The 69745-nt window shown below is 41.4% G+C and overlaps 3 protein-coding genes across 4 annotated transcripts in view; all 3 read right to left on the bottom strand.

The window, feature by feature from the left end:
• Nucleotides 1-15706: 15706 nt before the first annotated feature.
• Nucleotides 15707-32172, bottom strand: rassf8b (Ras association domain family member 8b). Of its 2 annotated transcripts, XM_063905079.1 has the most exons (10): nt 31900-32172; nt 28040-28105; nt 24050-24220; nt 21659-22009; nt 21362-21567; nt 20983-21186; nt 20808-20882; nt 20248-20370; nt 19450-19576; nt 15707-18931 (listed from the first exon to the last, which is right to left on the bottom strand). In XM_063905079.1, exons 3-10 carry the CDS (start codon nt 24159-24161, stop codon nt 18819-18821), a joined length of 1311 nt encoding a protein of 436 aa, XP_063761149.1. In that variant the 5' UTR covers nt 24162-24220; nt 28040-28105; nt 31900-32172; the 3' UTR covers nt 15707-18818. The 2 variants fall into 2 exon arrangements, with proteins under 2 accessions (XP_063761149.1, XP_063761148.1); XM_063905078.1 differs by lacking the exon at nt 28040-28105.
• Nucleotides 32173-39521: 7349 nt separating this feature from the next.
• pkp2 (plakophilin 2) lies at nt 39522-52909 on the bottom strand. Its single transcript, XM_063905912.1, has 13 exons — nt 52655-52909; nt 49923-49993; nt 47949-48490; nt 47528-47666; nt 47097-47304; nt 46327-46507; nt 44395-44509; nt 43783-43941; nt 42742-42918; nt 41781-41934; nt 40938-41130; nt 40324-40411; nt 39522-40044 (listed from the first exon to the last, which is right to left on the bottom strand). The coding sequence occupies exons 1-13, from the start codon at nt 52821-52823 to the stop codon at nt 39979-39981; spliced, it is 2262 nt and encodes a 753-aa protein (XP_063761982.1). The 5' UTR covers nt 52824-52909; the 3' UTR covers nt 39522-39978.
• A 4770-nt stretch (nt 52910-57679) lies between these two features.
• nudt4b (nudix (nucleoside diphosphate linked moiety X)-type motif 4b) overlaps nt 57680-69745 on the bottom strand; it is an 18118-nt gene continuing 6052 nt past the window's right edge. The window contains exons 2-5 of the mRNA XM_063905569.1: nt 67231-67341; nt 64011-64055; nt 63664-63751; nt 57680-60520 (exon numbers count right to left, since the gene is read on the bottom strand). Coding sequence (XP_063761639.1) covers nt 60300-60520; nt 63664-63751; nt 64011-64055; nt 67231-67341 — 465 coding nt within the window. The 3' untranslated portion in view covers nt 57680-60299. The remainder of the gene's footprint in view (nt 60521-63663; nt 63752-64010; nt 64056-67230; nt 67342-69745) is intronic.

Raw genomic sequence — 69745 nt, 5'->3', positions numbered from 1 at the left:
GGGAGATGATGCTTATCAATGTTTAACGAGATGGAGCTCATTTCAACAACATGTTTCTGCTAGGTATTACAGGAAACCTATTATTATTTACTCAGGAGACACTGGATTACCTTCATAATAAACTACACCAGAAATTAGGAAGAGAGGAAGAGAAATATAGTGTCAGCTTCTTTTGGAGTCTCTCATTTGTGTTACCCACTGCAGAACTGAAATTACAAAAACTGTCTGCTTATAAAAGTAGGACAGGCTTTTGTTCTCCTATTTGAACAGTTTTCTAGTTAAAAGAACAATACTGCATGGAAAGTAGATGTGCTGTTACTTGAGTATTAGCTCTCCAGACAACAGTAAAACTAGTCTTATATCAGTTTCATCATCAAATAATCACCAAGCTATCAGCAATTAATCAATGAATCTGTTGGTGTGTTCTCCTCGACTGAAAGCATCCACCAGGCCTTTAAAATATACAGGTTTCAGTGTTTTAAACCTGCTGGCTTCAGTGGTTTGCATCACGTTGCATTCACTGAACAGTAAGTAAGTGCGAGCTACAAGTTCAAGCATCTTAAATGTGACATATAGATGAAGACAAGGTATTAAAGAAATCTGAGAGAGCTCCTGCAGCCTGCTCATCAGTGACCACATGTTCCGACCATATTTCAAAACCCCAAAGTCCTTCCAGCGTACAGTTTCCCTCCCCACCCCACCTTCCCCCTTTTTAATTTATCGGGCTGCTGTTGAGCGAAGACACCCTGCCTCCATCCCTCTCCAGAGCCGTATCAATATTCATGGGTCTGCCGGGTGCGTTTGTGCGATGGCTGTCTCATTAGCCTTTGATCCCCGGCGCGAGGCCTGTCGGAGCGCTGATGCTCCAACAACAGAGGAGCGTTTGAAGTGCAGGGAGAACAGCTGCTTGCATTGATCTCCATATACTTTCTCTGCCATGCACACATACACAGATGCTGCCCACAGGCACATGAATACATGCATCTACTGTAGTTGAGTTTACAGTCTGACCTCAGTACTGCAACAATGGTATCGAGCTGAAGCCTGCTTTGAACAACTCCCTTCATCAGGCTCTTCTTCGATCCTTGGTTTTACTTGCTTATAATCTCTCCAAAAAGAACTTTAAAAGATCATTTCAGCTCACGATCACAAGACCCAACACTTAAAGAAAGAAAAATCCAAGAGTAAATGATAAAACTATGGGTGTGTATTTGAGCCAAACGTAATTATTTTCACACCTAACAAACTATGTGATCAACGACACTATTGAACATGCAGGTGAGTCATTTTTAAAGGTACATTCAGTCCATCAGTTTTTACTTAATCAATGCATTTTCTGCTGATTGATTCATGATAGGGTCATTTTCTCTGCTAAAATGTCAAATTCAGTGCTACTAAAAGTCAAAATGGGTGTTTTTCTGACATTTTGTGCAATTATTTTACATTTTAGTGGCTAATATTTTATCTGTAAATCAATCAAATAATCTGCAGATTAATCGCTGGTACAAAATGTATAGAATTGTTGGTTTCATGTGAAGGTATATATATTAAAATGTGTTTATCCTCAATCAGCGGCAGGTAAATGGTCATTATTCTGAAAAATGATGGGCTGAATATCACCACTATATGTAATCAAAATCAAGATCATTCTGTGCTTCTTCTTCATCAACAGGTTTGTTCAAAACACACAAACATTTTCAGAGACAGGAGGAGGGAGCTGGGATTAAACAAAGAACGATTCATGCATAGTTTCTCTAACAAGAGAGGAAATACTGAATTATAATGCAAGCTGGAACAAAACTCTGAGAGAATTACAGAGTCTCCTGCTGAAACCAGACATATTTGTGGTCAAGGCAACAGATTCCAGTGTATTCTATTCATTTAAATGCATACAATCCACCTTTTCTTGCTTTAACTTTGCAGGAAAACCAGTGAAAGCCGACAAAAGGGACATGACATCATCTGTTGTGCAGCCAAACTACACCCAGGCTCTGCTTAGTTCCTGAATTTAACCTGGAATCATCTCTATAAATCAGAAAATAACCAGCATTCTTTCTCCCACAAGAGAGGAACTGCTGAATTATAATGTAATCTTGAACAAAACTCTTTAAAAAAAGCTCTTATTTGCAACCACACGCCTTTAGAAGTAGTGAAAATGACAGAATCTCTCGCTGAAACCAGACATTTGTTTGGTCAATGCAACAGATACCAGTGTGTTCTGTCATTTAAATGCCTGCTATACATTATAATCCATCTTCTCTAGCTGTTACTTTGCAGGAAAACCAGTAAAGGCCGACCAAAAGGACATCTTTTTCAGTGTATTCTGTCATTTAAATGCATTTAAAAAGCAGACAAAAAGGACATGACATCATCTGTTATGCAGATAAAGCCAAACTACTCCACACTGAAAAGCAGTTGTGGAATTTAACCTGGAATGATCTCTCCAAAAGCAACGATTGCCAGTGTTTTCTGACCCTCTACTCTAATGTTCACACATCGTGCAGCCAGGAGTATGACATCATGACATCTGCACAAAGACCGTCCCTGCGCTAGTCCACTCAATACCTCTCCTCTGTGTTTCAGGGAGTGTGCGTGCGTGCGTGCGTGCGTGTTGCACGTCTGCAGTTTATTTGAGAATAAAGACTTGTCTTGGCTGCCTGTTCCCCCCCACCTGCCCTTTGGGAACAGGTTAGCCGATCAATACGAGCTGATAACATTAGACCGGCTTTAATGGCACTAATGAAGAGAGCGGCTGACAGATACTCAGGGAGAATCCGGTCGGAGGAACAGCCGCAGAGAAGGTTCAGTTTATAGAAGGAGTTTGGATAAGGAGTCCATTCATTGTCTTATAACACACAAGGAATAGAGGAAAATACCTTTTTAGGAGGCAATTCTTAAAGAAATGTGTAAATAATCAAGAGAAAATTGATCAAAAAAAATCTGGTGCATTTGATTAAAAAGCTCATCAAACAAACTATGTGATCAACGGCAGTGTTTGGAGTAAAATCAACATGCAGGGGAGTCATTTTTAAAGGTCTTAGTGGTGTGTTCTGTCCTGCACACACACAACTTTGAGCAACGCATGAGAAAGATGGAATAAAATAGAGGTTTTGGAGCTCTTTCTGTGTCCTTTCTATCATCAGTGTGAGGATGAGACTGAAAAAGCTGAACATTGGCTTTAATTAAATGTATCATGTCAACATGTCAACATATAATATTAGGTTGAACTTAATGATTGCTTTCAAATAACCTGTGTGAAACCTGCTGACATAATACACTTAATTTAAGCCAACGTTTCAGCTTTTTGAGTGAACATCTGAGCAGAATCCATGCTGGATCCTCGCTCACACACACACACGAACAGACACACAGACACACAGAGCAACCTGCTGCTGAACAGCCTGACACACACACACTTACGCTCCTCAGCTTCTGCGCTGCTCTGAAACAACTGAACCGCGGACTTTAATTATCTTAGTTGAACTTAATATTATTCCTTTCATCTAACCTGAAACTGTTGTGTGAAATCTGTTCACAAATTACTCTTAATTAAATTTCACTTTTTGACGAAGAGGGGAGAGATGAAAAGCGGAGGAAAGGAGACCAACGTACCTGACATCGGACGTCTTGGTTTTAACGAAAAGAAATGGAGTTGCCGGGATGAACAGAGGAGGAGGAGGAGGAGAGTGGTCTTCTTCGTCTGTCTTCTCTGGGACGAAGAGGAAGGAGAGGAGAGGAGAGCTGCTCCTTCGGCTGCCTCCTCTTCGCCTCTGGCTCGCTCTGCTACTGCCTCACTATCATACCTCCCTCCCTCCACTCCCCCTCCTCCTCCTCCTCCTCCTCCTTTTTACTCCTCCCATTCACTATAACCTGCTCCCTCCCATCTCCCTCTCTTCTCCCACACCACACTACACTCCAAAACTCAAGGGAGACAATAGAAATCAGGGCTTTTCTCCACAGGGTTTCTCCACAGAATGACAGTGTGCTGGTTCACTCAGACATAATCAAAGCCTCCTTGTATTCTCACGGCAAAAATCTGCGACAGCTTTGTTGTTAAAACATCTGGAAGAAAGTTCAAAATTGCCTTCTTCATCGACCCTGAGTCAATTCATTGTTCGATAAGATGAAAGAAAGCAGCAAATTCTCACATTTTAACCAAAACCAGCAAATAATGAACATTTTCTCTAAAACAAAGACTCACACCTCGTGTATACCGTTTTCTTTCATACATTTACTGTCATTTATACCTCTTCAAACCCACAGCCCACACACTCAGGGACATTGCCCTCATCTACAATGTCTTTATTTACTATTTATTGCATCCATATATGTCTAAACCCTGCACCTTATAATTGTTCTGTGAGTTATTGAAATTTAAATGTGCTTTATTGATATTTTGCACTTTCCTTGTTTCATTGTGCAATGACAATAAAGTTGAATTTAATCTCAGATGTGTGTTTATATATCTGTGTGTGTATATATATATAGTATATAAGTGCCTTTTTAAGTCATGGATCAAAAAGCAGTTCAGTGTCACTCAGTTATTGCATATCTATGAAGTAAATTGAGGCAGAATCCACTGTGATGTGTGTATTTGCCTGTTTAGGATGGGGAAGATTTATTTATAATATTATAGGGAATTGGGATTGTGCAAAAGGAGGCGAGACAAAATATTAGAGGCAGTTGTCAGTGATGGTATCTCAGCACATCTGGTGCAGCTCTACCTCCGTCACAATGAGGAGAAACATGAGGATTTACAAATGCAGAAACCATAGTTTTTTAAATCAGACTAAGACTCGTGGATTTTTCCGCACAAACCCGTTATTTTTTCCCTCTCTCTCTGCGTCTCGTTCGCCCCACAGAGATCCCTCCACTGCCTCTGCCCTTGTTTCCATAGTGACACTTTCCCCGACTCTGCCTCAACATAACCAAGTGAACTGGATCTGGGTGGGGGGTGGGGGTGGTGGACGGCAAAAGATGAGAATGATAGGACTTAAAAAAAAAAGAGGACAAACAGCGAGAGATGAAGCAGCAAATAATGACTAAAGAGAATATCAACAGAGGTGTGTGTCGGAGGCAAACAGAGCGGGGTTCACCTCAGGTGCGCGGCAAAGCCTTGGCATATGGTGGAAATAATTATCATCAAACAACTGGATGGCCACTTGTGCTTCGTGACAATGCTCCCACCAGGATAGAAGGGAATTATGGGATAGAGCTGATCGATGTGAATGTTAATGAGGTCGGTCTAATGCATGACGCCAGGCGGAGATGCTGGAATAAAAACCAACGTATGTTTGGAAAATGTGACGGTAAGGAATCTTCTGTCATCTTATTTTATGAATGCCAGTCAGTCCACATCTTTGATCCAGATAAAAAATGACAAGATAGTCCTGCTCCCCAGAGGATGAACCCTTAATGCTGATCGGGCGCCCCCTGCAGGTCAATCACGTCTCTGCATGCACTGTGATCATTTTTTGGTTACTCCTTTTTAAATATATAATGAACGACACATTTAGATATTTGTAGATGTTCAACTACTTTGGTTTTAGACCATTTTGACACTTTTATCCTCACTTTTTATTCAGACATAATTAGCAAATGTGAAATGGGTAGCAATGCAACAACTACATGATGTAGGACTAGATATGGATAAGTGTCTTGAATAAGAATGAAAAGAATCAGAGTCCATGTGATGTGGGGAACAATTCATTCTATAAAAAAACAGCATTGGCTTGATTGTGTCCTCCAATACCAATATTAAAACCTTGATACAGATACACTCCGTAATGCTGATCATTTCCTGATAGAAACACCTGGATCTCACTCATGAGGCACTAAAACCGTCATTATGGTGAAAGAATCTATAAATCAAATACAGGTTGATTGTGTTTTTGCTACCATTTCTTTTTTTTGTTTAAATAGCAGCGTGAGTCCCCATGAAGCATAAGATTGATTGTGTATAAATGATCCTTTTGCTGCCATTGAATCGACTGCTATCCTTCCCGTGTGATCATCTAACAGCAGCAGAATGTATGAATGTCACATACTCGTATACACATAACTTCCCCTTGCATTATTTAATTCCTACTCTGTTTCTTCTTGCACCATAAAAGCACAATAAAGCTTTTGAACTTTGAATGGTTTGTGAATGTTCTGATTCTCCATCGATCCGAGAGCTGCTGTGTGGCTGCCTCCCTCCCTCGGTCAGAAAGGTCGGCCACTCGGGGATCCGGTGCAGATTAGGAGTTGTGATTAAAGAGACATTCTTCAGAGGTCATCGGAGGTCGAACATGGGACTTTATGTCTTATAGGGTTTGATTTATCCGACCATGAGGCTTCTCTGCTGCTTTCGAGTAGAAATGAGTTCCCACAGCAGACGGCCGGGGAAATACATCGCTGGATTATGAGACACAAACCAGAAACACTATTTTACTGTGGTGCATTTCTTAGTTCCTTAGGGCATACATATCAAATAATGTACTGTATTTCTCAAGACCTATGAGCATTTGCCAAGTGATGTAGCTTTATGGCATAAAGTGCACTTTCTATCATCTTAATACGTGAAATAAAGCACATTTCTTTAATCCTAAATCTCATTTTATGTCCAAACTGCATCTGTGATTAGCAGTACCTTATGGTGGCTAATGTTAGCTAGTCAACTTCCAATAGAAATAGCTGTCAAACTGTTTACTACCTTGACTAATGACTGTCTGTTTCTATAGAAAACCCAGCTCATACTATGTCTTTTATACATATTAATACAAAATATACAATAATGTAGCATTAAATGTGTCATTAACTACATTTTATGCAGAGACGTTGTATTTTAATGGGAAAATTCAGTAATAAAAGTACTATATATGTGCATATTTATGAAGATCTAGTCAAAGATTTGTATTCATTTCCATCTTCCTATTCAGTAAGCCTTCTTAAAGAACCAAATTGAACATACAAATCTAAGTATTCACAGAGTAAGGGTTAGTATTCACATAGGTAAAGCTCTTGTTCTGAAAGCCACAATGCATCATGGGGATTTTTTGGGGTCTAATAGACTTGAAATATCAGAGGTGGTTACGTGTGGCTCAGATATGATGCAGTAAAATCTAAAATGTGCTCCACCCATCATTTGAACGGACCATTAAATAGAGTAAATAATGATTGTGTGCATCTTAAGGTACAAATGCTGTAATAAGTGCGACAGATTTGACTTTTAGAGGTGCATTTCAAGCAGAACTAACCATTGATTTAGTATTATGACTAGGGTTGTCCAGCGTTGTCATATTTAAACAGAAATGTACACCCTGTCTCACCAAATTGGATGTTGAGCTTCCACTTTAACCACCACGTTAGCAACATTCCTAGCATCCAATTTAGCGGTAGCCCTGCCTATAACAGAACTACCAGAACTTGTCTGAAAGATTTATGTCTTCTCCAACTCTAAATTCCAATCTCAGCCTGTTAGTTATCCCCGGCTTTAGTTTAGTTGGCAGAATGATTGACAGCCGGCTGATTGGGGAGCTGTGGATTTTTGTGCCCTCAAGTCAGATTCTGGAGGGATTCAACCAATTATCGCTCAAGGGCATCAAGACAAGGTGCCGAGGGTTGACGCCGGTGCAGGTTGTACTCTAACCCCCTCGTGGCGCCCGCGCACGCCAGAGGGTTTACAGTAGGAAGCCGAGACAAGCAACTGCAGAGATTACGGAAACACAATCAGACCTGGCAGGTTGTGTCGGTCGTAATTGGAAGAAAAAGAGTCCTTCTGTTGCTGCTGGGTGCATCCCGGAGACAAAGGAGGAGGCGGGAGGTGCGTGACAACTGTGTGCATCTGCAGACCTCACCTAGAAAAGACATTGTGACTTCCCCCTATGCACGATGATAGCAGACAACTCAACATGTGTCATCTACATTTTTGTTATTATGCTATACAAATACTTAACTTAGGGTCTATTTCCTGTATGATCCCCTAGGATGGTTCCTGGAAAGATGTTGGGAATGGGAATTTCCAGGAAAATAATTCTTCTATTTAAAGCACACGTGTGTTTCTGAACTATATATTTGGAACAGATTTCACTTAGTGTGTTTAACTGGCCAGCTAGACGTCCATACTTGATCAAAACCAGACAAATTATAGGGATTTTGATTTTTCATAATTAATGATGAGGAAAGTGCAGGTAATGTAAGGCTAGCTCACAGTAAAGGAAGATATATGCGTTTCTGCATCGAGCCTTCGCACAGATCTCAAAAGGAGGGACATTTTTTGTGGTATTTCTGCACAAAACCCAGGAAGAGCTACTACCCAAGCATTTTTTAAAGCAAAAATAGGTTGGGTGACGGTCACGCATTCAGCAGTACCAGCAGGGTTCATTCTGCACTTTCAGATGTAGACTTGTGCAAAAGTTTACTGTGTTATAGCTGATAGACTCACATCTGTCCTAGAGGTAGAGCCAAACATACTGTGTGTTATTCATGACAACTTGAAACTAGTTTACAGAAACAAAGGACGCACGTTTAACCAACGGTCAGTATACATTTAATTATGCTTTGACTAAAATAACGGACTGTTTAAATGAATACACATCCACCAAGCCATTAACCACAGTCTAAAGAAACAAACTAAAAGAAAGCTGCGTCTCTTTTGTCCATTGCTATATGCGCAAGTTATTTTGTGTTTGCTCGTGTGTGTGTGTGTGTGTGTGTGTGTGTGTGTGTGCGTGTGAGAAAGATACACACAGATTGAGAGCAGACAGCGACTTGTAAATGATGTCTTTCATCTCTTGACTTCAGATGTGGCTGTCACCCGCTTTCATTATACGGCAGGATGAAGGGGGACAGACTGTAAGACGGGAGTGTGAGAACAAAGGACACACACACACGCACACGCACACACGCACGCACACGCACGCACGCACGCACACACACGGTTGGACTCGTATAATCACTGCAACCGGAGGAGGGAATCATTCCTCTTACTTGAACCTGGGAGATTTCGGGACAGATAATCTTGGGTGTGGAAAATGAATGAGCAACACTCCACAAACAGCTCCGTGGTGCCCTTGAGGAGCCACTTAAACCCCCAGATCGCTCCAGTGAAGCTGCTCAGTGGCCGGCAGCCTCAGACTGTGGCTGCACCGAGGAAATGTCTGCATGCATTTGAAGCACAAGGCTGAGAAGCGATGGCGGTTCTAGAGCAATTTTACTAGTGCTGGGGCCAGTTATTGAACAAGAGGCCTTTAATGCTGGACAAGGGAGACAAAGACAGGGTTCACGATTTACTCTTCTTGCAACTGCTCTACAAAATGTCAACACAGATACTTATTCCTGTAGTTATTCATTGAGTGAGCAACTCCAACATTTAATTACTCTTCTGTTAAATGCTGAAATTCAAACTGCGTTTATCGTATGCATGCTTGTAGATATGCAGATATGCACTGACAGGATTGCTTCCTAATTTCCTTAAAAAACAAACATAAAATACCATTATTGGATTTGTTTTAATAACTGAATTTGTGTCAATTAACCTAAATGCAGTTGGGGATATTAAACACAAACTTTTTTATTGTATTCCTTAATATTTGTATTTGTTTTGGTAACAGAATTTGTTTAAATGACCTATTTATATGTATTTAAGTTTAGTTAACTACTTTAACATTAATGTTATTGCAGTTTGGGGTAATTAATACATTATTTATCAATGTGTATTAATATTTGTTTGAGTAACTTAGTTTACATCTTTTTAATTACTTTACTGAATTGTTTAATAAAGCCTATACTAAGCTCTGGGTTCAGATTAGCCTATGTTTGTCCATAAAGTCCTACATTTAAATGGTATTTTATTTGATCGTTTTTATTGTATTTTTAATGTCTTTCTTTGTATTTTGTGTCCTTTTATTGTTATATATTTGATTGGTATTTCACGTTCTGGCTTGTCTTTTATCATTTTAACTAATTTTACACTGTCATCTGTGTTTGTTAAGCAGTGAAGCCCACTGAGAAACGAGTTTTGTGCCGTTTGGCTTTATAAATACACTTATATTTGATTTACAGTATTCCTTACGATGGGGGCTCATTGGAGGGTCCAAGCACGGTGTAACAGGGGCACCAGCAAAAAAAGAAGCATCCAGCAAAAGTCCAGTCTGGATGTATTTTAGAGGAATTCTCTTCTCTGGATGCATTTTAAAGGAAGTCTGAAAGGAGGCAGCACCAGGGGAATATCTATTCATTTAAGCCAAGGCTACACGGTGTAAAATAAAAGTCCCTTGGGGAAATTAAATCGGGATCAAACAGGACATTCACATATTACAGTAATACAGCCAGCCATGCTCGCCTTGGATATCCCAGATCCCAGAGTAATTCCTTCACTCTCCTATCAGGATCACTTCTCGTGTTCAGGGTGACAGCTCAGGCAGCAGTGAGTGGAAATTGAAATTGCTTTTCTGTGTGTCTCCAAACTCCCATTTCCAGGTAGATTTCCTTTTAAGGGAATAATCAATGGCTGGATTTGATTAGGATGTCTCACGGGTCAGATGCAGAAAATGTCCAGTGTAATATAGCTCAGATTGTTAATTTACAGGCTGTAATGAGTCATTTATTTTGTGTTACCAATGAATGGATATATCAAAGGTGATAATCAGTCTTACATTAAGCAATTAGTGTTGGGGACCCGTTACTGCAATCTCCTCGCTGATGATTCAATTCAAGATTCAGAGGCTTTAATTGTCATATGCAGTAGCTACAAGGTAGATATTCAATGGAAATCTGAAGTACCAGGCTCCTCCAACAACGCCACATAGATATAAGTCATAAAGCAAATTGAAAAAGAAATACAAAAGTGCAAGATAATTGAGTTTTGCTAACACGGTGAATCCTGTGAGGACAAGCTATGCCTTTCTGGAGCTCAATCTATGGAGGCCAACAGGTGCAAAAACATCACAACATCCCAAAAGATTTCCATTAGGAGGAACGCTGCAGTTCTAGAAACCACGCAAATAGAAAAACACTAATGTGCCAAATCACATGAAGAAACAGCTTCACCAACTTGAAGAAACATGTGCAATCTTTACTGAGAGCGCTGCATACACGAAACGCTGCAAGAAGCTCAAAACACAACTGAAACAAGGGGACACTAAAAACTGATGCACACAAGTAAATCTTACAGATAAATCTTGCTTACAAATATCCTCTATGCACAAGCCAAAACATAAAGCCACATTTAACCTCAGACATGCACATTTGTTCAGACAGAGAAAAAGTTACAAAACTCACAAGCAAAGGCCTTCCATTGAGAACGGGAAGAGAGGGTCCTTCTGCAGATCCACATGGAGAATTGTTTGTCTGAGTGCCTGACAGTTCCTCCCTGTTAACCCCCGAACTGTGAGTCACATGATCTGAAAAGTCAATGAGAATGCATTACAACAAACGACCAAAAGGTGGCGCCACCCAAAAACCGTGACTTTTCAGGCCACAGAAAGTGTGCCATGACAATCACCGTCAATGGAAACGTACCTTAAATGTTGCGTTATATTGGCTGTCTTTAACAATGTGATTGCAGGATGCCTTACGATAGTATTGCGGATCTGCTGTAAGCTAGCTAGCTAACGTAGCTAATGTAGTCATTTCAAATTTGGTCTCATAATACATTTGTTTAATATTCAAAATAGTCTAACTCTGCCAATATTGACCAACTTTATAATCCCCAAATGTTATAAACCTGACCTTTGACTTCCCATGTCAAACATTAGTGGGAGTCAATGGAAAAGACTCTTGTCCAAAGACTCCAGCTATGTCAACTATTTGATAGATAATACCAATGTATATATTCCCATTTCACAAACTTCATATAAAACAAAAAAAGGGACTGCTTTCATTTTATAATGCTCGACGGTGGTCATACATATTCTATCTATCTGTCTAAAACACAAGATTACCAAGAACAGATCCCGCAGAAGTAACATCATTCAAAACCACTGCCTTTGACAGCAATTTACAGACCAAATAGACATATAATTCAGCTGATTTACACCGGTGACATTACAGTGATACTGATGGATTGAGCTTAGTGAGTTTGGTGACATTTAACTGTATTAATATTTATCTTGTAAATAGCACCTCGTTCTAAATCTCCTCTGGTACGTCAGGATTTATCTCACGATCGCTGGATATTTTTTAACGCACAAAAACAGTGTGGCCTAAAATTGTGTCTGCTACAGGTGTTTGTTGTGCCTTGAAACCCCTCTAAAGCCAAAAGCAATCACCACTCCACGTTGAAGTGAGCTTACAACACAATTAGATAATGTGCAGTAACATTTCACATGGCATTAGGGCAGCACTGTTAAATAAGTTTAACAGACATTTGCTCGAGGACAGAGACAGAAGAGAAAAGCAGTAAAAAGCTATTTTAATGAGAGCTGCATGCAGAAGAGGATAAGCAGCACTCTTCACCTTACATACCGAGAGCCTGGCTGCTGAGATGGCTTCATTAAGTCCGGCAGACTATGGGATGTCACTCCTGAAAACAGGCAAGGCGGCCAAAGGAATGGGGGAAACAACAACACGGTAATAACGATGACATTTACAATAGGCGTCGGATATCATATCCAATTTCTCCCTGCACACCCTTAATTCCTTTTTAATTGCTTTTCCGTGTCGGTTCCGGGATAAGGCTGTCTCTCTTCATTTATGAAAGTGAAGAGATGGGGACAGTGGTGTGTGAGGGGGGGAAAGATGTGTGTGTGGGTGTGTGAGGGGCGGCTTTGGGTACGACACACTAATATAAAGGGGTTTGCATGCAGGAGAGCTGCAAGGCCACACCAAGATAATGTTGACGATAATTGGTGCCTGTTTAAAACAAATCAAATCATTTTTTTTCAAATAAGCTTTAATTAAACACTTTAGAAAATCTGACTTAATTGGAAATCAACCGAAGAAGTAAATGACCCCTTTTTTATCACATAAATATTTCTAAGACTGAACATATGGGGACATGTATCAACATTCATCAGGGTAATTGCAGCAAAAAGTCAAATGCACCAGCACAGTTAATCTGTTAAGGGTAGTGAAAACTTGTTACAAACATGTCAGATCAACTAGTGCTTATAGGTAAAGTAAAGTCCAATTAAGACAGTGTTTGGTTTGCAGGTTTACTACTGTACAATAATGGTGAGTGCAACATGGCGGAGAACCAATTAATTTAAAAAGGGCTGATTGTAAGCTGACAGAAAGACAAAAACATATTTGTTTCAGGTAAATGTAAACATAGTAAATAATATTATTTTCCAAAAGATTTCCAACACACTGGTCCGTTAAGTGTGAAGCTGTTAGCTTAGCTGTTAGCCTAGCTTAGCGAAAAGAGTGCTAAAGCAGAGAGGAAAATGCTAGGCTAGATCTACGTTATAAAGTTGTCCTACCAGCAACTCTTTAGCTAATAAACACATTACGATCGTTTAACCAAAGAGCAAAAACACCAAGATGTGGTTTTGTGTTTGGCTTTCTTATCACTGCAGCGCTAGGCTAGCAGTTTCCCAGGCTTTATGCTAAGCTAACAGGCTGGCTCGCTGCGCTTATAATGGAAATTAGAAACACGAGTGACGTTAATCTACTAATTGTTTTAATTAATAAAGTGCTGGTTGGCAGTTTTTATACTTTGTGCAGTTGCATTAGCTACTTTTTGAGTTTATAAGCGAACTGGTTGCTAGCTGTAGCTTCATATTCTACGCACCTATGATGATGGGATGCCAGGGATTTAGTTTATCCCCCAAAATGTTTAAATGCTCTTTCACCTTGGAACGACACGAAACAGGAAATACATGAAAAATACAGAAAGCTTTGTTGTACACTTTTGAAAGATCGAGCAGTAAACAACATCAATCAAGCATCAGGTCCATCACGCGCTGCTGCTGCCCGACTGGCGGCACAGCCCAATGCACCACATAACTTGGCAACCCCGTAGTTACTTTTATCCAGCAGAGTGTGTGGTGGTTAATCAAAGCCCATCATTTCCATAATTCATGGATGCCCATCTGTTTGCCACCTCCTCCCATGCCCAGTGCAGAATAAACAAATTCAGGAGAGGGGCCAAGGGGCTATTTAATGACAGCATCAGCCAGGGTGCAAATATCTACACACACACGCGCGCGCGCACACACACACGGGAAGTCTAATCAATCTTCCAGCACAACTATAATTCATTATAAACGCAATTGTTTAATCCATCCAAGGTGCAGCATTTGCATCGTAATTCACAAATTGAGGTTAACTAATTACGCTTCATGAGTGTACAGACATTACTCACCCCGATCACACTGTGCCTAGTTGAAGACTTTCAGGTCGCATTAAAAAATCTCTGATCTCAAACATCACACTACACTACGGTGTTGTACTGATTTCCTTCTGATAACATTGCGATGTTATTGCAAGGCTTTTTGACGGATTCGTGATTGAATAAGCAGAGCTCAGGAGAGAGAAAGACTCCTGTAATAGATATGAAGGTAAATGGATTTTTCCAGGCATGACTTTGCACCTGTCAACACAGTGTAAGGCTGCATGTATAGGGTATTTCAGGACGAATATGCAGGTACAAATTTGTGTTTTAAGAGTGACTTAGTGTTGATATTGTAATAAAACGTATATCATGTTTCCTTCAAATGCATCCATTTAAACTGATGTGGGAAAATAACTTTTTAAACGAAATATTACTGTAAAGGTTTAATAGCTGGAGGCTTGGCTGCTGGGAGCTGTTTTTTAGGAGCCACTGGTAAACTCCCTAATGAGATATACTGTATAATACATCACTACAATTGATGCCTGCAAACTATTCCAACTATTGATGGTACTTTCTAAACAACGGGAGGCAATGATGGTTAAAAAAAAAAAAAACAGGTTTGATTCATTTAAAAGCACTTAAGGCGACAAATCTTCCAGTGTCGTTTGGTGTGAGAGGGTCACAGATGTAATACAAGCCCCTCTGACCCAGCTGTTGAGCCCCATTTAAAGTTTTGAGGCCCTAATACACCAGGGAGAGACATATTACTTCTCCTTCAAAAAACACCTGGTGTGATCAAAGTTCTCCCAACTCTGTGAAGAATCAAAAGTTTCAAATGAATCTGAAGCGCTTCTGTCTTTGTTCCAACAAAAAAGCCGGCTGACCAGAGAACTGTGAGAGAGTCTGACAGTGACTTGACTTCTGGAGTTCAGGTAGGGAGGCTGCAACCAATTCAGAAACATATTAAATATTAAGTTGTTTTCATCCTTGGCAGATTTACAGAAGGTCACCCTGGCTTTTATCTGGTTCTTGTTGTTGAGACAGCTACAGAACATATCCCTTTTTATCATGTAGCAGCTGTTCTTTACTGTAAGTGCACAAAATATGTAGCTTCAATTGTATTAAAGAGGCCCTATTCTGCCTTTAGGGGGGTTTCCCTTTCCTGTAGTTTGTTATATAGGTTTTAGTGCATGTAAATGGTCTGCGGGGGCTAAAATCCCAAGTTTCTGCCTCCATTGGACTCCTTTGTATGCGTCTGGAACATGGTGACATCCCCATGGGACAATCGCGCTTCTATTGGCTAGCACTCCCAACACATTGTACGTGAAGGGGGCGGGCCATCTCTAAGTGGTTGACCAATCACAACAGAGCAGACTGGGCTCTGGTTTCAGACAGAGGGTGAAAAGACATGTCTAGCTAATATCAACAAAAAAACAACAAAGTCGTCAGCACTGTATTTCAGTTTATTCATTTTCTGGCGTGTTTTTAAATAGATTTTATTTATTTATATATTTTACATTATTCTTGGATTTGATTTCACGTCTTTCATACACATATGGCTAAATGACGACACAAGGAAGAAAATGTGTTAAATTCTGAAAGCTAAAAAAAACATCATAGGTGAATGTGGAAGTAAAACAATACAAAAATCATTTTAAAAAGCAAACCATAATTAGTGAGTTAATGCAAGTCAGTGTCGTTAGCCAAGCGTCCTCCATCTAACTCATTTCATGATTCCTGCTTTTGCAAACCCTACTTTATCACGAGCCACCCAAAACACTTTCAAATGAAGCTACAGCTCTTTCAGAACCTGTTACATTTGTCCTGTTGCATCTTTAAGCCCATTTTCTATACGTTAAATTTGGCAAACAGCTGCTCAAGTCCCCACGAGAGCAGATACACGATTAAACTTGTCAAAATGGCTTGAGACATCATGAACAGCATTCGTCCATAATTACTTCCTAACCCATCCCCATCTGGGTAATTCTATGTCCTGAAGTATCCCTGAGCCGCCGCGCTTCTGCTGATGGCTGTCTCCGTAATGGCCCCATCATGTCATTTTGTGTACGCTATTATTTTGAAAAGCATTGATGGCACAAAAGAAAGCGATGGCTGTAAACATACGGCCGTGATTCGATGCAACACTGATCCATTTTGCATCCATAGAATTGAATAAAAAGGCAAGAAAATATGCGTCCACACTCTCTATCAAAGCTCCATCAGTGTAAATGTCAACCAGGCAAAAAAGGGGACACAACAAACCATAAAGAAAATGAAGTGATGCATCCTGGGTAACAATTAATTGGGAGTCCAGAAAAAATCAATCAGACATTATTGCATGCACACAGAGCTGTGTATCGAACGGTTATTAAAAAGTCACCTCTCTTGCAACGCTTCATATTTCAGACTTCAATCCAAAGACTGATATGTAGACTTTATTTACAGGTTTTTCTTTTCAGTAAGGCATGCAGTTATTAAAAGAAAGTGGAAAAAAAGAGCTGGGGATCTTTTACTCGTGGGTTACGGTCGTTGATGATAATACTGCATACTGAGGGGGGGTAGAGGAGCAAAAACTGGATTTCTGAGAGTCGTTTTTAGCCAATTTGTGATCTGTTTACCTTTATGTTGCAGAGAAAAGTCACGGTGTTAATGCTTGATCACATGAAATGATTTCCAAGCCTATGGTTGTATAAACAAATGTGCATTAGAGATTTCAGTTAGTAAAATAAAGGTAGGAAAGATTTGTAAGTGCTGCAAAAATATGATGAATTTCTCAGTAAAGGTGGAATTTAGATTTGATTTAATCTAAGAATCGCAAAACTATATATTATTAACTATACAAAGTCCCAATGGAAAAGTCCCAATAAGCAGAAGGACCCATTTCAGAATATTATGTTTTACATTGGATTACAAATAATGATGCATAGTGTACGTATGGTGCAGCTGGTGAAGGTGAAGCTTGTTTCAAACACTTAATAAGGTGGCTTTATTTGTTATTGTACGTCATAGTGAATGAGTTTGAGTATGAGCAATGTATGTGAACAACACACCAAAAAGATAAGGTCCTAAAAACTCAACAAAAAGAGCTAATTTTGGAAGCATTTGAGTTCAGATTCAAATCAGAAAACTGTGTGAAACTCCAAATTCCCACACTGTGCGTGACACTGAATTAGCACATGCACACACACATTGAAGTACCATTTTAAGTCCTGTTCAAACATTATATTACCTTCTTGCCATTCCTTTTAACAAAGAGTTATTTTCTAACCACAGACTTTGAAATGATTTCCAGATCTGAAGCGTATTGACTGTGAATAAAGCTCATATAATCCCATAGTTTGAGTCAGTTTATCCCAGAAAGCCAGCAAGAAAATCTCCCTTTTCTCTTCTGTTGAGAAAAGGATCAAATAGAAACGGGTACATGCAGTAACACCCGGTACTTTGTGGAATTGTTATTGAACAGCTTGAAGAATTTGTCTTGAGTTTTACTATCATCTTTTACTGAGTCAAGTTCGAACGAGGCAGAACAAAAACCATAACAACTGAAAACACATCTACTGTTGGAAGTTAGTTAAGCTCCACGTTGCATTCATAGAAAAAAGTACATTCATCTAACTATTCTCCACACTAGCTTTGGTTCATATAAGACATCTTTTGTTCAGTAGAAAATCAGATGGGGAAAACAAATGGGTGTAATTATGCGGGAGATGCTGATGCTTTGTTAATCAAACCAAAATGCACAGTCATATTTGACTCAAAGCAATAAAGACTGATAACATCACAGCAGCAACTTCTCCTAGTTTACTTTCATCAGCTGCATAACATATGATTTGTCGCCACCTGGTGGTCAGACTGAAGCCACAGTTTGCAAAGCTGGATAAAGTCTGCAGGCTCAAAGGCCTCCGTCATTCCTCATCACTTCCTTTGAGTGAAACACAGAGGAGACTGATGGCTCTGCTGCAAATGTGACAAATAATTTCACCAACAGTGTCCAAAAGTTCTCCATCTATTGTCTCCTTTGTCCTTTACTGTGTAGGCCATCAAACACATGAAATACCAAGCAAATGTATTCCTGGTTAAACCCAATAATCAAACCTATATGAAGGGAAAAGCACTGAGCCACTGTTGAGTGCTACTGACATCAGTTACGAGGTATCTGAAATGTTCCACCGGCACATAGTTTGAGAGATACCTTGAGCTCTGTTTCAGTGACGTCTGGTTTTAAAACACCAGTAAGGCAATCAGATATGGTGCATGCTCGTGCATGATTCATGTGTCCAAACGTCCTGGAGTTCATGACATAAAACAAATATATATATCCTCAGGAAACACAGGATTCTGCTGGCTGGCGTTACCTTGGACAGAGTCAATGCTAGTTTGCAAATGGACAACGGCCTCAGCGTGGCACTATTCAGATGGAAGAGGAGGAAAGATGCGGAGCAGATGGAAAACTGTTGTTTGTGATACCTCACTCATCCTCTATTTCATGTTTTTCCAACGTTCTCCACGCTGGTGGCTCCAATACGTTTCAGCACTTTCTGATTAAACCGTGTCTCGTGTTTCAAACGTAGATGCCTTCAGGGTTGAGTCCGGACGTCCCGGTGCTCAGGGCTCGCAGGTCGCTGGGTAAGAGCCGAGAAGAGCCGAGTCTCTTCAGAGAACCAGAGTCCACTTCTGCAGAAACACAGACACACACACACACACACACACACAGACACTTTGACTTAACCTGGCACTATCTAATCTGAAGTTTCTGACGATGGTCATTTTTATTAAGCTCTTCTGCGAGAATTTTCCCTTAAAATATTGTGAATATGGATATTTGCAGCATGTTGGGGCTACTAGTAACTCAGCAAGTCTCAATCTAACGTGTCACTATAAATATTACCACAAGGGGACACTGTGTCCAAACATGTGAAGACAATGATGTAAACAAAGCATCCAAATGTTGTTAGTTATGATAGAACTGTGTGTGTGCGTGTGTGTGCGTGTGTGTGTGTGTGTGTGTGTGTGTGTGTGTGTGTGTGTGTGTGTGTGTGTGTGTGTGTGTGTGTGTGTGTGTGTGTGTGTGTGTGTGTGTGTGTGTGTGTGTGTGTGTGTGTGTGTGTGTGTGTGTGTGTGTGTGTGTGTGTGTGTGTGTGCGTGCGTGCGTGCGTGCGTGCGTGCGTGCGTGCGTGTGTGTGTGTGTGTACCGTTGCTGTTGTCTCCTGCAGGCTGGGCAGGCAGCACGGTGACCTTGGTCCCGGTCTGCTGGATGAACTGCTGCAGGTTGACCTGTCGGAGCTCTTTAGTCAGCTGCTCCAGCTCCTCCTCCTTCTCCTGCAGGAGGAACACATTCCCAGGATGAGACACACTTTTGTGGTACTTGTACTTTACTTACTTTTGGTAACTTAAGTATATTTTGATCCTAACACAGTACGTAACACTCTGGTACTTCTACTTTAACCTCACTCTGAGTACTTCCTCCACCTCTGCTGCTCCTAACCCAGTTAAACAGCTACAGAGACTCAGCCTTCAGATGGTTACGCAACTGCAGGCGAGGGATTGTATACTTATTCAGGCCCCTCTCTAATCAGGGGAAGAATGCTGTAACAGCCTTCCTCCCTTTTCCCTCTCATTACCTCATGCTTCCCACACCCTGCTGGACCTGCTGGCCTGTAAACACTGAGCAGCTCCTCACTGTACAGCCCAGGATCCACTGCACATCCCCTGCAGGCCGGAGATTAAAGCTCGCTTCACTGCACACCACCTAATGAGCTTGAGTTTCTACACTTCCACCTGTGTGCTGAGGACTGCTTCCTCACAATCTGTATTAGCATTTGTAGTGTTTGGGTCACATCTGACCAATTAACTACTTTCATCATCAATCATAAATATTCTGGAATCCAGAATACGACGTCCTTTCAAAACTGCTGAAGTTCGTTTGAAATGCGGATTATTTTGATGCTCTTGTAATTATAAATCATACCAAACAGCAGATCTGAGCTGACCTGCAGTCTCTGGCTGGACTGGCCGAGCGAGCGCTCCAGAGCCCGACAGCTGCTCTCCAGCCGCGATGTGTGCTGGCTCTGAACCTCCAGCTCCGCCAGCACCTTCTCCAGCTGGGCTTGCACCTGAAATACAGAGAGAGAGGGAAGAGGAAAAGGTGATGGATTTGAGACTCTATTGGGCTTTGAAACAGCTGAAGGAGAGCTCAGCAGCTCAACAAACTTCTCCCTGTCCGTGTGTTGTGTGACAGCAGATCAGATCAGATCAATGCAGTGACTTTAACATCCGGGTGAGGTGTGCTCTCTTCCTGCTCCTCATTAGAATACCTTTGTGACTGAGCTTTGCAGTAAATATATGAAAGCTATATATTATATTTATGGATAGCAGAGCATTACCCCAAATATCTGGGGTAACGTGACAAATCAGTTCAATGACTCTACACTTTTACTGTGCTTTTTAAATATTTCTATGTTATTGTATTTTAGAATTGTAAATTAATTCTGTAATTTCAGAGCTTTTTTGGTATTATGGGACTTTTCGGTAGGTGCACACTGGACTGTACCTCCTCCTCGTTGACCCTCTGGTGGAGCTCGGACTCCTGTTGCAGACGCTCCTGCTCCATGCCTCCCTCCATGCCCTGACAGGTAAAGAATACAATGTGAACTTTGCATGGAAATCATCTACAACTACTTTCCCATTCAAACAGCCTCCAGGTGAATAAGTGATGCCCGGCTCACCTGTATGTGTGCCAGGTATTCTGAGAGTTTGGCCTCACAGTCCCGCACTCGGCCCTGCAGCTCGCTCAGCTGCTGCCGGAGCTGCCGCTCGCTCTCCTGCTCGATCTGCAGCTCGTTCAGCCAGAACTCCTCCTCTTCCATCTCTGCGTCGTTCCTCCTCACCTGCTGCTCCAGGATCTGCAGCTCCTCCTCCAGGCTGCCTCCCTGGAGAGGGAAAAATGATTTAACTTGTATGACAGGCCAGAAATGACCTAATATGTTGTGTTCATGCAGCATAAAACGTAATACATTTGTGAGGGTTTACAATGCAAGTGTTATGGTTCTGCATACATCATGGTTTCCGGTAAGTGACAGCACCGGCAGCTGTACTTTCACTCACATCATCAGCTTCTCCAGCGACCTCCTCCCAGTCTCTCAGGTCGGCCTCACATCCCAGCAGTCGGCCCTCCAGAGCCTGCAGCTTGTCTCTCTGCAGCTGCACCAGCCGCCTCAGCTCTCGGGCTGGACTCCCCGGTACAGATGGAGATCCAACACCTCCAACCCTGCACAGGTTCAGACTTACACCTCGGGGCTGCGGCTGTTTGGCTGAATATAAAAATGATAAAGCTTTATGTGAATACAGTAGCACTATAATACTATCACTGACAACAGTACAGGACAAACTCAAACTCCTTACCTTCAGTGTCTCTGCTTTTCCACAGCATGTCCCGCAGACCTCTGGCCCCTCCGGTGAAGGTCAGGGATTTGCGTTTGGGTTCCCTTCGTTTGAGCGAGCGGTCGGTCCCTGAGGGCCGGAGCTTGGCCAGAGGTGGCAGACTCTGACGGTAGAAACCTCTCTCTGGGACCCGGGTTTGTCCGTCAGAGTTCGGCCTCTCGCTGACGGACGGGCCGGTCCGCTGCAGGATGAGCTGCACGTCGCTGGCATACTGACCCCATTTGTTGAGCGACACCACAGGGTTCTCGTGCGGGGCCAGGTGGCGTTCTGTGTCACGCCATTTCTCAATTAAAGTGTACCTGCCGGTGCGTCCTGGGACAACATTCAAAGATTAATGCATGATGAGGTGCTTAAAACAGACATTTCCTTAAACGTCATTGCCCCAAAAATACCATATTTTTAATAAGCTTCTTACTATGAGTAATGGGTTTCAACACAAAACCCCAAAAATCACGAGACATTTTCTGCGTTTCTTGCTTTTTAAGTGCTCTTATTTTGAAGGGGTCTACTCTTAATTGGTAATTTAAACAAAAGGAAAATATCGATGATTAAGTTTTATGGAGGAAGATGATTTTATGAAATCCTGAGCCATAATCTGTTTTGGTTTATTTAGTTTAAGGATTTATGGGGGTCGTTTATGTTATTGTTTGCATGGATCTATATTAGTTTTTAAGATTGCAGTGTTTACTGTCACTGTACATGGTTTAAGTCGGTCTTATTTTCTTAGAAAATGGGTTGCAATGGAGAACTGATTCATCTCACACTTGATCAAAAACACTCTGTTATAGATTGCTCTCTCTTCAGGTGTTCCTCAGGGCTCTGTTCTCGGGCCCCTTTTGGGCCACAAACAACATGATTTACTTTCTTTGTTATGCAGACGACACCCAGATTTATGTATTCCGCTTTGGTGAAAATGCCTGAACAATAAGCAAGTCTTAAAAAATAAGGTGTTGTTGTATCTAAGAGGAAAAACAGGACAGATTCATTGAAGTCTTTCACATTTCTCCCACGCTTGTGCAGCATTGACCGGTTCACAGCACGTTACCGGCACGTTACGTGAAAGAACTTTACAGTGGGAGAAACCAACTCAACAAACAGTGATTGTGTTGGGAAATGCTCAGTTTAATGGTCACAGTGGGTGGGTGTGTACGCCTGCATTCTTGCCTGTACACATAGATAAGAAGAAAACACAGGCCAGCGTACCCTTACCCTCGTCCTACAAAGTGAGGGTCCTTGTAAATAGAGGCACATTCATCACTGCAGCCATTCACATCAAAGTGCCCCCGCCTGGACAAAAGGCACAGAGAACACAAAGGACGGCCAACGCAATAACTCCTGCACCACCGTCACCGTGAAACACACACATGTTTAACCCTGAGAAAAATCTACCAACAGGGGACAGTGAGAAATCCCAGTAGAAACCATTTTTAAAACAGTACACATCTTTCCATTTAGTGAAATCATATTGTTATGGTCCTTATTCAAAGTAGTACAATCAATTCAATGAGTATCAGAGAAGGTGTCAACTTATATCTCTGCACTTAAACCAAAGTCTGCAGCATGACTCATCTAGTTTTGAGAAACCCCATTTGTGATGAAAATCTCTTCGTGCCCTCTAGTCACTTTTCATTTTACTGCAATTTATCATCTCCAGTACCTCTGACAACCCGCCTGGCCCATATTGGACACAACCCGCAGAGCAGAAAATTCCCATTGGGAATGATTTGGGACTAAATATCTCGCACCATTAACACTTCTGCGCTCAGGAGAAGCTTTAATCTCACAGTGTTAAATATACTCTTCTTTTGGTGGACTTTCAGTTGCTTTTAGTGTGCTTAAATCCTCAAGCGTATAACCAATAGTTTTTTACATCTACTGAATGATGTTCAGTAAGAGCCTCCCAGAAGACGGGAGAGCAGCAGAGAGCATTCATACCTTTAAAATCAAACTCAAGACCCACCTTTTTAATTAGGCTTTTAACTTATTTGTATTTTATTCCTATTTTAATTTAATTTATTGTTATTTTATTATAAATGTATTAATTATTTTTCATGTTTTATTTTTGCACAGGCTATTTATTTATTTTCTGTATTTATTTATGTATGTTTTTACTGATGTATTTATTCATTTGCGTTGGTATTAAGGGTTCTTTTTAATCACAAAGCTATATGTTACTCTGGTTATTACCTGGGAAAGGGGGTGATACTGTTGTTGTTATTTGTAAATTGTCCATGTGTTTTGTTTGTGAAGCAATTTTAGTTACTTTCCTGAGCATCTACCACCTCATGTGATCTCTAGGGATAAGCACACTTTTCATGTTTCTGGGATCGGAGTAAGAAGCTATGACCTTACCTATGGCTTGTGCCAAAGCGATGACCACTTCCTGGCATGTGGTGAACTCTGTGACGCCGCACACGATGCGCTGAACTCCGTCCACCCACACTTTCAGCTCCATGGCCTTCATCCAGACGCCCTCATTCCTCCACACCACAAGGGGGTGCTACACATGGTGAACGGTCCATCCTTAAAAACACCAAAAAAGATTTAGTAAAATAACTAAAAACAAAACTCTGTTCCTTTCGTTTACGCTTGCTACAAACTTAGGCAAAGAAAATGTCTTCTCCAACAATAACGTTTCAACCACTTGCCACCACACTTTCACAACGTGGTTGAAATGTACTAAAACCTTTATAGAAACATCACCCAGGTGCCACATGGTTGTGCTTTGTCACACCAGCTTCCTGCAAACCACCTACTCCCTACAACTCACAACACTTCTGTGGTGGCTTTCCTGTAATCCTGCTGATGAATTGCTGCAAAAACACACTTGTGGTGCAGTGATTGTGACCGTGTAACAGGCCTCGTGCAATATATTTTTCATTTGCTGGTGTCGGCGGCAAAAAAAAGCTCACAGTGGTCGCATGAACGCAGAGCGAGAGCCATTTCCAAAGTGCTGACATAAGCACCTCGGCAGCAAGGCAGTCATTAGGAACCTGGCAAGGCCACGACAGCAGCCCGATGCAGCGAGCAGTGACGGAGCTGCTGCCTAATGCTCCGACTGCTGCAACCCTACTGGGAAGAAGCAACCCTCCTTTTTTCCTGACTGGGCCATCAGCTCGGCTCTGATCCTTGACTTCCCTATCGCTTGAGGCCTCTCTTAACAAGTTAGGCGCCTTCCATCTTCATCAGAGCTGGAATCGGACTCAAATCCATCCTGCAATTTAACTACCGATCCCTCGAGGTCTTCGCCCACTGAGGCTGCATTACATCGCACACTCCTCTGCACTGAAGGCATCTGGAGAGGCCAAGGCCTGGATGATTTGTAACTGTAGACAGATACTGCAGGATGCTTCTGAACACAGATGCTTGTTATGGCCCAGTAAACAAGACTTTACCCATAATGCAGCTCAGCTGAAGGAGGGAGAAATTAAAGAAAAAAAGGGGAATGAAGGTGAAACAGTAAAGGGGCGGATGGAGAGACAAAGCGAACACTTTTGGGATGATAAAGACAGGAAATAATGTTCATTTTGCTGAGTCAGGCAGAATGTCTAATGAAAGATCAACTACTTTTCTCTTTTGAAAACACTGTTTACAGCAACAACCAAAAAAAAGGACTTAAAAAGGATTTCTGAGCCAAATCGTGGTCATCTTCGTGATTCACAACACTCAGTATCCTAACAGATGAGTCACACAATGTTTATTCAATGACGTTTGGTATTGATATCACACCAGAAGGAGAGAGCCAGCGTTGACACAAGCTTGTAAATCTGCTGCCTCCCTCTATCTCTCACACTTACATACACACACTCACACACAAAATTGCTATGTGCACATGTATGTGTGAAGTCTTACTGAAGTAAATTCGCACCTCTGTGATACAATCATCATACAGCATCGAAACAGAGAGCAAAATAAGATTAATTTTGTCTTCAGTCAAGAAGAGTCAACAACAAGAGGAAGGAGACTTTAACATGTTAATCTGTGCTATATTCCTCCAAAAATATCATAGTTTGTCGCCAAAAACAACAGTATAGAAGACCACTTTGTACACATATTAATGAGGATTCAATTTAACCTCGGCCGATATTCACTTTCACTGGAAAGAGCGTTAATGCAACTCAATGAAACCACTGTAACTGGACGCTAACGGCTAATGTCAGTTAGCTCTCGTGCTAAATACAACCCAGATACGGTTTTGACGAAATAACAAGGAAATAATCCCAAACACATTTTTATCTTCCCCGGGATGCAGTTATTCCTGAGCCCTGACACTATTACCAGGCCCTGTGCTTAGAGCCCAGATCCCATGCCATCCCTACATCCCTCATGTCTCTTTCTCCAAACTACAGCAGGTACTGACTCTGGATAAGTACCTCATACAACCCTTCTCCAAACCATCCCTTTAATCCTTGAAATGCTGTACACAGGATATAAGCTGTGACCCCGGTGTGTGAGTTCAGGGAAAGTCAATGTCAAACTAATTGAATTCTCTGCACAACAGCTTCACCTCTGCAGTGTGTTTCCTTGTGGAAACAAGCTTCGATTTCCTTTACCCTTGCTAATAACTTCCAACACTAGGAGACACCGCTATGCTTCAGTCAGGACAGAGGATGCCGCTATTGTTGGGAGTTTTCATCATGCCATTTTGGTCATGATCTAAATAACAATCACTTTGAAACCCAAGCTGCAAGTGCGAATACATAAATCATGCTACATGCACACAAATTAGCTTCCTGCAACACGTTTGGTTCTATTTCAGTTCAGCTTCCCTTGTAAATGCACCCCTTCCATATTTAGTGTCCGACCGAGCTCCACAGTGAGTAACCTCAGATCCTGTGGTTAAGGTGCCGCTGCTGTTGGAATTTCCTTTTCTATTAGTCACAGTTTAATAAACACGCAAGCTTCACATTCCAGCCGCACACTGAATCCTGCACCTAGTCGTCTATTTATAGGGAATCCTGGACACTAAAGCTGACCCTCTTACAGCCCTGTCTGACAGTCTTTAAAAAGCTTCTGTTTGGCCTTATTACAATCCGGTTTTTCTGCAGGTTTCAAAAAGTTACATTTAGGATTTTTTTTAAGACCAATTCCACATCCATTTTTCCCAGACTTCTCATGTGACTCTAAATCTTTTTCAATCCTAATTTGAGGGTTTTCGTGCAAAGGTGCAGAAGGCTTTAAATCCCTTACTTTCAACAGGCTTTCCGCAGCATCAGAGGCACAGTCCTTCAGCTAGACCTCTTTCATTCCCAGCTCAATCACAAAAGTAACATTAATAGAAACAACATATTTTGGAGATTATTGGCTTTCAGACTTTTTGGGAAACCCTGCAAATCATTGTGAGGTTGTTTATTTTTTTGAGGTGGTTTTGGACCCTCTTTTGCATCAACCACGTGGTTTCCGACATGGTTGATGTTGTCTGGTTTCTTTTACGTGGCGCTAAACTTAGAGGTGACTTCAGTCGGCCTCCCCTGAAGTTTCATTCTCAGGATGCCACAAGAAGGCAGAGCTGGGTGTCAGTGTTTCTTACACGCATTTCCTCCAATACCAGTACACAAATCCCACTAAAAAGCCCCTTTAATATCCTGAGATCAGCATATTAAGATGGGAAAATGGAAAAGAAAAGCTCTTAATGTCAAACTAACTACCAGTCTGGGTTTAAGGGAGTTCATTTCCTGCCTTGCCTTTCAGTGCACACTAACTCAGTCACCTGATTAACCTTTAACTTCTCATTGATTCAGTTTGAACCCCATGACCCTGCTTAATTTCTCCAAGCAGCCCACCAACAGAAATTATATTGTGCTTTTTTTTCCCAGCTGTATTTCAGCTATCAGACACTATTGATTCATTGGTTTTAAGTAAACCTTTTTGTGCTGATTCTGTATTTTTGAACTACTTTTTCTCACCCTTTAAACACACGTATATTATGTAAAAGTAGCATAGCTTCTATAGGATAAATACACAGCACATTTCTGAGTCAAACCTTCTTTCTACATAGTTCCCTCACACATCTGAAAATGTGATTTAAGAAGGAGACGTGAAAACAGCAGGAGTCGCGAGCAGTTCAACAACAAGCCGTGATGCAATCAGGGGCCAATTTTTAAAGAGACAAGGAGGGTGAGGCAGCGGGAGGGGGTACCCTGAAACAAGTGGTGCACAGACAAAAGAGCATGCTGCAGTGTGTGTGTGTGTGTGTGTGTGTGTGTGTGTGTGTGTGTGTGTGTGTGTGTGTGTGTGTGTGTGTGTGTGTGTGTGTGTGTGTGTGTGTGTGTGTGTGTGTGTGTGTGTGTGTGTGTGCCCACATGGCTATAGCAGCATGACTGGATGCAAACAATCCCTCACCATGGCGACAGGGCTCAGGCTTTGTCCGGCCTCACACAGATGACTGGATTGATTGGAGGGCACGGTCTGGGAAAGTAGACCAAACAATCAGCAACAATTAAGAAGCAGCCCGTGCTTTTCTGCCACTTCCTCTTTGTTTCCTTTGAAAATACGTGGAGGTGTGCACCGGGGTTACCCAAACTCCGGAGTAAAGTGGGGGTGTAACTGGTTGTGGTTTGCTGGTGGACATTAACCACCTACTTTTAACTGCTGGCATCTCTGTGAGGCTTTGAGCTTCTGAAATGTAAAGCTATGTGCTCTAACACTTAGGCAGAATTAACATATTACATGGTGGTTATAAGTCAGTATTTTACTACATACACTGCATGTCTGCTAGCAGCTCTGTGAGGCTGTGAGATAAATGCTATTGACAGCATGCTAACTGTACTGACAACCAACAGGTAGCTATTTGCTATTTAACACTTATAGACAACATGAATACATTAGGCTAAATGCTGGTTATGAATCAGTATTATATTAAAAGGTGTGTTTAAACTCTTGGAAGTGTCAGTAAAAGTACATTTATGAAGAGGAGTTGAAAGCCATGTTAGCAGCTCTGTGAGGCTGTGAGCTAAATGCTAATGTCAGCATGCTAAATGTGCTATGTAGCTACAATGTGCGCTAACGCTTATAGGCAGAATTAATACATTACATGGTGGTTAAAAGTCACAATGAGGTGTCCTTTTTTGTTTAAGTAAAGGCAAAAAGTGACATCAAATTCCTCATGTCAGTAAGTGACAAGCAACTCAAAAGTATTATGATAGTTGACCTAATTTTATAGCATAATAAGTATGTTTATTTTGCAATATAGACATGGTCGTCATTGAAAGTGTTACCTTATGTAGACCACTTTAGCTTAGCGTGTTGCCATTAGCTAATAAGCACTAAAACTAAAGCAAGATTAACCAAATTATTGGATAAATCTATATGTCCTGAGAGGAATGTGGATGGACATTCATTTATTCTCCTCCAGGGGTTAAGATATTGAAAGCCAGCCAAGCCACAGGATATGCTCATGTCAGCACTGCAGGTATTTGGAATTTTAAAAGTTAATTAAATTAGGATTTGAACCCGTGTCCTCGGACAAAATGTCATTTTTCTTGATGGACTATAGTGGGGGGGGGAGGCTCAGAGGTCTTTCAGTAATACACTCATAAGTTTGTGATTTTCACTTGGCACACAGCCCCCTATCGTACAGCACTATATCTCATCCTGTATCTTCTCCCTTCCTTTCTTAGTCATAGTCTGGCATGAAAGCTGATAATGTTTACATAAATCAAAGGTGACATAAATATAAATCCCAGTATTTTTAACGTTGCACTACTATGTCCTGGGTTCTTATTCTCACCTGTGTGTTTCTTTTTCTAAAACTACAACGTCCTTTTTGTTGTCTTTAATCTCGTCATGTCAAACAGAGCGCTCATGGAGGCGCCTTTTAGAGATTACTTCTACATCAACCGGGTCAGCTGAGCGGAGGGATGTGGATGCAGGTTAAACAAAAACATGGAATAAGCGGAGTGAGAAGATCCAGAGAGGAATCACACAGAACAGCTTTTCATTCAGGAACCTGTCAACCATCTACCCTGCAAGATAAGGCTCTCCTGTGAACAAACAGGGGAGGCAGCACATGCTTTTTGGCGGGGTTTATTAATCCACATGACTGAAACATCTTAAATGCAATGTATTTAATCACAAAGTCCATTATCACGGGTCTAAATAAGTTGTTGAATGGCTGAAAACAACTGTGATTTAGCATCTTTTTTGATATATGTCAGTGCCTGGAACGACCACCATATTGAAGTTGGGTGACAAATTGCCTAATTGAAGTCTCAAAAATAAAAACTAATCAGCCTGCTGCAGACAATAAGCCTTTAACCCTGTAAGACTCGGAGCTTAGCTAACAGAGAGGTGGAGGGAAGGGGTGTGGGGGGGGGGTGGGGTCCAGACTGGATTATTTACACTGTAGAGTTTAATTAAAGTTTGGGAGCTGATGTGGAGGCTAATTTGGACGACATGGAATAACATGTTTACTAGTTTAGATGATACGGGATCAACCGTTGGGATTATGAATATGACTGAGAGGGAGAAATGAGAGACAGGAGCCAGTGAGCTTTGATGGTCAGCTTTCGGTTAAAAAGGGACACACATGATTGGATGCTTAGAGAAGAAACTGCACTCAAAATTCAGCAGAAAAGTTTAGTTTTTTGAAGTTGATGAAATGTCATTGTTCCAGTTTTCCTAATAAATACTTTTACAGATTAGAAGATAAAAGGAAATGAACCAGTTTTGAAGATCAATTAATCAATCAGTTCATTTTTCGAGGATTTGCAGCCAAATATATATTAAGGTTTAGAAATTCTTTGGATGGCTACACCAGATATTCGAAGATGGGATTTGGGGCTTTTAAGAAGCTTTTTTTTTTGTACTTTTTGACGTTTTAAAAGATCAAGGCAACAAATGGAAATGAGCTGCTGTAGTTGCTATTAGTTAAAAGCCAATATATTTCAAAGCACATCATTTTATTGAACAAGGAACAACCTTTACACGTCTACTAGAGACGAACCAAACGGATACTAACGTGAGGTATTGGGAAGGGGCGAGATATTGAAAGCAACCTAAACTACCTTGTGTTTTCTACTGTCACGCACACAAGGGAATATACGGTTTTGTGGTTGTGCAGCAGAGTTTTACTACTACAAACACAACGCCTGTGAATGAGTTTTGTCCTTGTTTCAGTCACGTGTGCTTCAAGGACTTCCTGCTCTTTCTTTCCGTCGCTGTGTGACTCGGTTAAAGGAACTCTGATTAAAAGCCACTGCTGAGTGAGCGCTTATTGCCCAACTCTATTAAGAGATTCATCACTGCAGGGCTCAGCAGACACACACACACACACACACACTGACCACTCACTCACTTCCTGCTGGCTCATGGATCAGATATGTGGAACACCAAAAGGACTCCATTTAAGGATGTATTCCTGAGTTATAAGTTATAAAATTGGGAGGATAAGGAGGAAAACCAGATATATGGGTATTCACTATGAAATGAAATACACAACAGCCTACAATGCTATGTTATTGGCAGCAGATTTTAAACACATGAGCACATACTACAGTTTAAAACAGCAGAATTAAAATCTAGTTTGTGGATCAGATAGTCAAAGACCAAAAGCACTTAATCTAAAGATCGATTTAGGATTTTATAAATGATAATATAGGAGGATAAGACATTAATAAATCTGACCCTGTTGAGAAAGTTATGACCAATGTGTGTTAGCTCTCAAGATATATGGGTATTATTCACTATGAAATTATATATATAAGCATATTTTAAACACATGAGCACATACTACAGTTTTAAAAAAGCAGAAATAAAATCTCGCTCATGTATCAGACCAAAACCACTTAATTTAAGGAGGTATTTAAGTTATAACATCAGGGGGAAAGGAGGAAAACATGAATACATCTGTGTTAGCTCTCCAGATATGTGGGTATTCACTATGAAATTAAGAGCCTAGAACCTTTTGTCTATGTTTGCCATACATTGTCTAGTCATTGCTCTAAGTTTTCTAGCTTTTTAATTTACATTTGGTGTAAATAAATCAAATGTTCTTTTTATAATCGTTATATTTTTGACCTTCTCTGGTGTACAACTTATTTCCTTCTGTTTGCACCACCATACACCAAAGTAATTGCCTTTCTATGTGTCACAACTGGCAAAAATTAAAGCCTTGATTCTGATTTTTGGCAGCAGATTTTGAATGCAGGCTTTTCCTGACGCATTCACATTTAACCCGGTGCGTAAAAACCACAACAACATACCTGTTTGCAGATCAGTGTGTGTCAGGGCATGGGTAACTCTGCTGTTGTGCTGCTGCAGCCTCAGTGTTTCTCCCAGGGATAAAAAAATCCAATGCATGTTATGCGGGTCACATGCGGGAGATCCGGTGCGTGTTCCGCGCTGGGTTAACGGTGCAAACACAACCGAGCCTCTATGACAAGTCTGGGACAAAAACATGCGTCCGGTCCGGGTGCTATTGGAGATCCGTCATGGAGCTCCGAGCATCTGCCTGTTAGCTGCTGCTCCGCCGTCACACAGCCTGTTGTAAATTGCATCGGAACTGAAGTGGGACACCGCAAGGCATGATGGACCCGTTAAAGCTGCAACGCACCGGCCACGCAAACCACGCAGGGATCCAGTCAGCTGAGTCAGACACAGAAGTATTTTTTATGGTGATGACATTTTTGTGAAGTTCATCTTATTTAGGGGGAAATTTCCGATTCATAAAAAGTAAGATCATTTTGAACAATTTTACCAATATTTAAAACAATTAAACGATTATGAATAAAAAAGACCTAATTTTGTTTTTAACAAATGGTTCATCTGAAATATGAAACAGTATTTTATTTTTACTGTCATTTTTATTGCTTTTTATGTCAATTTATTTTGGGGTAAATTTCATATATTTATGAACAATTTTACCAAGAATTAAAACAATAAAGTAACACTTTTAGAAACATTATTAATAAATAGGCAATCAGAATAATTTGTGTCATTAATGAAAACTATATTTATATATTATTCAGTTTATTTATTTATATTACTTTATATGTCTACTCCTGGGGTCAACTTTGTTTGCATACAAGAGGTGGGATGCTCATTATGTTTTTGAATAAGAAAAAAAGCATAAAAGTCAATTCAATATACCTTTGGGGTGAAGACAACAACAAAAACAGATGTATTTTTGAAATGTTATTTCATGTATTGTGTATTGAGGTATGTAGGATCAAAAAAGATGTTATTCATAGTCAAATCTGCCTTTCATACAGCATAATTAGCCTATACACCAACAATGAAACACATGAGCACTGTAAAGAAGCAGCAGTTAAATCAGAAAATGCTCCGTTTTAGTTTAATATTACAGTTAGGCTCACACACACTATTTTATGAACATATCGGTTCACCTGCTGAATTGAAAACAGAACAAATGAACCAAAGAAATGTTTAGCCTACAGAACAGAACAGCTTATAGAGGAGAGGTCACATCTGATCCTTTTACAACAAACACTATATGAAGAGTACTGAAGCAATGTTCTTTATCAGTCCTAGATGAGGCAGATAGACATGCTGCCACTTCCCCTTTTAAACCCACTCCTAAAGACTCTTTACACACTCCGTCCTCACGTTTCACTGAGGATACACACCACCACAAGGTTGGGTTGTCATACACACTCTCTCTTTATGAAGCCATTGTTGGATTTCTGCCACCTCATACCACCTCATTATTGGACTGGACCTCATTGTACTCTCTCCAGTGATTGGACCGCAGTTTAACTTCCCAGGGAACTTGAACTCTGCAAATCTGTTTTTAAATCCTGCACACATGTAGATGGTACTACAGTGTTCTTTAAAACTCAATAAAGGAGTATTCATTAGCCCATTTAATCCTTAATAACCTCTCCTTCCCGGCCTGCAGTTCCCTTTAAACTGTATAACTGGATGAGGCGACAAGGAGACAGGAGGTTTTTGAAGAAGGCGGGTTTTTGTTTACCATAAAATACATCATCAACCAGGAATCTTAGGACTATAAAGGAGGTCAAAAGAAAATGACTTTATTTTTTTGGGGGGGTGGGGGAGGAAATACAGTACAGTATATATAGTGGCTTGGCCAAACCAATAGCAATCAAAGGACAACTATCATCCGGTGATGTCAGGACGCAGCACCAGTGGAGCTGTGCGGTGGAAAGACAACTGGGATAAAAAGAAGAACCAGTTCGGAACCAGAAAAGCACAAACACGAAGCCTAATTGGGAACTGGTTTGGTGGGAAAGGGGTACGTAAGACACCGACCAAACCCAAATCTCCCCCTTAAAATCTAACGAAATGGTTTGGCCCGATTGACTGCAGTATTTAGGAGTCCTCATCATTTATTCTATCAGCTGTAATTTAACCCGTCAATTGTGTTTTATTTATCAGATAGTTTTCATATTTTTTCTTCACTGTCAGCTTTTATTTTTCCACTCTTTTAGTTCTGTTTTATCTTCTATTTTGAGATGTTTATATTGTATATTTGTTTATTTTCTACTCTCCTTTTATTTCTAATTATGTACCTGTTTTACATGCTGCTGCAGCTATTTGTTTTTCTCCCAATTTGGGATCAATAAACTGTATCTTATTTATTCTATGTTCCCATTTCAAGTCCTGTACCTTAGGGCTCCATTGCCAATAAGGCCCAATTTCTGACAAAAACAAGTCTCAAATTGAACCTTAGTGGCGTTTCTTTTTTGTACGTCTTTGTGTTTTAAATCCGATGCTTGGTTTTTGCAACTCTCCCTGTAAATACAAAACTTTCCAATCAAATAAACAAGTCTTGTGTTTGCTAGATCAAACACGGGTATACAAATGTAAAATACAATGCCTGTAAATGTTTGCACAGATCTATGTGTCTCCTCTCATTCTGCAGCCCAGACGTAATTTCATGCGCCAAAGCGCTCCGAATGCACTTGTGTGATAATTAATTTACCTTATCAGAGGGGCGGCATGTTTCATTTGACAGATGTGTTTTACTTACTGTCGAAAAACGTGTGAGATGAAGTGTTTCCCTTTATTTAAATTCCAGTCGACACTCATGTCTTCATGCCTTACAGCATCAATCATGACGGCCGCCTGATGTGCTGATCGGGCAGAATCCCACATGACCTTCGTGTGTTTCAGTCAACTGTAAATATCAGTGCAGATATGATGCAGAAAAATAGAAAAGACATTTCTTCCTCACTATAGTTTCTGTATCCAGAGTTGAATCTGTTCCTAGATGCTCAATTAAGCCGTCTCGTGCAAATTCTGAGTCATACATTTGATTAAAAAAACCACAATATTGTTGTTGCCTTTCCTTTAAGAGCACTCATTCTCTCTAGGCTTTTAGGTCTAACAGTTTAGAGCTCAACTCAATGAATCCTCAGCGTATGGTTCAGTGTTTGTAGTGACAATCAACCCGTGTGTGATTGATATTTTCTTGCCAGCAGGGATGACGGATGCTTTATGGATTCAAAGCCCCATCTTTAAACTATATGAGCGCCATAGTGAGGCTTCTGCTCAGTGTCAGGGGTTGTGATTTTATAGCAAAGTGAAGGTTGGTTATTTATCAGGGAGAGTTAAAGCATGAGGGATTTGCAGTTTTGTCATGTGCACACAGTCTTTGAATTAGGAATTTAGCCAGATCTTTTGGAAGTGGGGTGTTACTTTTCCATAGTCAGTTTACAACCTCACGTTCAGCTTCTTCCTATGTTCAGATAAAACAGAAAAAAGTCATTCATTAATTTGTTTGTTATGTTTGTTTTTTAAAGTGCTTTACGCTTAGGTAGATTTGCCTCTTGTCTGTGTTGCTTGATTTGGAGTCACGATGGATATCTTTTCTTTTAACTGCAAACGGGTGCAAGTAAATAACCTGAATCTGAACAGTAGAAGGCAGTAGACACCCCAGGTTTCCAGAAATTGCTGGAAGAACCAAACTCACCAAGACTCAAGGAAGCAGTGGACCAGCAACGTTTGTGTTTTGCAAGGTAAACAAAATGCATCGTGTTGGCTAACGATGACAGCATTGATAACGACTTCAGTTCCAGGTTAAAAAAAGGCCTGTTTGAAGGCATGGAAAAGCAGTGAGAGTATTCTGAATATATCATACACTTAAACTGATTAAGATTGTTTTGTTGGACCTTTTTTTGGATGCTTATAATACATTTTGCAAGAAGAATCAAAGATGGACGCCTCATGGTGAACATACCGTACTTGAATCCTTTTAATGGTCCAAACATTTGAATCTACATTTAACCAAACGCAACACCAGATACCTTACCTAACAGTGTTAGCTTAGCATAGCCCTATTTCCCGTGGCTAATCTTGAATAAAAGCCTAAATTAACAAACACTGATGCATACATTAATACAAAGGCATCTCTACACGTGCATAGTTGGCTATTAAGTTTCTAATACTGTTTCCCCTCCTATAACTCATTTCTGGAAGTTGTGCTACAGCTCGTGATGCTACGGTGACTTCCTGTTGTGCTTCTGATACAGACACTTTCTGCTGGCAAATGATTTCTTGTTTTCTTCTTGAAGATTGAATAACACTCTGTTCCTTGTCTCTCTTCACCCCAAACCAAACAGATCCTCTATCGACAGCCACATCATTGTCCCGTCTTTCCGACCTCTACCATTGACCTTCTGCCTTTCCCATGTCCATCTGCTGATTGACATCCAGTCAAGAAGCCTCCTCTTCACCCATCTTTCCGTCACCAACAGAACAGAATTGCTCTTTTGATTTCCTTTCTCAAAGACTTCTCTCTGCGGCCGGCCACAACAGAACCTCCTTCACCCCGATGAGTCAAGCTCTTACTCTGTGAATTTCAAAAAGGACTCCTCGCTGTTTCTTCCCTGAGATCTGAGGATTGCGCGGCACACGGCCTCTTTCTACCTGACTGCATCTATCAGGCTTCATAGCTGGAAGCCCTCTCAGTCCTTGACTCCCACTTGCTTTCCAAGAAGTGAAATGATGTTCTCTCCTTTATTTCATGTCTCCGGCTGACAGATGTTTACTTCTCAGATACCTGACATTTGCATTACTCTGAAGACACACAAGTGTGGGGGGGGGGGGGGGGGGGTCCGCTGAAAGTCTTCCTCATCTGCTGAAAGTCTTCCTCATCTAGCAGCAATAATGTGGCTTTATTTGATCCAGTTTGTTGACTTTGAGGTCTTTCAAAGTGGTTGAAGTACCAGCTTTTTGTGGAGATGTTTGAAACAAGAAAGCCTATCTGGAAACAGCACAACTTTAAATGATGTGACTACAGTATATCTATCCTGCTGTTATCACCAAGCAGCTGTATATGAAGGACCATGATGTCGCCCTTTGGTTTGTGGTTTTGAAGCCTCGTGTTTTTGCCATTTAGGTTTTTTTGACACAAGAGGATGGAGCTAATAACAACTGAACGCTGTCTTTACCCTAAATAGGAGTATAATGAACAAACTGTACATCATGCTGTGTTGAAGAAGTACAACACTAATGGCTCAGACTTTAAACTCATGAGGAAAATGAAAAGCATTTCTTTCATAGACTTCTATAAAAACTGACTCTTTTTTGCATGAGTGAATGTCCAAGGCACTTCCTCATTGGCTTCACTTTCTCCGGAGGTTGCTGCTTGCCCAAGACCTCCTTTGAACTCCTGCTGACGGAGGTACAGACTTTTGATCTGTAGAAACACTTCAGGAAGAGTTTTGTGGCCACTACCAACAAGTTAAAGTTAAAAACTAAGATGGCATTGTCTCCTAACGAGGGTGGTTGTTTAAGTTTTTCACAAAAAAGAAGCCCTTTTATTTATTTCAAGATACAATTAGCTCCTGTTTCCCCCATAGCTGTGTCCCCTCCTGTAGCTGGGACACTGGTGGAGTCGCAGTGAGCTCTGTGCTTATGACCGTCTGATCCTGAAGCTGAAACACGAAGCACACTGTGTCTGACTTTACAGGGTGGTACTCCATTCCACACATTCTCTCAAAAGATCAGAGAGGTAAAAGCGCACAAAAGTGAAAAACACTACTTCATTTAAATGTCCTTGAGTGATTATGTCAGAGGGAAGATATGCGAGTGCTGACAGACACCCGGACAATGGTGTCAGTGTTGAAGGAAAAAGAAGGGAGAACCGTCCTGCTTTTACCCTGTTTTTCACTGCCTGTGAAAGAGTCCTTTCTTTCTCTCTGTGTGAACTCTGTCCACAAAACATGTTCAGAGGCTCTGTGACAACCCCAAGCATGGCCCACTTCACCACACTCAGCTCCAGTAGCAGATAAACCCATTCTCATGTGTCACGGCACCTGTTACTGTTGGCTATTTTAGTATTTTGTATGTATTATTTTCTATGTTGGTCTCCAGGGGTCCAGGGGAGATAATCCCTCACACACACACAGAGGAACTCACACGTAAAGTGCAGAACGTTTCAGATTCTCAGTGTATCTTTGAACTTTTGAGTTGAAATGATCATGTTGATGGGTTAATCCATGAGGCTTTTGTCTTTACTGGTCACTCGATGATTTCCAGTACAAAAGAGCGATTGTGTTCTTATAAAATAGGAAATATGAGTAATTATCAGAGCAACATAAGCTGTGGAGAGACATGAAGGCTATTGTTGAAAGGGTTTAGCTTCTTCAGAGATTACTTTTTCCAAATCATGGCTTGAAAACCAGACCAAATTGTTCTTAAATGTTTGAATTGTGACTAAAATAAAGGGAAAAATAGCCAAGTTTTGTTCCACAAATAGAAAGGATTCGGGTTTTAAACCACTTTCAAACGAGGGCTGGTTTATGGAGATGAAGGGACTACTTTACAGTTCAAACTGAATCTAGTCTCCACTCCTTACTGAGGAGGTTGTGATGATGCAACACCACTGCCCTCTGCAGGGTACATTAACAACAACAACTGTATCTGCTTTTATTAATGACTTGAACATCTATAAATAAAGCCAATTAAATCTGAAAATAGTCTTATTAGGGATGCATGCATAGTAACGATCATATGAAATGCACTTCTATATGTATACAACTTCAAAGCTCAACAAGACTTGAGAAATAAGCGACTTCTTGTTACGGCATGCTTCATTATATCCTATGTAGCCTAGTTACAGATACAGAGCTGTAATTGCATGCTGCGTTAATTTCATGTAGATGATTCAACCAGCGCCTGAAATCCAGTGAGGCCTCAACAGACGTCCCAGCGGGGATTTGTTTGATTAGACTGAAAGGATCTCTGGGGGAATTTGTCATTTTTTAAATAAAAAGTATCGAGCATCCCACCACAGGCTCTGAGGATGGACTCCTTTAAATCCTACACACTTCCAAACATCACACAAGTCAACCTTTCTTCAAACAGAAACGTTAGTAACTGTACACAAGGGGATATTTACAGCATTTACGGCATCTTTCTTTTCTGAATAGCTATTGTATTAAGGCTTTTTCTACTGAAAGGGAACATATCCTGCTCCTTTCCAGGTTCATATGTGTATTTATTCGCCTACTGGGACATGTCTCCATGCTTTAGTGTTCAGAAAGCTCTTTATTGTCTCTCATACTGCCTGTGCTGCAGCACCTCTTTTCACCCTCTGTCTGAAACCAGAGCCCAGTCTGCTCTGATTGGTTGCCTGGCTGGCTCTGTTGTGATTGGTCAACCTGCTTAGAGATGTCCCGCCACCTTAGTCTATCATGCACATGTGTTGGAGCGCTAGCCAATAGAAGCGAATGTCATAGAAGTAAACAAAGAAGGGCAACACCCTCTGGAGGAACACAGGGATTTGAGCCTTTGCAGACCATTTACATGCACTAAAACATATATAACACACTATAGGAAAGGAAATACATCAAAAGGCAAAATAGGGCCTCTTTAACACGTTTTCCCAGACAATATGTTTGATTCATAGAAGTTTATTCATTCAACTCGAGTCAGACAGCAAGAAATCAGCTTTTTTTGTTGTGCATTAAAAGCGTCTATCTAAAATGATATCTTATATACATTTATACAAACGTTAAGTGTAATTACTTTGTGGTTCTTTGTCTGATTAACTCACGCCTAAAACACACCAATCAGTATCGTCGACTATTTAGCTGCCACTACATTAAAAAACATAAAGAACTTTACATTTAATTCAATATCTTTTTACACACGTTCTGTTATCCATCATTTAAATTGAGCGCACTGTTTGTCCATTAGCTAACAATAAATTACAGAAACAATCACAAAAACTATTATATGTACAATTTTAAATCCATGTCATGGGATCTTTAAGGGAAATAAAAGCGAGCCATTGCAGGAGGAGCAGTGCATTTAGTGTATCATTTGGAGTATAAGATGTCTTGATCTTCGGCTCAGTCCCGTCCGGACACAGCCTTTGTTGTCCTTGCATTGATGAAATCTGATTTAATGTACCCACACTGTGAAAACAACATATTGATTATGGACACTTTGTCTATAAACGGTTTCTGCAGAGGCTCCTAAAGCCAAATAGATTTGTTTAACGCGCCCCCTAGTGGTCATAGGAAAAAGAGCAGGCCTGAATAACTGAAGCTTTTAACGTTTATTAAAAGCTTCTATTATGAGCCTGAGAAACAATAATAAGAACATAAAAGAGATGCATAAGACAGAGGGAATCCACATGATGCTTTAGGAAAGAGATGTGTTATACTGGGATGTGTTGCATGATAGGAACCCACCTTCTTGAAGGCCATGCGCAGATCTCTGTATTTCCACATGCTGTGCAGCAGGGCGCACGCCGCCTGACCCGCTCTCGTCGGCCCATAGCTGGAAAAATGTAACCGCTTGCATTATTTCACCCATACAAGTTGGATTATGTAATTGTTATGCAAGTTAAAAAGTAAATCTCAAGTGTTTGCAATCGGACAAGTCCAGAGTCAAGTTACAAGTCGAATCCCTAGAAAAAATTGACAGCTTCAAAGACATGTCAAAATGACCGACAAGTCCAAAGTGAGGTCCAAAACACAATACTTGAAATGTTGAATCCTAAACAGATCTGAATTTGCACTTCACCAATTAAAAAAAATGCAAATGTACTTTTTCTCAAGTAGACAAGGATGATGAAGACCCGAGTCCAACTCCATGTCCTCCAGTCAGTGAATGCAGTGATCTACATTTCACTGCAATTGAATCTACTATAATTACATGCCACAATTAAAATGGATTGATTGAATTTAGGTATACAAACTACACATCAGATGCTTCTGGATAAATAATTGGTACCACAAAACAAGCGTGTTGTGACATTCTTGGTGAAGTGCAGTAAAGGATTCAGAGCGTCCCGGTGACTGACCCGTTGTCCTTGATGCTGATGTTGATGATGTTGGGGAGCGCTCCCTGGTTGAAGATGGCTCTGACGTTCTTCATGTTGCTCTGGCTCAGGTTCAGGAGGGTGTTACACAGCGTGGTCGTCACCTCGGTGGGCAGGTCGGTGCCGGTGTCGTCGCACGGGAGCATCTCCACCACCTCCGGCAGCACCTGCTTCACTTCAGGAGGAGGAAAGGAATCAGTGCCAGCTTATACCATAAAAGGGAAATAATAGTCCTGTTGTGAACCTGGAAATGTTGAGATGATAGAATGCATAGTACGGCTGCCCAGCACATAGAAACTGCTGGATGCTAACCTGCATGTGTTGTATTTATTAGCCTACAATAGCATATGCAGAGAATAACAACAAAATGGCTTGGCTGATCTGGACAATTTTGGAGTGGTTTTGGAGGTTACTGATCCATTTCTGATATGATCACGATCCAAAATGCCAGTTTTAACAAGAAGGTGGCCACATTTGTACTCCCTCTAGAGCTTTGGAGGACTTCTGGATCCTAAGAAATGTCAGAAATTGATTCAGGATCCTCAATATACCTCAAAATCCAATCCAAAATTGTCCCAAAATGTCCAAGGCAGTTTGTTTGCTAATGTCTGTATAAGCTAATTTATGCTAATTTAGCAATTTACCCAACATACGCAGTTAGCATCCTGCAGTTTCTATGTACTGGGGACCCGTGCTATATATTTCTATCATAAAACTTAGGGGTATTGAACACTTCTGGGTTCACACTGCTGGAAAGTAGACTAAATTGAGAGGAATGAACTCTAAATCTAGTTTAAGTATCTGTGTTTTGCTGCAAACAGTTACCGATCTCGGGGTGCAGCTCCTGGTAGCGCGAGAGGTTCTTTACGAGAGACAGAGCCGTCCTCTTCACCTCGGTCTCTCCCTCCTCGATCATCTTCTTCACGTGCTGGAGGCCCTTCTCCCGCTGGACGATGGTGAAGGCGATGGATTCACTCCTCTGCAGGTCAGAGAACATGTGCAAATATATCGAATATATGCTTTACTTTTATAATGAGTCTTAATGCAAAATAACGACTGACTCCGTTTTTCATCCTCAATTCCAAGTTTGAAAGTTTACCATACTCAGTGTGCCTTTAAAATAACTTACCGTAGGGTTTGTTCATTTGATAGTACTTAAATAGCACATATTTCAGATTCTTCCATCACACAAACTGCTCCAAAATCTGGTATAGAAATGATTTGACTAATTAGTCGACAAATACAAGAAAATGAAGTTTTGTAAGTGTGTTGTTTACCAAAAATATCGACGATTTTCTCTGTTTTAAATACGTAAGATTTTGAAACTTCATATAGAGATCCTTATAAAATGTCTCCTTCTTGTTTTGTAACATAACTTAGTTTTAACTTTCAGTAAGAATTTGGGTTTTCCTCGACACAACACATGACTTAAGGATCAGTTACATTAGTGGACAGCCATATGAAACTCACTTACTCCACCTAAATCGTGCAAAAGCACCAGACGTAATCTCATTTTTAACAGAAATGTGATTAAAAATAAGTTATTCATCCTGAAAAAAGCATAATTAATGAGAGATATTGGGCGATTTCGACCGAACCCCCACTTAGTCTCTTACGGGAGGGGTTGGCCTTGGCTTAAACAGGATATTTCTAACTAAATGTTTACACAGGTACGACCCCACTAGCATTTGTCACTAGCAGAGTACAGAGGGAATAAGGCTGCATCTCTCTTCCTTTAAACACATTGAACTCTAAACTCAGGAGGTGTGTATCCATCCCGTCTTACCGCTCCGCTGCTGGCCGTGATGTTCTGCAGCGCCCCGAGCGCCGCCTCCCGAGTGCAGGTCCTCACGCTGCGGGCCATCAGGGACAGGTACATGCGGATGGTGATGGCGCTCCACAGCCACTCCATGCCCCGGGGGTTGGCCTTCTCCGTCAGCCGGGGGCTCTCTTGCTCCAGATCCTGAGGAACAAACACACAGGGGATGAGCTGCAGCAGATTCTGGGTCAGAGGAGGGCACTATATAACACAGCTCATTAATATTCTCTTGCTTTGTTTTGTGCATGTTTAGGTTTAGATAAACAAGGGAGGACTGGCTGAGCATGCATGCCCTTTTGCTGCATCATCATCATCATTTTTTGGGATGATTTTCACATATTATACAGAATAATGCAATGCAGTTTATTGTTTAATGGGCATGCAAAGACCTGAGAGGATCCTTCTCCTTCTGTTAGACATAAGGAAGTATATAAATGTATCTACCCATTAAAATTACAGTGAGGATAAATGATGACAACTTGCAGGACACTATCAAGGGGCATTGTGGGAAGTGTAGGATCCAGTGTGACTTTAAGTGGCCCTGGTGTGCTTTCCTGTAGTGTGTTATATGGGTGTAAATGGTCTGCAGAGGATAAAATCTCAAATTTAACTCCACAAATGCAAATATGAACCTAAAAATGAGCAGAATATGATCTCTTCAAGGTCAGGATATAGATGCCTCTGATGCAAAAGTTCTGAATGTTCTTTTTCAGCCCTCAAATCCAAAGGAAATCCTAGCGTTAATCCCTCTCATATTGCACAGTGATTTAAAAAGACATCAACACTAACAGCTGGTCTTTCTCCTGCTGACACAGAAGCACATGATAAAGCTCTCTGTTGTTCCTCTCCAAGCACATCATACCGGAGAGCAATAAATATGATTGCGTTCTGAAAAGCGCTTTATTGTCTGATTAAACCTGCAGCAGTGCACCCAGTCCTGCTCTGAAACATCATACCCCAGGAACATCTCTTGTATTGTCAACTGGGATTAGACTCCTGAAGGATTACCTGTGTGATCTTAGCGCTGCGATAAGGGAAGCAGCCGACAGCGTCTTCGTTCGGAGACCAGTTCTGCCGGGACGCTGCGATGTCCGCTAACCTCTGAGGGAGCTCGGCCTCCATGTGATAGGACAGGTTGTGCAGGATGCAGACGCAGTTCTCCATGGACTTCAGAGCAGATATGGAGATGAATAATAAATTAGATCAACCTGATTAAATACACTGATACAACATCCTGGAACTTTGTTTTAATCCAGTGAGAGGCTATATGATTTAGGTGAATGGCCTGCCACACAGAGCAGAGAAAGTCTATTTAAAAAGTGGACATTTTTAAACGACATGTTTTTGGATGAGCTTTTTAAACGGTCTTTATTATTTATTTAGTCTCATGTCTTCCTTTATTTCATTATACTATCATACCTTTTACCTCTTACTTTTACTATTATATTATCTTTTATTCACCTGAGGTCAATTTATGAAAGCACTTGCTGTGTGAAAAGTGCTATATAAATAAAGCTTTATGAGTAAAATGTGGTTGTGTATGCTTCAACACGTGGATATATAAATAACAGATTGTGAAAGTGAATGATTCCTCTTGAATGCTTTTCATTTTCCTTTCACCTTGTCGTCGGTCTTGTCCGCCACGGCTCCCCGGATGTAGTAGACCAGAGAGTCGATCAGATTCTCACACTCCCTCATCGCCTTCCTGCCGTCTGGACCGGCGGAGCTCAGATTCCTGGCAACAGAAACAACACAAACGAGGTCATGTGACACACTCACACTGAACCATCAAAGAATACCCACCTGACCGAGAGCCAATAAAAGTCTGTTTCTGTCGGACTGGAATTGTGAGAAGTCCCTTTTTTGGGGGGATTTCTTCCAAAGCGATGAGCAAACATTTCATGATACGTAACTTCCACAGAATACAACGATTGTTATTCCATGTCCCTGATGCAGGTTATTTGTGCAGTAATATAATATGAACCGGAGAGAAACTCATCATTTGAATCATCCGCCGGGACCTCTGAAGGATAGCCAACATGAAGAGGAGAACTAGATAACATGAGGCCGGCGAGGACTGCATGAATTATTCAGTTTCCTCCTTTGAATCGGCTTCAGCTGCCCTGATATATCTGCTACCACACAGACACAGACACACACACACACAGACACAGACACAGACACACACACACACAGACACAGACACAGACATAGACACAGACACAGACACAGACACAGACACATAGACACATAGACACACACACACACACACACACAAACTGTCTGCCTCAAAAACTAAGCCCACAACATGGATGTGGTTTCATACAATGCCATGATATTGTATAAAGATAGGACTGGGATTCATATGTTTTGGTCGCTATGCTTCAGGAGAAAGCAGCTTTTATCTGATAGGGAAGTTAGTGGAAACTGAACTTTTTATTTGTGGCTAATGAGGGAGAAAGTGTAAATATCACACGCGTGTTGGAGCTTTATATTGATCTGGTATTGAATGGTTAATATTTCTTTTCTTGCTGTTTTGTTTCTAGTATTTTTTTAGGTGTAATTATTTAAGCTAACTAAAGTAATTCTTTATGCTTTTATTTTGAAGGCGGTTTTGGGAACACTGTCATTTTGGCACCATAGGCTATGCTAAAGGAGAAGCCACAGGAAGGCTAACCATTGTTCTGTATATGTATTATTGGATAAATAAACGAACAAACCCTATATTCTCATCTGGACATTGGACATTATTTACCTGCCTAAGATTAGCTTTTTGAATTTTTAGTGACGTTTCCTCCTTCACATTAAGAGTTTGCTTGAATTTGATTTCAAATTTCCAAAGCTGTATTGTTAGACACCTCCCAAAAGAAAGAGCATGCCAAATGTCAAAACTTCAGACCGATCAGATCAAATGTTGTGTCATATTTCCTAATAATCCTCATTAGCCTTTGGATTTTCATTATGGTTGCGCATGTAAGCATGTTGCTGTTCTCTTGGATATTTCGATCAACAAGAAGCTGTCCTGTTTCCTTCTTTAAAGTGTTTATTGTTTTCCAACAACATCCTCCATAAATCAAACAGAGGGATCGTTCTTTCTGCAGCAAGACACTCAGTCTGTCCCATTCCTTATCACAGCTAGACTCAGATAAGGGACGATAACAGTCGAGTTGAGAGACTGTTGACTCACAGCTCAGCTCAGGGACTGATACTGTATCAGTAGTACTTTGTTAACTCTTACCCTACTTTGATATCATAAAGTAATTCATAATGCTGCATATTAACCAAGCATGGGTTATTATAATGCACTTCTGTTCCACTGCTGACAGATTAAACATATTTATTTAGCATGATAATGCATGTATCTGCAGGACACAGCGTCATATATTTAATATCTAGCAAAGTTTGTGAATCATTTGTTCCAAACTCTGCATTTATTGTGGTCCGACCTGTGTATCTGACACCAGTAGAGGTGTCCGTTTACCCAAATCTATTCATCTACTCTAGCAGAAGATGCCGGAGTGTCTTGTTTCCGAGCGGACAAAAGGATCTCACCGCAGGCAGCCGGTGGCGTTGTGGAAAGCGTCGGCGTCGGCCATCAGCTCGTCTTTGGGGTTTTCTCCTTCAGAGATGCCGGAGCTCGGAACCAGAACGGACTGAGTGAGGACCGCAAGGGACGCCCCTCTGGAGAGACGCTCCTTCAGGAGGTCGTGAGAGGAGATGTTCCACAAGAGACCTGGGGAAGATGGGGATAAACTTTATTATAGGCAAAGGCATTTACTTTGTTACTACAATCACAGTTACCCTAAAATACCGGCAGGTTTAAAAAGCATATTTACCAAAACTGCTCCATTTATTTTACTAAAAAAAGGCCTTGAGTGAATCTTGTGTGACAAACACTTCAGTTAATAAACTTCATTTAAAAAGGTTAGTTTAACCTGACCTAAACTCCTACAGTAAAATCTTTAAAATGCATGTTTTTCGTTTATTTCCTACAAAATTGCCCCATTTATTAGAGCAGGAAACTGAAAAAACGAAAGAAGTCATTACGAGAATTTCAGATTTCCGGCGGTCGCTGAACAACTGATGTGTGACTAACACTTCTGTCTGGAAAAGACCACCAAACTCAAGCTTCAAATAGTGATATTTAAAATCACTTAATTCTAGACGTCTCATTTAAAAAAGAATATAAAAAAATATTGAAAAAATATAAAACAAATAATAAAAAATAATAAAAAAGTTTAGAGGACTTTTTTGTGAAAGGGGCAAACAAAAAGGCATTTACAGTAAGGAAAATAGCATCGGAGGGGATATCAGACACTGACCGGTGAGGTGCCGCCTGGTCTCCACATCCCGGCTGCTCTTCAGCGCCTGCAGGACGGTGTTCAGCCCGTCGTTTTCCTTCATCTCCATCTTGTTCTCGCTGCTCTGGTAGACGACGTTACGCAGCGCTCCTGCGGCGATGCGCTGCACCACCTCGTGGTCGTGGTGCAGCAGCTGCAGGAGCTTTGCTATCCCATGCAGATAGTACACCTGGAGACGAGACGGATTACAGATGAATCGGAACAAAGACGTGAGATATATCAACAGCATGGAGGGGCTTACATCTCTTCTAAAGCCGTAAACATTCAAAGAGTCTCTGGAGGTCTCTGCTAAATGGGATGCAAGCAACGTTGGCTTTCACATATTTATCTTCCAGCATATTCTATTCTGAATCCCTGTAGTGATCCCACACCATGCATGTGATCAACCGTACCATCTTCCTGGCCTCGGCGCTCTTGAAACATTGGCTCTGGATGTGTCCGGCTGCACGGATCAGCGTCTCCTCATTATCCTCCTGACTCAGCAGGTTCACGGCCCGCTCCAACGTCATCTCTGGAGGCTTCTCTGACTTCCTGTGTGCGGGAACAGCAGCAAAATGCAAATACATGTTAACATTTGGGCTTCACTACAGACATTTTAGGCTGGAGGTTCAACCTGCTCACAATGTTAAGGACAAACATGTCCCAAATGACACCCAAAAGGATTTTAGCCTTTGCAGACCATTTGCATGCACCAAAACCTATATAACACACTACAGGAAAGGGACGACTCAAAAAAACACTGGATACTACACTTCCCAGAATGCAACTTCACAGTGTCCTGTTATTAGATAAGTAAACACAAAGTGGTCTTACACAGTCCTGAGGGTCTGTGCACGTCTCTGCTGAAAGGGCGGCTCTCCATCCATCTGTCCCCCCATGTCCACGCTGGTGACGGAGTGGGGGTATGAGTTCAGTATTTGGACCCCATCACCGTCCCTCCTGACCCGAGAAAGCAAGGACAACCCCGCATCCTGAGGCTGGGCCCCCACAGTGTGCTGGTATTGTTTGACAGTGCTTTGGCCCCGGTCGCACTCGTCGCCCTGCTGAAACCCAGGTTGCCGTCTGATGGACCGGTTCCGGAAACTTCCCTGAAGAGATGAAGCCGGGATCGGACGTGCAGCTCGAGGAGTGTCGGAGAAGGCGTAGCGACGGAAGGTTTCGGGCCCCCGTGAGAACCCCATCCCCGCCCTGAGGGAGGAACCGGGCCACGGATGGGTGTATGTCCCGTAACGGGGCATGCTGTAGTTGAAGCGAAGTAACTCCGGGCTCAGCGGGAGGGACACCTCCACCCTCCTAGATGGACTCCGGACACTGTGGCCGGATGGGGAGCGGTAAGAGGGACCCCATCCGTTTACCTGTGAGGGAAACACAAGCTGCACTTTAATGTACAGTGAGTCGGAAGGCAGAGGAGGATCGGAGAGCACGAGGGGGAGTGTAGGTGTGGAGGAGTTCAGAGAGATATGGAGGTGCAAGAGTGTGAAGGGCCTTGAAGTTGAGGAGCAAAGTTTTAAAGTCGATGCGGTATTTAATGGGGAGCCGATGGAGTTGTTGAAGAACCGGAGTGATATGATCCATGGGAGGAGTTCTGGTGATGATACGGGCGGCTGAGTTTTGGACCAGTTGGAGCTTACGCAGAGATTTTTGAGGAAGACCAGAGAGGGTGGAGTTGCAATAATCCATACGGGATGTAACGAGGGCGTGGACGAGAAGGGCGGTGGTGTTGGGCGAGAGTGACGGGCGGAGACGGTTAATATTGCGGAGGTGGAAGTAGGCAGATCGAGTAATGCTGTTGATGTGAGCTTCAAAAGATAGGGTGCTGTCGAGGAAGACACCCAGACTCTTAACTTGGGGGGAGGGGGGGGGGGACTGTGGAGTGGACAATGGAACCTTTGATAAACTGGGGGATTACAATCCAAAATACACTTTGCTGTTTAATAATTAACCGATCAAAAGGGTTATCACGATCCTTTGTTAAATGATCTAGAATATATAAAGCGTTATCAAATTCTATGGAGGTCCATTCAGATTTATAAGTCATGTATTATAGAAGCTGAATATCATGTGGTTTTGCATGCATCATTTTTATTTATTTTATGATGTACAATAAGCACAGTTACCGAAACTGTCAAAGCATATATAAAAGGTTACCAGATACACACAAATATAGCTGAATATATCAAAATAAATCATTAAAATAGAGTGAAAAATGAAATCCTAGGTGTTTTTCCTCCTAATTAGTTCATTCCTTTTTTTGTGGTTTAAGAAGTTGATCAAATATGTCGTTATGTATTTTATTATATGTTTGGTTTTTTAAAATCGCATTTGTTTTACCTCCAATTAATCAGAAAAGTAAATTTCGTCACTTTTAAAAAGCCACAAAGGATGTTTGATGTCGAGCCAAATGTACGAACACATTGATTCATCCCCTTCCGGTTCCGGCGCTGCTACGAGTGGCAGCCAGTAACAGTCGCTCCTCAATTTCCCTCGGGATAAATAAAGCTTCTTGAATCTTGAATCTTGAATAAGCACGGAGGCAAAGCAGCAGTAGACTATTTGCCTACATTCAAATGACCCTGCACTGTGTCCATGCTTTCTTTCTTAATGGACGGGTACAAAACCCAAAGAGAGGACGATGAAACGAGTATTGAGCTGACAGGGAATAGGAGTTACTTCATCATCAGTTTTGTATAGGAAAAGGACAACAGATGAACCTTTATGAAGATGATCTCTGAATTGCACGAGTGTGTGTTTGTGAATGCATGAGTAAAGAGAGGGAGGTTTTCTTACCTTCCTGTTTGGTGAAGTTCCATCTGAAGCATCCAAGCTCTTTGTAGCGTTTTTGTGTAAATGGACACTACCTGAAACAAGTCGAAGGGGTTTTGTTAGAGTGTACTGTTTCACACTGTAATTACCCAAACGCATGGCAACACTTCCCCAGGTGACTCTACGTCCCAGATACTAAAGTACAGCACACGCTCGTACGGCTGCGGGTGTAGTAACGCAAATCAAATGTCGTGTTCATTTGCATCAACGGGAAGGCAGAGGAAGAGAGAAGTGAGATATATCAAACCACACGTATCAGCAATTCCTGTCTTTGTATGGTTTTAGATCCCGTGCATCAGCGGGTTTGTTTAGGCTTGCATCATCATCCCACTTTCAGCCGATCTGATCTTGATATTAATGAACCTGATCTATTCCTACCGTCCCTCACATTCTAATGATTGTATGCATTACTGCATGAGGCTAAAGGAACGGACTGTACATGATTCGTCCTTGTTTTGCTTTCTGTTCTTGCATTTTTGGAATGTCTGTATGACGTTGCTTTTGTCTGGGACCTCCTTAAAAACTCTGAAACTATTAAAGGATCTCCCTAAAGGCAAAAAAAACCCCAGAATTTATTTAATGTATCTTCTAAATTAGAGTCAGAACAAAAAATAGCCTCAGGTTGCAACACACACAATTCTATATACATACAAGTTATGCAGAGCAGAATCGATAAGTCAATTAATCAATTCATTAATCAATAATCATAATATAGAAAGATAATTGCCACCTAAGCATTTGTTGTGCCTGCTGCTTTTAATTCATTTAAGAATTCATCATCTTTCACTTTTTATTTCTCCTTTTTATCTTCCACTGTCGGCATGTCTATGTTGTTGTGTGCTGTCACACTCTTCTTAATTTTCACATTGTGTGCAAAGCCTTGCGTAAATGCCGCTGTGACGAAACATTTATCCGATTGCTTTCAATAAAGTATCTTATCTTATCTATTTATTACAAAGAAATACACCAGAAATGTCCCCCTCAATAGAATCAGTTCTGACTTTTAGGCCAGCATGATAAATGATCTTGTGGAAACACATACAGCACACCTAGCTCTGACACAGTGAGGTAAGGAAATCTAAATCTTTCTGTTGTTTTCACTGATGACTCACACTGGTGTTTCTTTAGGATACAAATCCATCATAAATAAAGGCATTTGTGACATGTCCATCTCCCTTCCAGCGGATGAATGAAACTGCAGGAACCTGTTGGGCGGGTGCAGCGTGCATTCCTGTATTGATAGTGAATGATAACAGACCTGACACAGAGCCTCTGATAGAGGAGGACAGGTAGTCTCAGGTAGTCAGGGAGATGAGGACCCCATGAGAGGCTCACAAGATAATGAGGGATAAAATATTGATGTTTTTTTAATGAGCATTTCCAGTATTGTGAGCTTGTATGTATGAGTTTATTAACTTGTTATTTTAATTGTAATTTATTTATAGGGTTGCTTTACAAAATCTCTCCAGAGTTTATAGTTTTTTATTTTATTATTCAAATGTATTGTTTTTTAAAATAAATTAGGTGATTTTTTTACCTAAAATTTAGTATTTGTTTTAATTTAAAAAATGATAATAAATTAAAAAGAAGGAGAAGCAAAATTTAAAATATGAATTTGCAATTGATTTTTCATTTTTATAGGGTACATGGTTACACCTCTCCGGGTTTTATGCCTTTAAATTAAACAATAAGAGGGTTTTAAAGAAGCTCATAAACATAATCAAACAGTGACAGTGAGTCAGGCAGACACTGCTTTATTCTAAAAAGTCACTAACTAACACATGATGGAAAGGAATGTCTAAAACAGGGGTGTCCAAACTACGGCCCGGGGCCAAATGCGGCCCGCAGGCCATTTTGAATCGGCCCTCAGCAAATTCTAAAAGTATAATGAAATACGGTCCACAAATTAAACTTTTGCTCGTCTTATATTGTACTTCTCAAATGTATATGTTCAAATGTATTAATGAGCCCAATGTTCTAATAATTTCAGTCATTCTGAATGTAAAACATTTTCTATCAAATCTTAGTTGATAAAAAAAAAATCCAATAACTTAATTCTATAACGAGCTTGAAATGTAACCTTCATATTTACTCTTATTCTCAGCACTCTGAGGCTCCTGTTTTAAGGAATGAGCTGCCAACAGAATAAATGAAGCCCTAAAGACAGACGGGATGTAGGCTGTTCTTTCCTTAAAGCATTTTTAAGTATTCTGCATTATTCACCTACATTTGATTAGTTTTGCTAACTTATAACTTAACTGATGAGGCACTATTCACCTCTTTAAGTGGCCCAGCTCTCCATATATTTTTCTGTATGTGGCCCTTGGTGAAAAAAGTTTGGACACCCCTGGTCTAATACTATAGTTGTCTGATACAGTGTTTTACAAACTAAGGGTCAAAATGAGATATAATATTAAATATTTCCATTAAAAATGACCCTCTAATCGGAATCAGAATACCTTTATGAGTCCCAAAAAGTGATATACATTGTTACAGCAAAAGTAAAGTGGCCCAATATTAAATAAGAGGCATGCATACACATATTATTTAAAAAACAAGTGTAGAAGTAGTGTGATAGCAAAGTGTACCAAGCCTGTGAGACAGGAGTGTGTGAACATATCTGAGCCTTTGTGTGATAGCTTATGTAAATATGGCTTCCATTCATTCAAATCATAAAGGGATTCAGAGTACGTTACCATTTGACACAGTAGTCCTCCTCGCCTTCCGGGACAGAGTGAGCTGGACCTGCTGCTGGATCCGCATTTGCTGCTCGGACCAGGATCTGTCCGGCAGAGGCAGGCTGCTGTCGTCCAGCACCAGACCTTCCTGAGCAGGGAGGGCCGACTTAAAGAACATCTCGTCCATCGTGAGCTGATCCAACACCGTGTGGTTTACCTCGGCTGCCTCATCAGACTCGACAGGTAGAAACTCGATGAATGTTGAATCCTGCTTTGTTGTCGCTCCTGATGAAATGACGCGGAGGGGCGGGGCTAGATTCGGGCGGGGCGGGGCTTACCACAGGTGTCAGGTGACGCTGCAGGCAGGGCTCGGTTCCTATTACACCCCAGGGGCAAAGTAATTACATTTACTCAAGTAGAGGTGGAACAAGTACCCAGATCTTAAGTTAAAGTCCTGCATTCAAAAGTAGAGAAGTAGCGACAGTAAAAGTAGTCATTGTCTGATTGGTCCATTTCAGAATAATATCTCTGATATGTTTTATAACTATTGATCCTTAAAGGGTTATAAAAGCTGGTAAAGGTGCAGCTAGTTTTAATGGCTTGCTTCCAGGTGGAACTAAAGTCAGATTTAATGATCATTATTCCAAATCTGTAGCAACTAAAGGTATTAAATAAATGGAGTCGAGTAAAAGTAGACGATTTACCTCTGAAAAGTAGTGGAGTAGAAGCACAAAGTAGCAAATCTGGAAATACTAAAGTACAGGTCTCTCAAAATTGTATTTAAGTACTTGAATTAGGCAAGGCAAGTTTATTTACATAGCATCTTCAACACAAGGCAGTTCAAAGTTCTGTTTGCTTTACAAACATGAAAGACATTAAGAGCATTTAGAAGTAGTGCAGCAGAAACACATTATAAAAAGGCATTTAAGAGCAAAGATAACAGATATCATAAACATGAATAAAAGTTACAGTGCAACGTTAGATCAGAACAATTAAAAGCAGCGGCAAAAAGAAATGCTTTCAGCCTGGATTCAAAAGTAGTGAGAGTAGCAGCGGACCTGCAGGGTTCTGGGAGCTTGTTCCAGATATTTGGAGCATAATAGCTGAACGCTGCTTCTCCTTGTTTAGTTCTGACTCTGGAGACTGACCCGTCCCAGAAGACCTGAGAGTTCTGGATGGTTCAGGAGATCACAGATGTATGTTGGGGCTAAACCATTCAATGCTTTATGAACCAGCAGCAGAACTTTGAAATCAATTCTTTGACAGTCAGCATACAGACCTCAGAACTGGACTGATGTGATCCCCTCTCTCAGCGTAAAGACCTTAGAACTGGACTGATGTGATCCCCTCTCTCAGTGTAAAGACTTCAGAACTGGACTGATGTGATCCCCTCTCTCAGCGTAAAGACCTCAGAACTGGACTGATGTGATCCCCTCCCTCAGTGTAAAGACCTCAGAACTGGACTGATGTGATCCCCTCTCTCAGTGTAAAGACCTCAGAACTGGACTGATGTGATCCCCTCCCTCAGTGTAAAGACTCAGAACTGGACTGATGTGATCCCCTCTCTCAGTGTAAAGACTCAGAACTGGACTGATGTGATCCCCTCTCTCAGTGTAAAGACCTTAGAACTGGACTGATGTGATCCCCTCTCTCAGTGTAAAGACTTCAGAACTGGACTGATGTGATCCCCTCTCTCAGTGTAAAGACCTCAGAACTGGACTGATGTGATCCCCTCTCTCAGTGTAAAGATCTCAGAACTGGACTGATGTGATCCCCTCTCTCAGTGTAAAGACCTCAGAACTGGACTGATGTGATCCCCTCTCTCAGTGTAAAGACCTCAGAACTGGACTGATGTGATCCCCTCCCTCAGTGTAAAGATCTCAGAACTGGAGTGATGTGATCCCCTCTCTCAGTGTAAAGACCTCAGAACTGGACTGATGTGATCCCCTCTCTCAGTGTAAAGACTTCAGAACTGGACTGATGTGATCCCCTCTCTCAGTGTAAAGACCTCAGAACTGGACTGATGTGATCCCCTCTCTCAGTGTAAAGACCTCAGAACTGGACTGATGTGATCCCCTCCCTCAGTGTAAAGATCTCAGAACTGGACTGATGTGATCCCCTCTCTCAGTGTAAAGACCTCAGAACTGGACTGATGTGATCCCCTCTCTTTGTTTTAGTGAGTACTCGAGCCGCAGCGTTCTGAATCAGCTGCAGCTTTCTAATGGATTTCTTAGTGAGACCTGTTACAGTAGTCCAGTCTACTGAAGATAAAAGCATGGACACGTTTTTCTCGATCCTGCTGTGACATTAGTCCTTTAATCCTAGATGTATTCTTCAGGTGATAGTAGGCGGACTTAGTGATTGTTTTAATGTGACTGTTGAAATTCAGGTCAGAGTCCATGACTACACCTAGATTTTTGGCATTAGCTGTTGTTCTGAACATTGCTGACTGAAGCTCTGCACTGACTTTTTGTCGTTCCTCCTTCGATCCAAAAACAATTACCTCATTGGAGAAAGTTCTGACTCCTTCAGTCATTGATTTGTTCAATGCACTTACTCAGTGTTTTAATTGGAGCATAGTCTCCTAGTGAAACGGTGATGTAAATGTGTGTATCATCTGCATAGCTATGGAAACTTCTTGTGTTGCTTTTCATTATCTGAGCCAGTGGTAGCATGTAGATGTTGAATGATGTGAAGAGGCCCCAAGATGGAGCCTTGAGGAACCCCACATGTCATATTTGTCAACTCTGATGTGTAGCTGCCTATAGAAATAACGTTTTTCCTGTCCTTTAAATAACATTCAAACCAATTTAGAACTGTTGCCGAAAGTCCCAACCAGTTTTCTAATCGGTCTAGTAATATGTTGTGGTGAACGGAGTAAATGGTAGTAACTTTACTCCACTGGGGTTAAGTAAGTTCAAATGGGCCACTCTCCAGTCCGTGTTTTAGTACACCATCGGTCTAACCATGGTTTTCTTATCTTTATTGTCAAACTCATAAAAGAAAATTCCCAAACCCAAGGCCCCAAAAAGTGGAGGAGGAAGATGTTTTAGGAGGATTTGCAACCTTCAGGATTAATGATTCATTTAATCCTATTTTAATTGTAGTCCTGATATTCTTAGCTGAATGGCATGTAGAAAAACAAATAGGAGTAAAAAAAAAAACAGCCAGATTATTTTTTAAATGCTTATAAATGCAACCAATTCATTTTGGAAAATAACAACCAAAATTAAAGTATTAAACGACTTAATGAGTGGACCGTGGCCCCGCCCTCTTTGGCCTGAGATGAAGCATTTGCTATCGGACCCACCAGGTGTGTCCTTCCAGGGAAAGGAATCTGACTTTCAACAAGGTGTGACGAGTTATTAAGAACAACGTTCACCACTTATTTTACGAGTCATTAACAGACATCTATGATAATATGTGCTTGAGGCGTCCACATGTGGCTCTTTGTGCTTGGCCTGTTCCTTCCCCCTATGAGAACAAAAACAATTCCATTCTATTGTTAAAGAGGCGGGATGAGCCATATTCAGTTTTGCATTATTTCATGTCATTTTGCCCTGGCTGTATTTGCTGTGTGGCTCAGCTGACCTCGGGTCAGCCCAGTTAGGCCATTTAACCGAGGCAAACCCAGACACAGGTGTTGCTGATTTGAGAAGCAAACAGTTTTTCGACTGCGCCTTTGTGCCTTTGTGCCTTTGTGTTTTGATGTGGTGAGCTATTGGCAGTTTGTTGTTTTGGTTACATGTATTATGAGTTGAAGTTATGGCCGCTGTATGATATACGAAGGAACATAAACCTGCGAGATAATTGTAACATTACTGAACTTTCCGTTTTGCTGTGTTCGAGTGCACAGGGCGCACGTCTAACTTAATCCTCCGTATTAGCAACCAGTACTAGACTTCATTTAGGACTTGGTCAGTACAGAGGCCCTTTTGTGCTTTAAGGAGTTTCCCTTTCCTTCAGTCTGTTATAGGTTTTAGTGCATGTGCACATGTTCTGCAAAGGCTAAAATCCCAGAGTTCCGGAATGCAGTGACATCACACGGAACACTCGAAACACGCTTCTAGTAGTGTCCAGCAGTGGCTCAGTCAGTAGGGGCTCAGTCAGTAGGGGCTTGGACTGGGAATTGTAGGGTCGCCGGTTCAAGTCCCCGAACAGACTTGAAAAATATGGAAGGTGGACTGCTACTTGGAGAGGTCCCAGTTCACCTCCTAGGCCCTGCTGTGGTGCCCTTGAGCAAGGCACCTGACACATCCAACCCCCCCTCCCCATTGCTGCACCGGGCGCTGCACAATAGCTGCCCACTGCTCCTAGTACTAGGATGGGTTAAATGCAGAGGACACATTTCACTGTGTGTGCTCTGCTGTGTGCATGTGACTAATAAAGAGGGTTTCATCCTCCCATTCTATCTATCTATCTATTGGCTAGCGCTCCAACATATTGTACATGACGAGGCTACGGGGCGGGACTTCTCGAAGCGAGTTGTCCAATCACCAACAGTTAACCAATCAGAGCAGACTGGGCTCTGGTTTCAGACAGAGGGTGAAAAGAGGTGCTGCAGCACAGGCAGTGTGATAAAAATAAAGAGCTTTCTGAACGTTAAGGCATGGAGACATGTCAATAAATACTAGTATGAACCTCAAAATGTGCAGATTAGCGCCTCTTTAAAGATGTTAGGACTTGTTTAATGACCCGCAAACAGAACTGGAGTCTGGGTGAAGCTCCTGAAGGCTTTCCGCAGGGTGTTTACTTATGCAAATCTGGTTCCAGAGTCAAAATTGCTCTGTGTCATCTGATAGGGGATCAAAGTGTCGAACCCAAAAATGTCTGTCATACACCTGTACAGGTTTCAAATCACTGCTGGGAAGAAGCACATGTTTTATCCCGAGGCCATGAAAGCAGGTTCATGACTCAAAAACCATTACAACGGTTGTGTTTCCTTTTGATTCAAACAGCTGCTGAGCCGGTGAAGTATTTGCCTGGTCGTTGACATTTTTGGAACAGTGCATAAACAGTAAATAAATGAAACTTTCAGCCACATTTACAACAAGATTTTTCCCCTTTAATGCAATCTTTTTCGCAAACAAAAAACATCGTTCCAGTCCTCGTCTCTTTTACATTAAACTTCTCGGTGCATATCACAACCAAACAGTGAGACATCTTCCCTCCGGGTACATCCATGTGACATTACAGACTCGTCCAAACCCCAACACTTAGTGGACGCCGGGGTCTTACATTGTTGAGCACGTACACTTCATCGTGGTGTTTTTAATTGTAGTCTCATGCTTTACTCGTATACGAATCATTCATTGACCCACGCATCAAACAAAGGGTCCAATAGGTGGAGGAAGGAGCATTAAATATTAAGAATAATGGGTGTAAATTAAAGTTTCAATGTACTCTGGGAGGGTCTTTTACTCTCAGTTGAATGACAATACAAAAAAAGTGCTTCAATGGTTGTAATTTCAACCATGAAGGACGCAGTTGATCATTCAAAAATGCACTTTTTTGACTTTATAAATGATTATATCGTGTAACTACATTAATCATCAAACTCAATCATTATCATTTATGATGTTCAATATAACGTGACATCAGAAAAGCTCCCATCTGACTATTTCTTTTAAAATTTGGCACATAGTATTTCACGTTCATCGACCCACGACACTTTCGCACACACACACACAGGTTTGAGGTGTTTGGACTTGTTTTTTAACCAATCGGACAAGGCAGAGTTCATCAGATTGTCGATTTGAAGCAGATAAGACGAAACTCGGGGACGTTTTGAAGCATAAGTCACATGGATATGTTTCCCTCCTTGATAATAAACAGTAAAATAAACATGTATGACCAAGCATCGCCCCACTGCATTTCCCTTTATATTGTAAAAAAAAAATACTCTAATTTCCTCGTTTTTTAGTGAATTAGCTGTTAAAAAAAGATCTTTACCCAAAATCTCTAAAATGTTAAAGATTCATTCGTTAATTTTTTTTCAGATCTAATGTTCATGACAAACGCTTCTTTGCCATGTCATGATTAAAAACTCCTTCACAGTTAAACCCCTTGGCACATCGTCAGCAAATACAAATACTCTGTACACACACACACACGCACACACACACACACCTGTTCTCCACACACACGCGTTTGTTTTTCTCCTTACACATAGTTAAAAAATATATAAAATATTAAGAGACATTTTACAGGTACATTCAGGTTAAAAACACGTTCAATGTTTCTCTGCAAAGCTATTTACAAATCTCTGGAGTCGTCATTCAGCCGTCGACGCAGCAGGGAGTGAGAGTCGGACCAAAAACAACACAAAATAATGACCTGAAATGTGACTTTTTGAACCGCCAATTCGAGCCATTTTGGATTTGGATTACGAAATGTAGAAGTTTTTTTATTTAGAAAATTTCAAGGGATCATTTCTGCCTTTAATTGAGCACCCAGAATTGCCCTTCTTCAGGCAAGACCAATACAACATGACTTTCTGTTTAAATAAACTGCATTACTTCTACATGTTGAGCCAGTGAGAGCTGTGATTTCACTTTGAAAGGATGAAAATACTTAGTAGTTGCAGCCAAGGCGCTAAAAAGCAATCATATTGTACAGGGAAAATGTTATTTTGTGGTCTGCTATCACCTTATAGCACCATGATATAACAGCTTCATAGTAATTTAGAGCAATTCACTTTAGATCGTCTTCATTTAAAGACGATCCAATTACCTAGTGAGCACATTTAGAGCTATTGACCCTAACGGCATGTTACCTTTCTCTGTGACAGCATGGGAACAGTATGTGGCTCTGTGATCGGCCAAGGTTAGTGCCTACATCATGATACTTTGGCTGAATGTTAACTAGGAAAACACAGCGGTGTAGTGTTGAAGGATATCGATCGCATGACTCAGCGCTTTCAGTTTACTGAGGTATCGCCTCACTGATGTCATCATTTAGGAACTTTTGTTTTACCGCCATGCCACTTACTGATCTACCTGAATGTGTGCTTCTGTTAAATTGTGATTATTGTGATTTTAAATGCTTTGCACTCGCCTTTTTCTTTAAAAAACCATGTCTATTTTTGTCTGTAACAACAAAAATGTCCACCTGGGACGGATACAGGAATTCTGATTGTAATTGAACCATTTTTTTGATAGATGTTGTGGTGGCTTTATCATTTTTAATTCAGGACAATGATGACATGGTGTAAAGAAAATCCCACTTTCCAAATGCACGTTAAATATATGTGTCTTTTTGTAGTGTAATATGAATCCCTATGTCATCCCTGGTTGGTGATAGTCTGGAAACATTCCCCCGTGGGTTTGACTAGAAAGCATAACCATTCTGCTAAAAAAAAAAAGAAATAAAAAATGACGAAGGTGGAGTAGAAAGACCCAAAGACAACATTCATACAGATTCTGTGTAAGGCATTCCTCCGACAGGTCGGTCCAGCAGAGCGGGTGCAGCTGCAGCGCCTCTCTGGCAGCTAAGTGTTCTTGAGATATCCACAGTTGTCCTGCTCCGTCACACGAGACTGCAACAGTTCTGGTGATGGCTTTGGTCTTGTCCTGCAGCTACGACTACAAGTTATACGTAAATGAAAGAGTCATTTAGATTCATGCAAGACTGTACAGGCTTTTCAGCGGCAGGCGGTTCAGTCCTATCTGCAGGAGGAGCCCAGCACGCTGCCCGTCGAGGGCGTGGTCGCCGTGGCGCTGTAGTGGGGGTAGTTGTCGTTCGGCGGGGGGCCGGGGAGGATGGAGTTCCCGTTGGTGGGGGAGCAGCTCAGCTGGAGCCGGCGCAGGTAATCTGCATGCACCGGTTTGTGGCTCTGCAGCACTTTGATGGCCTCATCCACCGTGAACCACTCCCGCTTCCGGCCTGCAGGGGGAGACAGAGCGCAGGGTTACATCGAATGACCACACCACCATGAACTACCCCCCCATAAAAACGGCAGTAAAATAAAATGCTATTTTCACACTAACAGAAGAAAATAAAATGTTATATAAATAACCAAAGCAAAAGAATAAGAAAATAACATCAATCTTAAAATAACAGAATTATTTTTTGTTTTATAAATTCTGAAACGTCATCTTTAAAAATGCAAATGAGGCATTGTCTAGTACATTATAATGGGAATGCTAATGCTTCATTCTACTGAATTTAAGTTGTACTGAATAAGACACAAAAATGTATATTTTCTATGTTTTTTGTCCAGGAGCCTGAAATAGCACAATATCAAAATAAGTTTTCAAAATATAATAAAAAGCTCAGAAAAAGTAAAAATCCAGCCGGAAAAGGATGTGCTTCTTCCTTGTATCTCTAAATATAGTGCAATAATAAAGCTAATCTAACATCGAATCAAAGCCATTGTTTTTATCATGCATGCGATAAAGATTAAGGCAATTATCATTTGAACATGTTCTCCTATCTTAACAGGAAGGGATGTTCAACTTCTGTACCGTATAAGTGAAATTAGGAAGTGTCATGTGATGCAGAGCCGAAGTGTTTTGCATAAAGCTCCCATAACAGGAAGTGTGTTTTAACGGTCATCTGAAGCTAATTGGTCAGCACTGATATTGGTAATGAAATCATGGCATATACAGTGGGGCAAAAAAGTATTTAGTCAGCCACCAATTGTGCAAGTTCTCCCATTTCAAAAGATGAGAGGCCTGTCATTTCATATCATAGGTATACCTCAACTATGAGAGACAGAATGAGGGAAAAGAATCCAGGAAATCACATTGTCTGATTTTTAAAGAATTTATTTTCAAATGATTGTGGAAAATAAGTATTTGGTCAATAACAAAAGTTCATCTCAATACTTTGTTATATACCCTTTGTTGGCAATGACAGAGGTCAAACGTTTTCTGTAAGTCTTCACAAGGTTTCCACACTGTTGCTGGTATTTTGGCCCATTCCTCCATGCAGATCTCCTCTAAAGCAGTGATGTTTTGGGGCTGTCGCTGGGCAACACGGACTTTCAACTCCCTCCAAAGATTTTCTATGGGGTTGAGATCTGGAGACTGGCTAGGCCACTCCAGGACCTTGAAATGCTTCTTACGAAGCCACTCCTTCGTTGCCCTGGCGGTGTGTTTGGGATCATGGTCATGCTGAAAGACCCAGCCACGCTTCATCTTCAGTGCCCTTGCTGATGGAAGGAGGTTTTCACTCAAAATCTCCCGATACATGGCCCCATTCATTCTTTCCTTTACACGGATCAGTCGTCCTGGTCCCTTTGCAGAACAACAGCCCCAAAGCATGATGTTTCCACCCCCATGCTTCACAGTAGGTATGGTGTTCTTTGGATGCAACTCTGCATTCTTTCTCCTCCAAACACGACGAGTTGAGTTTTTACCAAAAAGTTCTATTTTGGTTTCATCTGACCATATGACATTCTCCCAATCCTCTTCTGGATCATCCAAATGCCCTCTAGCAAACTTCAGACGGGCCTGGACATGTACTGGCTTAAGCAGGGGGACACGTCTGGAACTGCAGGATTTAAGTCCCTGGCGGCGTAGTGTGTTACTGATGGTAGCCTCTGTTACTTTGGTCCCAGCTCTCTGCAGGTCATTCACTAGGTCCCCCCGTGTGGTTCTGGGATTTTTGCTCACCGTTCTTGTGATCATTTTGACCCCACGGGGTGAGATCTTGCGTGGAGCCCCAGATCGAGGGAGATTAGCAGTGGTCTTGTATGTCTTCCATTTTCTAATAATTGCTCCCACAGTGGATTTCTTCACACCAAGCTGCTTACCTATTGCAGGTTCAGTTTTCCCAGCCTGGTGCAGGTCTACAATTTAGTCTCTGGTCTCCTTTGACAGCTCTTTGGTCTTGGCCATAGTGGAGTTTGGAGTATGACTGTTTGAGGTTGTGGACAGGTGTCTTTTATACTGATAACGAGTTCAAAAAGGTGCCATTAATACAGGTAACGAGTGGAGGACAGAGGAGCCTCTTAAAGAAGAAGTTACAGGTCTGTGAGAGCCAGAAATCTTGCTTGTTTGTAGGTGACCAAATACTTATTTTACCGAGGAATTTACCAATTAATTCATTAAAGATCCTACAATGTGATTTCCTGGATTGTTTTCCCTCATTCTGTCTCTCATAGTTGAAGTGTACCTATGATGAAAGTTACAGGCCTCTCTCATCTTTTTAAATGGGAGAACTTGCACAATTGGTGGCCCCACTGTACACCTCCAAAACATACAGTAATAAACAGTGATGTCAGTGTGGGTCACTGACAGGTGGAGGATGCTCCCCACTGACACTGAAACACCCTGCAGACAGAGCGCTGATTTATCTGCTGCTGTTGTCACTGCATAGCCCGACACCAGTATAATCTCTGGCCTTCACGTTAATAAAAAACGTGGACCTGTAAAAGCTGAGCGCGTCCTCTGCAGAGCACGGAGAACGACAGATATGGAAGTAAACAAGAGACATGAGTGTTTTAAAAGCCTGTAAATAACATTAAGGGTTAATCACCATTGTAGTAATTGAAAAGGAATATATATTGTTTTTATTGAATAAGGTCTTCAATTCAGATCGAATCATTTATGTTAAACATGTCAACATATTGATTAAATCAAGCCTGGGGCTCAAAATGTGTGTGTGTGTGTGTTCTTATTCCTGCACTCCTGCTTCGACCACACCCATCTCTCTGGATCTCAAATATGCATCTGTGAAGTGTTGCGCCTGCATCTGTCTCACTATTCAAACTAAAACAAATAAAGCAGCAGGTACGGTATCTCGTTTGTTTAACGTGAACATGTCAGCACGGTTCTTGTTGTCCTTATTTTGAATATTTAGGGTTTATTGCACATCGCTTTGGATAAAAGCTTCAATTAAATGCTATGTAATGTTATTTAGGAGCTCACTGATGACAGACTCACAAGGTCAACTCAAAACCAGAGGCACCATCAAAGCTGGTAAATATTAATATGAAATCTGTGGTGTTTCAATATCAATTACTCAGTGGGTTTTGAATTCTCATGTCCCTTTGTCGACACCTATATGAAACGCCGCCGTACCTATGTTGACAGAGTCCTCCCAGGCCTCCAGCGTCTCGGTGACGGTCAACACGTAAACGTACGTCCGGTGCTTCCGGTCCTGGTTTTGCTTTAGGGATCAGAAGGAAACGAGACTTAGTGATCATACGAAAGGGTGCATCCTATCCCCTTGATAAAAGCTTAATGTTAATGGACCTTTTTAATACACATAATGCTGCAAGTGCTGAAGTACAATGATAACACATATTTAAATGACCTCCTGAAAAGCAGCATTAAACAGTAAGGTTTTCAGCCTTGACCTCAGAATCTCAGGAAGTTTGTTCCAGATTTCAGCACTTTTTATGCAAGATCAAGCTGGGAAATCTTACCTCAAATACTCCGAGCAGACGTCCTAGCTTGCCCTTCACACCGGCCTGAGGAAGAAGAGACAGAAGTCATTAGAAACTCCCTCTTTTCCAACACAAAGAGACAGCAGAGGACATTTGTTTTGGGGGGGAAAGTTGACTGTGTCCTGTGTCAGAACAATGGGTTTTGTGTTTTACATTTCAATGTTTTAAAGGACCGGCTGTCCTGAAGTCGCTGTAGCCTCTCGGGCTTTGTTCGGATGCTTGACAACGCTAAAACATTCAGAAGTACTGTACAGAATAACGCTGAGATCATGTTTAAAGTTTGCTTGTGTCCTCCGAGGCCTCACATCTACTTGAATTACGGTTCTCTTCCAGGCGGGATGATTTCTACTGATCGAGGACTTCCAGCAGTGCTAATAAAAAGCTATCGTTTGAAATCCCCAGTAATGCCTGGAACATGGCCTGAAGCCTGAAAGACTCTCAGTGAGGAAATGTAATGATGTCTCTTTCATAACTTAACAGTTGCTTTATTAATTCACAGGAGTCACATTACTGTCAGGGCACATGACATCCATCCCCTGCTCAGCATACTTCACGAGTGTCAATCTGTCCCAGCAATGCGGGGTTGCAGGATTCATGAGTGCTCAGGAATCCAACGAGGTGCCGAGTTTAGATTGCTGACGTTTTGCTGAGAACACAAGGTTCCCGACCAGAAGGCCCTCAGTCACCCAGATACTGACACCGTGGCCCCCTGAAGGTCTCACCCTTAGCATGCATACTGCAGCCAACTGGTTCTCCTGGCTGGAAATGGACATCTGCACCGCGATGCATGTCCGGATCTATAGGGGGGCCGACGGTGCCCCTGTAACAATGAGCGTAATGGCTATTTAAGGTGGTCCAATGCCCTATATTCTGATGCCATTATTTGGGGTGTGACTGATCTTTACGTAGATGAAAACAGACGAATATCCGACGCAGTTTAGTTCGATGTTTATTGAAGAGTTTGTACAATACCTGACCCTTTCCGGGTGCCTTTGACCCTATTTATTTATTAGCTAGTGCATTTTGTCTTTCATAATGTAATTTAATACCATTTCAAACCCCGTCTTTGTCTCTTTTGTTCCGCTATAAATGGGCCCCTCTCCTGAAATGTTCCCAGCATGGCCCCCCCCAAGTGAAATCGGTCTAGAACCATCCCTGCCGCAACGACACGACAGGATCCTGTGACTCAGATAGTGATCAGATGTGACGTTTTTACAAGACTTCTAATAAAATCATTACATTCAATGATCCAAAACATCACAGGATGTCGTCTCAAGTGGCCTTCGTGCAAACACAGAGGCAGGATTTACAAGGTCACTCTCTGGTATTTTAATACGTAATTGAATTGACCTTCTTTTATTGACGCATGTGTGCAGAATATCTGACCACAAAATCATTTATCTTACAAACGAACGAACCGATGAGTTATTGTTGCAGCTCTACCTGCGGCAGGTGATGCAAAACAAAGCATGCTTTCATGCAATATCTATGTGTAGTGTTTCCATCCCTATCAAATGAGCTATGAAAAAGACATAATTGTCCTGATTTGTAGCACTCTGTCTAGTAAAGTGTGAGAATTATTTGGAAAATCCTGCAGTTTATAGAGCTGCATGACTGAGGGCTTTTACAAGAAGCTTTGACACCGAGAGCGAATAGTTTCCATGCTGCACGGACAGATGGTGTTTGGGTGAAGCTAAAGATCAAACAGGGTAAAAAAAACTATTCTTTGGTTGTAAATTACCGTGTTCAACCATCTATAAATATTTAGATTTCTAGTATGGTCGAACAGGCTAAACCGGGACAAACACTCATTCCTACCAACGTCCGTTCATTGTCTCTACAAACAAATGTATAGTTTAAATGTAAGCCATGGGGTCTGTGCAACAGGGAGTGTGTTCTCTGTGTACACTGTGTAGTATAAGTCATGTGAGAAATGTCCTTGTATCGTATCTTATTACATGGCTTAGTGAAGAACTCGATTCTGATTGGTCAGCTCAGACATGTCAGAGGTTAATAACACTCGATAACACACCGCTGGTAAGCAAAGTAATGACCGTTGCTAAGCAGGATCAAGGGAGAGAAGGAAAGAGGTTAAAAGACGGAGTGTTTGACATCAGATAAATCAACAGAAGAAGACAGACAGGAAGTAAACACTAAAGGGAACAGCAGAAGAAGACAGACAGGAAGTAAACACTAAAGGGAACAGCAGAAGAACACACACAGGAAGTAAACACTAACGGGAACAGAAGAAGACAGACAGGAAGTAAACACTAAAGGGAACAGCAGAAGAAGACAGACAGGAAGTAAACACTAAAGGGAACAGAAGAAGACAGACAGGAAGTAAACACTAAAGGGAACAGCAGAAGAAGACAGACAGGAAGTAAACACTAAAGGGAACAGCAGAAGAAGACAGACAGGAAGTAAACACTAAAGGGAACAGCAGAAGAAGACAGACAGGAAGTAAACACTAAAGGGAACAGCAGAAGAACACACACAGGAAGTAAACACTAAAGGGAACAGAAGAAGACAGACAGGAAGTAAACACTAAAGGGAACAGCAGAAGAAGACAGACAGGAAGTAAACACTAAAGGGAACAGCAGAAGAAGACAGACAGGAAATAAACACTAAAGGGGACAGCAGAAGAAGACAGACAGGAAGTAAACACTAAAGGGAACAGCAGAAGAACACACACAGGAAGTAAACACTAAAGGGAACAGCAGAAGAACACACACAGGAAGTAAACACTAAAGGGAACAGCAGAAGAAGACAGACAGGAAGTAAACACTAAAGGGGACAGTAGAAGAAGACAGACAGGAAGTAAACACTAAAGGGAACAGCAGAAGAAGACAGACAGACAGGAAGTAAACCCTAAAGGGAACAGCAGAAGAAGACAGACAGGAAGTAAACACTAAAGGGAACAGCAGAAGAAGACAGACAGGAAGTAAACACTAAAGGGAACAGCGGAAGAAGACAGACAGGAAGTAAACACTAAAGGGAACAGCAGAAGAAGACAGACAGGAAGTAAACACTAAAGGGAACAGCAGAAGAAGACAGACAGGAAGTAAACACTTAAGGGAACAGCAGAAGAAAACAGACAGGAAGTAAACACTAAAGGGAACAGCAGAAGAAGACAGACAGGAAGTTCAGTTATGAGTTACTTTTGAGGTCGAGAAACAAAATGCGTTGATAGGTTCCTCACCTCCTCGAACACCTCCCGCACTGCAGCTCCACACGGCTCCTCCTCCGGCTCCATCCCTCCCCCGGGGACGATCCACTGTTCCGGGTGCCGGCTGCTGCTGACCAGCAAGACCTGGAGGAGAAAGCACAAGGTTTTATTGTAAAAGATTGTCACCGAATTGTGGCCTCTGAAGTCGAGACTACAGAGGACTACATTTCCCACAATGCAACACTCTTAAGAGACACAGATATAGGCAAACCTGCGTTGCGACGCATACGTTTTATTATCCTACAAAACGTAAAGAAAGAAATCCGATCTACGTTATTTATTTCTTTATTTGAGTTTTTCCTCTTCGGTTTTGATTGTTGGACCCTTGTGAAAGCTGTCCGTTTAAAGAGTCTACTTTTTGTATTTCACTGTAAATTAAGAAGTGTTCATACGGTCCTTTAAGACACAAATAAACAAAGTGGATGCAACGAGTCCCTGCGGTTTAGAGGGGGGGGGGGCATTCATTCACACATTGAAACTGAGGACTTGACGTGAGACATGTGACCTTTGAACCCTTTGATCAATCCACCGCAGCTCTAAATGTTGACGCGGTATCAATGTTCTCCTGGAGTCGATTGAATAACAGCTGTGAAGGCTAATTGCTTATTTAATCGGTGAATATTTGAGTTACTCATCTAAGACAGTAAATGGAAAATCTTTGAGCTGTGGACAAAACAAGACATTTTTGGATATCATTTTGGGGCTTTGAGAAACACTTGTTGACATTTTCTGGCTTTTTTAGACCAAATATCTCAACAATAAACCAGGGAAATAGCCCAAAAAGAATCTGCAAAGTAAAATGAAAGTTGCCATAGATGGAATATATAGGAAATGAGATTGAGCAATAGGCAAAACTTTATTCAACCAGTAATTTCAAGAACTGAAGATTTTTAGGGACTTTAGCATGTACCTCTTTAAAAAGGTGTACTTATTTACATCTGTTTTTGTTTATATTACGTTTTTCCAGTCTACTTTTCCCATAATATTGTAGGGATTGTATTACAGGAGCTCAGTTAAAGCTGGTGTAGAAGCGACTGCATAACAGTAGTTCAAGTCAAAAAGAAGTTAGCTCTCTAACCAGAGCGAACTGAAGATTTTTGGCATGTAACCATTACATATTTCCCTTAAAAATCCCGTTATTGTCTTGTTTTTCTCTACTTTTCCAAGACCCTTTTGAGGATTTCTTTACAGAAGCTGAATCAAAGCCGGTTTAGAAGCGGTCCCATAACATCCTGACCGAAGCAAACAATGCCTGTAAACCAATCCTGATCCGCTCACATTCTGTCAGAGCTCTCCACAGCGACTGCAGGGCTTGAATTACGCTACAGTTGCAGAGTACGGGGATACGCACGGATCAGATGTGCCCGTGTCTGCAGTTTGGACCGCTCTCCGTATAGCAACCACAACAGAGCAGCTGCTGTAAACATTATCGCATTTGCACGGAGCCGTTCGCTCATCATTAAACACGCAGACTGTGACCGGACGGGGGTCCTGATAAAATCAACAGTATTAGGACTTGTCAGTGGCTCGTTTTTTGTGGATGAATGGCAGTTTTTTTTTTAAATCACAGCTTCGGTTCAGAAATGACCTTACAAACACACAGCCTGTTGACTGGCTTCTTTTAGCATATGGTGACATTTACCACCCATCCAGTAATCTGCCAGTCCGTCACTTACCCTAACTGTAATCCTGACTGTGTTTGTAAATATTACAACGGGATTGTGGATGCATCCGTCTCGTGAGGCTCTTGAACGCACCGCGCTGAGGGCCCAAACCATCTGACTTTTCAGGCTCTGGGTTTGGGCGGTAAACGCTATATTTCATCCAGCTAAGCCAGCAAGTGCTTCCACCTTGATCAGCTTGAAGGGACGCAATATCCCGCCTATTACACGGCCAGATACTAAACAAACTAACGACTCCCAGTATCAATTGAAATGATTTTATTGACACAGCAATGATCGTATTTCTTCCGCTAAGAAAAACAAAACCACGGCGCACCAACGGCTGGAACTGCGACAACAACTTCACGGCAGCACTGATCGTGGTTTTCTGTAACTGTTCACAGTTTCTGATCCACTAACAAGTCTTTAAATGCTGCAGAGCCCAGACCGTGTTCCTGTTAGTGTTCACTTCCTGTCTGTCTTCTTCTGGTGATCTATCTGACGTCCAGCGCTCCGTCTTTTAACTTACTTCCCTTTGTCTTTCTTGATCCTCCTTAGCAACGGTCAATATAGTCCTTGACAGCGGTCTGCACTACTGGATTACCAACGTGTCACATGTTCTGAATTGACCAATCAGAATCGAGTATTCAACTAAACCATGTAATAACAGGGTTACATTTCCTTAATTTTGGCAGCTCATCCCTTAAATCAGACGCCTCAGGTTGCTTCTCAATATCCCTTCACATCTCTGTGTAAATGGGGGAATATGAAGGGTAAACTGACTAAATGTATTTAAAAACTGGCCCTACTAACACGTGATTGCCCTA

This window comes from Eleginops maclovinus, chromosome 17 (assembly GCF_036324505.1).
Source record: "Eleginops maclovinus isolate JMC-PN-2008 ecotype Puerto Natales chromosome 17, JC_Emac_rtc_rv5, whole genome shotgun sequence".
Lineage (NCBI taxonomy): Eukaryota > Metazoa > Chordata > Actinopteri > Perciformes > Eleginopidae > Eleginops > Eleginops maclovinus.
Note: the sequence above shows the minus strand (reverse complement) of the source record. Positions and strands in the feature narration are given on the sequence as shown.

What these genes read in the sequence shown, in the direction of transcription:
- rassf8b (XM_063905079.1), bottom strand. Translation starts at nt 24,161, where the DNA reads ATGAAGGCCATGGAGCTGAAAGTGTGGGTGGACGGAGTTCAGCGCATC. An exon ending in CGCTTTGGCACAAGCCATAG is followed by an intron (nt 22,010 to 24,049) that starts GTAAGGTCATAG and finishes ATGTTGTCCCAG; the next exon opens with GACGCACCGGCAGGTACACT. An exon ending in TGCAGGAGACAACAGCAACG is followed by an intron (nt 18,932 to 19,449) that starts GTACACACACAC and finishes GTGTTTCTGCAG; the next exon opens with AAGTGGACTCTGGTTCTCTG.
- pkp2 (XM_063905912.1), bottom strand. Translation starts at nt 52,823, where the DNA reads ATGGACGAGATGTTCTTTAAGTCGGCCCTCCCTGCTCAGGAAGGTCTG. An exon ending in GAACTTCACCAAACAGGAAG is followed by an intron (nt 48,491 to 49,922) that starts GTAAGAAAACCT and finishes TTTCCCTCACAG; the next exon opens with GTAAACGGATGGGGTCCCTC. An exon ending in TCACGGCCAGCAGCGGAGCG is followed by an intron (nt 41,935 to 42,741) that starts GTAAGACGGGAT and finishes TCTGACCTGCAG; the next exon opens with AGGAGTGAATCCATCGCCTT.